This window comes from Oryx dammah, unplaced genomic scaffold (genome assembly GCF_014754425.2).
Source record: "Oryx dammah isolate SB20612 unplaced genomic scaffold, SCBI_Odam_1.1 HiC_scaffold_22, whole genome shotgun sequence".
NCBI classification, from domain to species: domain Eukaryota; kingdom Metazoa; phylum Chordata; class Mammalia; order Artiodactyla; family Bovidae; genus Oryx; species Oryx dammah.
Window position 1 is genome coordinate 15,946,575 of NW_024070206.1, and position 53,320 is coordinate 15,999,894.

Below are 53,320 nucleotides of genomic sequence, written 5' to 3' on the forward strand. Positions count from 1 at the left end.
TATGGTCTCCAACCCAAGATTTTCTATTATCTTTATATCCACTTTTCTGTAGGACCTATCCTGAAGATCAGCACAACTCTTTGAAAAGGAAATTGAAGTAAAAGAGATGCTGAGCCGCTAACTGCTCTGAAGGGACTCAAGTGACTTGGCCTAAAATGTGTGTTTGTGTACATTTGCATTGCTCAGTGCTCAGCCTGGCAGCAGGTACTCAGTTCATGTTAGCTGCCTGCAGGCATGAACGCTTGAAGAGCCGGAAGACTGGAGACAGGAAGTGTTTCTTCCAGAAGTGGGTGAAGAGGGATTCTTCAAACAATAGAGCCCTGAACTTGGCATTGATTAGGCCTCTACTGGGCTTGTACTCTGACACCTCTCCCCATCCTGCAGGCATCTTTCAAGGTCATCTCAGCTTCTTTCCTCTCTTCCATCCCTATATCAAATTTGTTTCCAAGTTCTCTCATATCTCCTTCTTTTCCATCTCTGTTGCCGCATCCTGGCCTAGGCCCTTATCACATCAACGCTGGTCTGGACTCACGTGTCTGGCAGGGTTGAGCACAGAGGCCCACGCGGCAGCTAGGAGGCTATCTAAGTGGATCAGCCTGCAGTGGACGCTTGTTTCAGGTTCCCTCCCCCTCCTCAGCCTGTGGCTTCCTCCTTATCGGCTCCCTTCATATGTACACCCCGCCCCTCCCCTCCTTCTTCCAACCAGCTCCCTGCTCCCCACTCCCCAGCCTTTCAAGCTTTCTCTACCGCCTCACCTGTGCACACCCCTCCCCCAACCCCCACCTCAGGTTTCAATTAACCAGCTGCCCATAGAAAGATTCCAGCAAATTTATTCTCCCTAAAATAGAAGTGACCCATAACAAGGCTTAATGAGATCATCCCCCAAGGAATTTAATAAGGGACCATCCCTTCAGTCAGTGAAATGAGAGTGTCAGCTGGGTCTCAGGGCATCTTCGCGGAGGGAAGTTTGCTGTGCCACCCCTGGGGCACATCAGTGGTCCAGGCCCCGCAACAGGCATGGGAGTGTGGAAAGCAGGGACACGTGGCCTAGGGGCTTGGTGAGAGGACACGGAAGCAAAAGCTTACCCTCTCCAGAGGTTTGCCAAGAACTCACAGGAAACCTGATGCCCGCCCTGACTCAGCTTGCTGTGGTTCCTTGTCCTGCGGCCAGCAGCCCAAAGCGGTCCCAAGAAGAAGATGGCTGGGAATGGACCTTTTGCCTGCCCCTCCTAAACTGCTAGAGATGGGGCAGTGTTCAGGGTGGTGTGGAGCTTCTCTGACAGAGCAGGGAAAAGAGGATGCTTGTTTTCCCTGTTTTTGAAAGACAATCACCTCTGTAGCCAGGAATGGTGCCAGCTGCGGGCAGTGTCCAGCCCAGCAGACGATGGGTCACTGGGCACTCGGGGGAAGTTCTCAGCTGTCTGCATTTTTGTCTGCGTGTGCACTTTATTGGCACTCACAGCCCCCTGCCCCATGTCTGCTCACCCACTGGAGGACCATTCTCCCTTCTCTGCCAAAACCAAAGCACCCGAAATCTCAGAGGGTCTCCAAAAGCTGGATCCAGAAAGACTCGTAGATGTGACCTTAGTCTACCTATTCCCCCAGTTTATGGATGAGCAGCTGGAGCCCAGGGAGATTAAGGACTCTCTCCAGTGTGCTGGTTCTCTCTGTTGCATAACCAGCAACCACAATACGGTGGATACAGACAGCACACGCTTATTAGCTCAGCTTCCTTGGGTCAGGGGTCTGACCTTAACTTAGCGGGTCCTGCGCCTTAGCGTTGTGATATGTTGAAATCAAGGTGTCAGGCGGGCTGCCATCTCATCAGGGTCTCGAGTGGGGAAAGGTCCGTTTCCAGGCTCCCTTGGGCTCCTGGCAGAATTCCTCTCCTGCAGTAGCAGGACTGAGCTCTTTGTTTTCGTGCTGGTAGTCGGCCAAATGTTCTCAGTGACTGAAAGCCGCCCATAGTTCCTCGCCGAGGGCCTCTCCATAGATCCTCTCACAGCATCGAAATTTCTTCAAAGCCAACATGTGAGAGAGCCTTGGCCTCAGGGAAGGCCCGCAGTCCCTCTTTTGAAGCTTTAACCTGATTAAGCCAGGCCCACTTACACTCATTTCCTCTTTGATTAAATAAAAATCAGTTGATTTGGGATCTTAATTACATCCTCAAAAATCTCTTCACCTTTGCCATATTCTGTTAGATATTAGACCACAGGTCCTGCCCACGCTCAAAGGGCAGAGATCTTCCCAACCCAGGGATCAAACCCAGGTCTCCTGCATTGCAGGTGGATTCTTTCTTAGCTGAGCCACCAGAGAAACAGGGATAAATGTGGGAGACATGAAGCTTAGGGTCACCATATCACCACATGTCACACAGCTAAATAAAAGCAGAGTTAAGGTAGAGAACCTAGGGTTCATATAGAAACAGGTTTCAGGGGTCAGTTACGTTTCAGAATTCAGACTGTTCTAGATTTTAGAAAGACAATCAGACAGTTACACCATAGACTCACAACATCCTTGGTGTAGTCTGGGACGGCACTCTGTAATCACTGTAGATTTCTGCAATGAAATATATGATTACTCATACCTAGTCGTACATGTAGACCAAAATTAGCTGCATGGTGGTTCAGGTGAGGTTTTGCTGCCAAATAAGCTTAGGTCAGATTAGGTTTTGCCAAATGAATTATGAAGGACTTTCGGGTTTTTAAAGCTTTGGGACTTTGGAAATTCCAATAAAGGATTATGGACATCTAATAACTAATACCCATTGAGTTCTTGCTCGCAACAGATTTGGGCTAAGTCTTGTGCATTCTCAAAATCCTGTGAAGGGAGATATTTTCAAGATATCAATCATTTTCCTCTCCTTTCCTTCTTCTCTTTCAAGTGAGCTCTGTATTTAGTGCCTTGGGGGTTATCAAACTGGTAACTTGGAGTGTTACCAAACTGATTAACTGGATCTACTCTGGAGTTCTAGCCCAGGCTAAGACCCCTTATCTCATCCAGGGAGGTTCTTTTTCAATTGATTTTGTGCAGCCAATTAAAAAAAAACAAACAAACAAACAAAAAGCTAAGACCGGAATGCTGCTGCTGCTGCTGCGTCGCTTCAGTCATGTCTGACTCTGTGCAACCCCATAGACGGCAGTCCACCAACCTCCCCCATCCCTGGGATTCTCCAGGCAAGAACACTGGAGTGGGTTGTCAGAATAGCACAAGCTTTATTCAGTGGCTAATGAATGGAAAAACCAGACTGGTTCCAAATAGGAAAAGGAGTATGTTAAGACTGTATATTATCACCCTGCTTATTTAACTTATATGCAGAGTACATCATGAGAATGCTGGGCTGGAAGAAACACAAGCTGGAATCAAGATTACCAAGAGAAATATCAATAACCTCAGATATGCAGATGACACCACCCTTATGGCAGAAAGTGAAGAGGAACTAAAAAGCCTCTTGATGAAAGTGAAAGAGGAGAGTGAAAAAGTTGGCTTAAAGCTCAACATTCAGAAAACGAAGATCATGGCACCTGGTGCCATCACTTCATGGGAAATAGATGGGAAAACAGTGGAAACAGTGTCAGACTTTATATTTGGGGGCTCCAAAATCACTGCAGATGGTGACTGCAGCCATGAAATTAAAAGACGCTTACTACTTGGAAGGAAAGTTATGACCAACCTAGATAGCATATTGAAAAGCAGAGACATTACTTTGCCAACAAAGTTCCATCTAGTTAAGGCTATGGTTTTTCCAGTGATCATGTATGGATGTGAGAGATGGACTGTGAAGAAAGCTGAACGCCGAAGAATTGATGCTTTTGAACTGTGGTGTTGGAGAAGACTCTTGAGAGTCCCTTGGACTGCAAGGAGATCCAACCAGTCCATTCTGAAGGAGATCAGTCCTGGGTGTTCTTAGGAAGGAATGATGCTAAAGCTGAAACTCCAATACTTTGGCCACCTCATGTGAAGAGTTGACTCATTGGAAAAGACTCTGATGCTGGGAGGGATTGGGGGCAGGAGGAGAAGGGGACGACAGAAGATGAGATGGCTGGATGGCATCACTGACTCAATGGACGTGAGTCTGAGTGAACTCCGGGAGTTGGTGATGGACAGGGAGGCCTGGTGTGCTGTGATTTATGGGGTCACAAAGAGTCGGACACGACTGAGAGACTGAACTGAACTGAATGAATGGAAAGGCAGGAACCTGGTTCACAAATCAACCTCTCAACCTGATTAGGGCTGAGACACCAAATACACAGCATAGGAGGATCGAGTAAAAGGGAGGGATTTGGAAAGAGTCGGAGAAATGTTCATGAATTAGCTGAGCTTTTCTACTTGTCAAGACAATTGTCAACTGTCATTGTGCCTGTGGGTATGTCATTTAGATTCTTTATTTTTTTTCAGTATTTATTTGGTTGCTCTGGGACTTAGCTGAAGCACGCAGGATCTTTAATTGGAGTATGTGGGATCTAGTTCCCAGACCGAGGATGGAACCTGAGCCCCGCACATGGAGAGTCTTGGCCACTGGACCACCAAGGAAGTCCTTGTCATTCAGATTCTAATGCATTAGAAAGAGCGTATACTGAGGCTCAAGGTCCACTGGAAATCAAATCTTCCATCATCTTGGGCCTGGTTGGTTCTAAATTGTTTTTTCTCTTCGCAGCTTCTTCCTGAAACTTAGATAAGAGCAATCCGTTTCTCTCTGAGGGAGGGGCAGGGTATGACTCTGGGGCAGCAGCCTTGGTAACAGGGGAAGCTGGATGGGATAGGAACCTGGGAGTTTCTCCACCTTCTCTGCTGCCAAAGCTGTTCCAGCCTCAAATGGGGAGGGGACGTGGGGCTTTGATAAACCACTTTGGACAAGCGAAACCCAAAATAAGACAAATCAAAACCCTGGAAATAGATGCCTCACCAGAGGCTAGGGAGAGAAAAGATTTGGAGCTCCTGGTAGCACAGTTCTGCTGGCAGGGCCCCAAGGGTTAGGGCCCAGGCTGCATCTAGACAAGCTGGGGCCCAGGATGGGTGGCCTCTGCTTCTGGAGCGGACCATCGGCTCCTGACTGGACACTGTTGGCTCCAGCCGTCCTTACTGCTCTCTCATAACGTGTGCAATGGAGGCCTTGCTTTGTAACCAGAAAGCTTTTCTCCTGCCAGATACTGACCCCGCTGCTGAATAGACAGTGCTCAGTAAGTGCTCACTCACTGATTTTTCAGGGAGGACTTGAAAGGTGGAAGGGGTGGGGGTGCTCCAGACCCCTCCCTCCAGGGTAACGGCTAACTCTGCGGTTCACTCCCTCTGAAGTGTTTGGTTTAGGAGATCCTCTGATCTAATTCCTTACAACCTAGGTCAGGTTTCATTACATCATCCTCTACTCAAAGCGCCAGAGCCTCGTGGCAAATTGGTGCAATCCGCAGGCCTGAAGAGGCACACTGCTGCGCTGTGTCCCCGTTGGACTGAATTTCACCCTGTGATTTTTGCCTCTGGCCCCAGAACCCCAGGGACAGCCTTTCAAGGAACGGGTTTGTTCTTTTTCTTCCCCTTTGAAAGTATTTTTAAAATATGACTGCCCCCTGGTGGATAAAATAATATATGCAAATGCTGCTGCTGCAGCTGCCAAGTCGCTTCAGTCGTGTCCGGCTCTGTGCGACCCCATAGACGGCAGCCCACCAGGCTCCGCCATCTCTGGGATTCTCCAGGCAAGAACCCTGGAGTGGGTTGCCACTTCCTTCTCCAACGCATGAAAGTGAAAAGTGAAAGTGAAGTCGCTCAGTCGCGTCCGACTGTTAGCCTACCTACTGCAGCCCACCAGACTCCTCCTTCCATGGGATTTTCCAGGCAAGAGTACTGGAGTGGGGTGCCATTGCCTTCTCCGATATATGTAAATACTAGTATGATGGGCTCAATAAAGGACAGAAATGGTAAGGACCTAACAGAAGCGAAAGATATTAAGAAGAGGTGGCAAGAATACACAGAACTGTACAAAAAAGAGCTTCACGACCAGGAAAATCACGATGGTGTGATCACTCACCTAGAGGCAGACATCCTGGAATGTGAAGCCAAGTGGGCCTTAGAAAGCATCACTACGAACCAAGCTACTGGAGGTGATGGAATTCCGGTTGAGCTATTTCAAATCCTAAAAGATGATGCTATGAAAGTGCTGCACTCAATATGCAGCAAATTTGGAACACTCAGCAGTAGCCACAGGACTGGAAAAGGTCAGTTTTCATTGGAATCCCAAAGAAAGGCAATGCCAAAAATGCTCAAACTACCACACGATTGCACTCATCTCACATGCTAGCAAAGCAATGCTCAAAATTCGCCAAGCCAGGCTTCAACAATACGTGAACTGTGAAATTCCAGATATTCAAGCTGGTTTTAGAAAAGGCAGAGGAACCAGAGATCAAATTGCCAACATTTGCTGGATCATTGAAAAAGCAAGAGAATTTCAGAAAAATATCCATTTCTGCTTTATTGACTATGTCAAAGCCTTTGACTGTGTGGATCACAATAAACTGTGGAAAATTCTGAAAGAGATGGGAATACCAGACCACCTGACCTGCCTCTTGAGAAATCTGTATGCAGGTCAGGAAGCAACAGTTAGAACTGGACATGGAACAACAGACTGGTTCCAAATAGGAAAAGGAGTACATCAAGTCTGTATATTGTCACCCTGATTATTTAACATATGCAGAGTACATCATGAGAAACGCTGGGCTGGAAGAAGCACAAGTTGGAATCAAGATTGCTGGGGGAAATATCAATAACCTCAGACATGCAGATGACACCACCCTTATAGCAGAAATTGAAGAGGAACTGAAAAGTCTCTTGATGAAAGTGAAAGAGGAGAGTGAAAAAGTTGGCTTAAAGCTCAACATTCAGAAAACTAAGATCATGGCATCCAGTCCCATCACTTCATGGCAAATAGATGGGGAAACAGTGGAAACAGTGGCTGACTTTATTTTGGGGGGTTCCAAAATCACTACAGATGGTGACTGCAGCCATGAATAAAAATACACTTACTCCTTGGAAGGAAAGTTATGACCAAACTAGACAGCGTATTAAAAAGCAGAGACATCACTTTGTCAACAAAAGTCCATCTAGTCAAGGCTATGGTTTTTCCAGTAGTCATGTATGGATGTGAGAGTTGGACTATAAAGAAAGCTGAGTGCCAAAGAATTGATGCTTTTGTGCTATGATGTTGGAGAAGACTTTTGAGAGTCCCTTGGACTGCAAGGAGATCCAACCAGTCCATCCTAAAAGAGATCAGTCCTGAATGTTCATTGGAAGGACTGATGTTGAAGCTGAAACTCCAATACTTTGGCCACCTGATGCGAAGAGCTGACTCATTTGAAGAGACCCTGATACTGGGAAGGATTGAGGGCAGGTGGAGAAGGGGATGACAGAGGATGAGATGGTTGGATGGCATCTCTGACTCAATGGACACGGGTTTGAGCAAGCTCCGGGTGTTGATGATGAACAAGGAAGCCTGGCATGCTGCAGTCCATGGGGTCTCAAAGAGTTGGATGTGATTCAGTGACTGAACTGAACTGAACCAAGTTTTTATTTTTTAAAAACTCAATAATTTCTGAACAGAGGGACTTCCTTGACATGTTAATAAATCTGAACCTAGGCTTAAAGGTGAAGGCACTTTAGTAGAAGGATGTCTACTCAATTCAGGAACACAGCAAAGTCGTTCCTTTTGCCAGGTTGCATTTTCCAACGATGACCACAGTGATATCGTCCATGCTCTTCTTACAATGTAATCCTGACCTTCCAACCACTGGCTGGGGAGTGTATGTCCCTTTCTCTTGACTCTGTGGGTAGACTTCCAACACAGTAATGATGGAATTGAGGCTTTGTGACTTTCAAGATTGGTCATAAGAATGCTATTATATCTCTGCCTTGCTCTGTTAAAATGCTTAAAAACCAGCTATCAAATTGGAAATAAGCCCAAATCAGCCATCATGAAGAGACCACACAAAGACATCAGGTGTTAATGTTTTAGCCCGAGGCTGTCAGCTTGAGATCCTGCCCAAAGCCAGCAACAACTGCCAGGCAAACAACTGAAGCATCCCTGGTGATTTTACCCCTCAGCTCTTTAACCACCCCCAGCCTTTCAGTCTTCCCAACCTGAGGCTGCAGACAGTATGGAGCAAATGTGAATAATGCCCACTGTGCCCCATCCTGGCTCCTCACCCATAGAATCCACAGTTATTTTATGCCATTTGGGGTAGTTCATTTTACAGTCCATGCACGCGTGCCAAGTCACTTCAGCCATGTCCAACTCTTTGTGACCCCATGGACCGTAGCCCGCCAGGCTCCTCTGTCCATGGAGTTCTCCCAGCAAGAGTACTGGACTGGGTTACCATTTCCTCCTTCAGGGAATCTTCTCGACGCAGGGATCGTGTTTCTTGTCTTCTGCACTGGCAGGCGGGTCCTTTACCACTAGTGCCACCTGGGAAACAGTCATTGTACAGTAATAATGACTAAAACTTTTGCTGTTATTAATACCACCATGACCACATTGGCATGATAGTCCTTGCTGAGAAAAAAATGAGAAGATCCAAAATTGATAAGGAGGAAGTAAACTTATATTATTTGCATGTGAAATAATTACATATCTGGAAAAGTCAAGAGAATACACTGAAAAAATATTAGGACAATAAGAGAATGAGGGTTAGTTTCAAAATCTAATTTCTTTCTTTCTTTTTTTAAAAAAAGATTTAAATATTTATTTCTTTGGATACACCGGGTCTTGGGGCACTCGGGATCTTTGACCTTTGTTGTGAATTCAGGGTCTTTAGTTGTGGCATGTGAACCCTTAGTTGTGGCATGTGGGATCTAGTTTCCTGGCTAGGGATCGAACTCAGGCCCCTGCATTAGGAGTGCAGAGTCTTAGCCACTGGACCATGAAGGAAGTCCCCTAAAACCTAATTTCTTTCTATTTTTACTTGCATAAATGACCAAAGTTGTGACTCCCATTGTCAAAATTCCTGTAACGTTGCCTACTCATAACTGAAATTCTAATTTAGAGACATCATAAGTGGAGAATACACACTGGTTGCCAGCTTAGCAAATAGAACAAAATATAGGACACCCAGTTAAATTTGAATATTTGATAAACAACAAGGACAGTTCTAGCATAACTGTGCCCCATGAGTCCTGTTTGTTAGAAGGAAATAGATAAGCTCAGTCCAAGGGCAAGGTGAGAGGTATAGACAAAGAAGAGAATACCAGAAGGCAGGGGTCATTTCAGAGGCCCCTGTCATACTCTCCTTCATAAATTTTCTTGAGAAACCTTTTTTTGCCATTTTTTTCATTTATTTATTTTTAAATCTTTTTTTTTTTAAAGCTTTTTATTTTGTATTGGGATATAGCTGATGAACAATGTCATATAGTTTCAGGTGAATAGCCAAGGGACTCAGCCATATATATACGTTTCCATTCTCCGCCAAACCCCTCTCCCACCCAGGCTGCTACATAACGTTGAGCAGAGTTCCCTCTGCTGTACAGTTAGTCCTTGTTGACAAACTCCCTAACTATCCCATCCCCCCTGCCAAGGATAAGTTCATTTTATAAGTCTGTGCCTCTCTTTCTGTTTTGTAAGTAAGTTCATCTGTATCATTTCTTTTTAGATTCCACATATAAGGGATGTATTACTATATTTTTCCTTCTCTGATCATCTTATTCCAAATAGATACTGTTGCTCAGAGAGCAAACCTGGTACCTCCCTTCCAGAATTTCTTCCATGGCAATGATTTTATTAGATGAACCAAGGGCTTAGAGATTTTCTCACTAGGTTTTCATCTAACCAATGTTGAGGTGAATGGTTGTGTTATTACTCACGTCCTATGTGAATAATAAAAGAGGAGATGAATGATGAATTGCAGTGTTTGCACTTTATAGGTTCACAGTGTTGCTGAGATCTGTAAGTTATAAATATATGTATTGACGTATGTACCATCTCACAGCCCGATATCAGGACTGTGAGATGATAGTTGCTTCCTATAAAAGGATGTGAACTGAAGTGGTAAATGTGATTTATGTGTTCAAGAAAAGAAAAGACAAAAATGGAGAACTTCACCAGAGAACTAGAAGTTCCATGTTTTCTTTAAAAGAACAAAATGGAAATTATAAATGGAAAAAATACAACTGAACTTAATAATGCATTAGATGTGTCTAACAGCAGATTGAAAACAAAATCAGTAATCTGGAAGGTCGGTTAGTAAAAGTATCCATATTGAAGGAGAGGAAAAAGATGTTTAAAAATTGAGAGAAAAAAGAGTGGATAATAGTGTGCAGGATATATAGTGTGCAAGAGATACAGTGACTTCTCAGTGAAAAGGTGCGGACAGACTCAGCAGGTCTTCCAAGGTCCTTGCTTCCTGATGTTCACATCCTCTTGTTGCCCACCCTTGAGCATGGGCAGGACCTGTGGCCAATAAATAAGGCAAGGTGACAAGACGCACATGATTACCGGTGGGAGTATGTCAGATTAGTTACAATATTGCATGGCAAAACTATCACAGTGCCTGTTTTACTGGGGTCTCATCACCCTTGCTGTCTTTGAGAAGTAAGGAGCCATACTGGGGAATCTCACTTGGCCAGGACTTCGGTTGGCCTCACCTAGTAGCTAGCAAAAAACTGATGTCTATCGTCCTACAACTTCAAGGAATTGAACGAGGCCAATAAACTAAATGAACAGAGAAGCAGATCCTTTTCCTAGTCAAGCCCCAAATGAGAACCCTGTCCTGAGTAACATCTTAATTACAGCCTTGTCGAGGACAAAAATAAGCTGTGAAGTCTAACCCACAGAAACTGTGAGATCGTAAATGTGTTTTATTTTAAGATGCTAAGTTAGCTATAATATTGCTATATAGCAATAGAAAACTAATATATGATGAAAGTAAGAAAATACTTGAATCATATATTTAAAGTGTTAAAATAACTGCCAACCTATAACTATAAACCCAGTGAAAATAACTTTTCAAGTGAAGGTGAAAAAGCACTAACGAAAAGATGAAGATTGATTCACTGATATTAACACTAATTCTGTTCATCAAAAGATGCTGTTAAAAGAGTAAAACAAGTCGCAGAACGAGAGGAGATATTTGTAATAATTATAGCTGATAAAGAACTCATATCCAGAAAATATAGATAATTTACAAATCAGTAAGAGAAAGGCAAACGACCTAATAGAAAAATGGGCATGGACTTCCCTGGTGGTAAAGTGGTAAAGAATCTGCCTTGCAATACATGGGATGCAGGTTCGATCCCTAGTAGGGGAACTAAGATCCCAAGTGCCTGGAGCAACTAAGCCCACAGGGACTCGATATGGCCAAATAAATAAATAATTAAAAAAAGAAATAAAGAAAAGTAGGCAAAAGACTAAACTGGCAATCTACAAAATAGAGTATGCAAATAAACAAAAAGCAGGTGAAAATGTTCTCAGCCTTATTTGTCATCAAGAAATTGCAAGTTGGACTTTGCTGGTGCTCCAGTGGTTAAGAATCTGCCTGCCGATGCAGGGGACATGGGTTGGATCATGTTGCGAAGCAACTAAGCCTGTGAGCCACAACTACTGAGCCTGCTGCACCCAAGAGTCCGTGCTCTGCAAAAAAGAGAAGCCACGGCAGTGAGAAGCCTGGGCACTGCAGGGAAACATAGCTCACCTCTCAAAAATGCAGAAATATTTTTAAAATGTAAACTGAAAGTATAAGTGGGATAATACCAACACTCACAAAATGGCTTAACATTTTTTTAATGATAATACCCAGGATTTATGAAGCTGTGGAGCAACTGGACCTCACACATAGCTGGTGAGAATGTAAATTAATTTGGGAAATGTTTTCACAGTATTTTCGAGATTTGAATGTATCAGAGATTTGAATCCTAAGTATATACTTCATATACATGTAAATGTCTGTACACCAAAAGACATGTATGAGAACATACATAGGAACTTTATTTGTAAGAACCTCAAATAGAGGCAACACATCAACAGTAGAATGGATAAGTAAAACAATGAAGCACTCTAAAGGAGAGCACTATTGACAGTTTGAGCGAGATAATTTTTTGTGGTGAAGATTATAGTTTTTTTCCTATTTTTAAAAAATATTTTGAATTTATTTTTGGTTGTGTCAGGTCTTAATTGTGGCTTGTGGGACCTTTCGTGGCTGTGCCAGGGCTCAGTGGTTGCAGTGCATGGGCTTAGCTGCCCCACAGCACAGGGGACGTTAGTTCCCTGAACAGGAATCCAACCCATGCCCCCTGCAGTGGAACCAGGATGTCTTAAGCACTGGATGCCAGGGAAGACCAAGACCGTAGTATATTTAACAGTACCCTAGGCCTTTGCTCACTAGATGACCACGGCGCTCTCCTAGTTGTGACAACCAAAAATGTCTGCAGATATTGCCAAATGCCTCTTAGGAAGAATTACTCCCCCGCTCTCCCCAACTGAGACTCACTGCTCTAAAGCAATCAAAATAAGCAAATTTATGCAATACAATGACATTGTAGACAAATGTTAAATATGTAACACAATTTCCAAACACAAGGGTCCATGCTGTATGATTTCCAAGACAGGGTGAATTCAATCTGTGACAGAAGTTGGGATTTTTGTTACCTTTGTGAGAGTAATGACTGGAATGGGGTACACAGAAGGGGTTCCTTGGTGATGGTCCATATATATCCTGATCTGGCTGCTGTGCAAGTGAGTGTGTTATTATGAAAATTCATCAAGTTATAAAGCCTTATGATTTTGCTATATGCGCTCTGCTTCCAGAAAAGTTGCTTAACAGAAATACGTATTTGCAAACCTAGAGATGAAGAGAAATAATTCTAGAATATAGAGCAAATGTTAAGAAGAGTTACTTTAAAAATACAAACAAGGACTTCCCTGGCAGTCCAGTGGTTAAGACTCTGAGCTTCCACTATAATGAACAGGGCCCATTCCCTGGTCAGGGAACTAAAATTCCCACAGCCAAAACAAATGAGAAACAAAAAACAGAAGGGAGCCTGATATCTTTAATTGGAAGAGAAAGAATAATTGGGCTTCGTTAGAACAAAAATGGCTGAATTAAAAAAAAAAAAAAGAAGGGAAATCTTATTTCCACCAAGAAGAGAATGGGAGCTAAAAGAAAATTCAGCCCAGGACTGGTAGGTAAAAGAGTTTCCTCCATGGTAGGGACTTGTAGTTATCCACTTGTTAATTCTCATTTTCCTTTTCACTCTTTCTTAACTAATAGAAACTCAGATTTATCCTGTGCAACAATGTTCCTCTGAAAATATTACATTTTCCAGCTCCCTACTGCTTACAGCTAGGGTTGTCCAAAGTGATGTAGGCATGAAAGTTGGTGCCACAGCAGCCATCATATGACTGTGAGGTGACGTTGAGGATAGAAACCAGCACTAAAACATCATGGACCACAAAGAAGAAGCCAGATTCCCTGCTAACCAGAAAAGTCCCCATCTCTACCCTGAAATACCTGCCTCTGGCATTTTACAAGAAAGAAAGGCAAGTCATATCTTTGTGTTTTCTGTTATATGCAGCGAAATGCAAATCAAAAATAATACAATGACTCAGAGGGACCTGCTGATCTATAGTCTACAATATAAACTTGTGCTAATGATCCTTGGCAGCACTAGAGCAGTGCTGACCTGCTTAGTCATGTCTGACTCTTTGTGACCCTCTTAACAAAGGAACAGGGGATGGGCCAGGGACAATAAAGTTATCAGAAGGACCCTGATGTATACACACAAACCGGAAAAACTGCAGGCTGCATATATACCCCGTCACACACACACATACGTGACAAATATTTTTCAGATATCTAGAGCTACTGTTTGATGAATAAATTCAAACTGATATAAAAAGTCTTGGTTTCTGAATTCATATTACCTTTTGTCATTGTATATTTTCTCAAGTATACAAATTTTACAACTCTAAAGAGTAATGAAGTATCTGTTAATTTTTGATGTTTATAAAGTATTTCAAATTGGAGCCATCTAAAAGTCATAAAGTATAATATATCTGTATGTTGAAATACTACCGGTTTATGAAGAATATAAAAATATGTGTACATGTTTAAGTCTATGAAAATGATAGTAGACAGTAGTTGGTTACTCTTGGGAAGTATAATTGGGGACAGGAATATGAAAGAGCTTAGACTTTAAATTGTATATGTTTTTGATAGTTGGAATTATTTGTAATAAAGAAGTATTACTTTTGTGATTAAAAGTACTTTGGAGCTGTTTGTTATTTTCTTAAGGAAAAAACTTTCCCTAACATTTAAAGAACTTGGGCATCCCCAGTCTAGATTTCTAAAGTAGTTAAAAGCTAAGCAGGGAGGCAGAAACATTACAGTTTAGCCAAAAGTAGGTGATACAGAGGAAAGATCTTTGGGTCAGGAAATAAGCAATCTGGGTTCCCAGCCCAACTCCATCAGTGGCTGGGTGTGACATCTGGGCAATTATTTCATGTCTTTGGGCCTCAGTTTCCTTGTCTATAAGACTAAAATAGCTGGGCTGAACAGTCACTTCCAGTCTAATATACTGTGAATGCATAAACTGCCTCTCTGAGACTGAGGGGGAACTCTTATTTATCTTTGTAGTCTTACTACCTAACACACAGTATTTAATAAAACTTGTTAACAAATAAGTGAATGAGGGCCTCCCTGGTGGCTCAGTGGAAAAGAATCTGCCTAGCAATACAGGAGAAGCGGGTTCGATCCCCAGTCCGGGAAGACCCCACATGCCTGTGCTCTAGAGCCCGGGGGCTACAGCTCCTGAAGCCCACCTGCCCTGGACCCTGTGCTCAGCAACGAGAGAGGCCACCTCAACGAGAAGTCTATGCACCGCAGCAAAGAGGAGCCCCTGCTCTCTGCACCTAGAGAAAAGCCTGTGCAGCAGAAAGGACTCAGCACAGCCATTAATAAATAAAATAAAAACCATTTTAAAAAGATAAATGAGTGAATGAAAGAATAACAGGGAAGCTAGGGCAACTGTTACATCCATTCAATACCTGAGTTACATGATGTCTTTAAGACCGCATTGCTAGGTAGTAGACGAATTAGGTTTTATGCTCAGTGTCTGAAGATGTGACAGAAAATAGAGCAATTCTTCCTCTCGGTGCAGTGGAGGCAGGCGGTCAGCCCACAGCCACCACTGCAGAATGGAAAGGAAACTATAAATATGAGGTCTGTAAGATAAACCTGAAAATAAAAACCTGCGCAACATGAGGGAAAGCTGTGCCGATATGAAAAGCACATCCATGCATCAGAGCACTAAATAAAGCTGACAGAGCCGCCTCTTTGGGTGGTGTGTCATCAAAACCTGGACATCAGCAGTCTTGGCACAGGGTCGGAGCCAGGCTATGGCGAGCCGGCTCTCACATGCTCCTGGGATACTCACAAGAAAAAGCTCCCCTGGCAACCAGACAGGCTCCAAGGACAACCCCACACAATGCTCAGTCTTCTCTTAAAATAGCTTCAGACACTTTTAACGAGGGGCATCTCTTCATTCAAGCTGACTTCTTACCCAATATTCAGTTTCACATTCTTCCCCAGGAGCAGAAGTTGTAATAGCTAATTCCATTCTGGGTAACTCAAGCCCCAGCCGAGGTCATGAGTTCTTAATTTAGTATAGGCAAAGGCAGTTCTATGGACAGCACAGCCCCTCCAGCAGGGCAGAACTTTGGGCAAAGGATAGTGATGCTGCAGGGCTTGGACCTCTATGTGCAATGGTCCCTACGTTTGTGCCACCCTGACTGAACTCACTCAGATGAATTGGGAGGGAGGGGTGGGAAGTTTCACAGACCTAGAAATGGGGGTCTAATAAGACAGTAAAGACAAGATGGTCAAAATCAGGTATCAGAAACTTCTGGACCCAGGATTCCTGGCTTCCTAACCAGTTTTTTTTTTTTTTTAAACCACGAATCTTATTGGGACAAATAACCAAAGGGGATTCACTTTAGATTCTGGAAACAAGAGAATATTAATAGCACTGCTGTATCTCTTAAGATAGACACAACTACATACAATGTATGATCTTGGATTGGAAAAACGATTTTTATGAAGCGCATAAAGACAACTGGAGAAATTAGAGTATGAACTACATGTTAGATAATAAAATCAAAGTTAAATTTCCTAAATTTGATCATTTTGCTGTGATGATCCAAGAAAGTCTCTGTGCTTTGGAGATAAATGCAGAAGTATGTAGGGGTGGGGTTCTCATAGGCAGACTGCTGCTGCTGCTGCTGAGTCGCTTCAGTCGTGTCCGACTCTGTGCGACCCCACAGACGGCAGCCCACCAGGCTCCCCCGTCCCTGGGATTCTCCAGGCAAGAGTACTGGAGTGGGGTGCCATTGCCTTCTCCATCATAGGCAGACATGCAGTCAGTATCAGAGACGAAAGAGCAGAGGGCCCCTCTCATTGACACACACCCACATGTATGGGTATATTTGATATTTCCAAGAAGTATGCAGTAAGAAACCTAGAAATGGAATTAGAGCAAGAAGGCTTAATTAGGGACTGCTTTAGATGCTTGCTTGCCCACACCTCACATCACTCTTGCACATCTACAGATGGACAGGCTGCCGGCCTGAGCCAGGCCCCTGACCCTTCCAGGACCTAGTCCATTTTGCCCTCTGGACTCGGGTTTTCCTGACTTCCTAACCAGCCTTTTTTGTTTTTAAACCACTAATCTTACTGGAACAAAAAACCAAAGGGGATTCACTTTAGATTCTGAAAACAGCGGCTATTAATAACAATGCTATATTTCTATACTTAAAGATTTAGATGAGGGACTTTCCTGGAGGTCCAGTAGTTAAGTCTCTGCACTTTTAATGCGGGGGATGCACGTGCAATCCCTGCTCTGGGAACTAAGATCCTATGAGCCACACAGTGCTGCCAAATTAAAAAAAAAAAAAAATAGATGACAAGGTAAATTTCCTAGTTGGTTTTTTTTTAAATAACCAGCTCTTGGCTTTTTGTTGTTCTTCTCTATTGTATTCATTTTCTGTTTTGTTCTTTTTTGCTCATATCTTCATTATTTGTTCCTGATAGCTTTTTGGGGTTTATTTTTCTGTTTTCCTATCTTTCTGGCATGGATGCTCACTTGACTATCTCCATCTGCAAATATAGTTTTATTCTTCCTTTTTAATCTGTGTATCTTTTCTTCACCAGCTTTATGAGATATAATTCATAACCATACAATTCACCTATTTAAAGTATATATAATTCAGTGGTTTTCTATATATTCATGGACATTTGCAACAATTACTTTGAAAGGAACTCTGTACCCTTTAGCTATTACCCCCTAACCTTCAGCCCTCAGCCCTCAATTTGATTTCTGTCTCTATATATCAGTTCAGTTCAGTTCAGTCGCTCAGTTGTGTCCAGCTCTTTGCGACCCCATGAACCGCAGCACGCCAGGCCTCCCTGTCCATCACCAACTCCTGGAGTCTACCCAAACCCATGTCCATTGAGTTGGTGATGCCATCCAACCATTTTATCCTCTGTCATCCCCTTCTCCTCCTGCGTTCAATCTTTCCCAGCATCAGGATCTTTTCAAATGAGTCAGCTCTTCGCATCAGGTGGCCAAAGTATTGGAGTTTCAGCTTCAACATCAGTCCTTCCAATGAACACCCGATCTCCTTTAGGATGGACGATTGGATCTCCTTGCAGTCCAAGGGACTCTCAAGAGTCTTCTCCAACACCACAGTTCAAAAGCATCAATTCTTTGGCACTCAGCTTTCTTTATAGTCCAACTCTCACATCCATACATGACTACTGGAAAAACCACAGCCTTGACTAGATGGACCTTTGTTGACAAAGTGATGTCTCTGCTTTTTAATATGCTCTCTAGTTTGGTCATAACTTTCCTTCCAAGGAGTAAGTGTATTTTTATTTCATGGCTGCAATCACCATCTGCAGTGATTTTGGAGTCCCCCAAAACAAAGTCTGACATTGTTTCCACTGTTTCCTCATCTATTTCCCATGAAGTCATGGGACCGGATGCCATGATTTTAGTTTTCTGAATGTTGAGCTTTAAGCCAACTTTTTCACTCTCCTCTTTCACTTTCATCAAGAGGCTCTTTAGTTCTTCTTCACTTTCTGCCATAAGGGTGGTGTCATCTGCCTATCTGAGGTTATTGATATTTCTCCTGGCAATCTTGATTCCAGCTTGTGCTTCTTCCAGCCCAGCGTTTCTCATGATGTACTCTGCATATGTTAAATAAGCAGGGTGACAATATACAGCCTTGACGGACTCCTTTTCCTATTTGGAACAAGTCTGTTGTTCCATTCCAGTTCTGTTGCTTCCTGACCTGCATATAGGTTTCTCAAGAGGCAGGTCAGGTGGTCTGGAATGCCCATCTTTTTCAGAATTTTCCACAGTTTATTGTGATCCACACAGTCAAAGGCTTTGGCATAGTCAATAAAGGAGAAATAGATGTTTTTCTGAAACTCTCTTGCTTTTTCGATGATCCAGTGGATGTTGGCAATTTGATCTCTGGTTCCTCTGCCTTTTCTAAAACCAGCTTGAATATATCTCTATATATTTCTGGATATTTCATATGAATGGAATTCTATAATATATGATCCTTTGTGTCTGGCTTCTTTCATTTACCATAAAGGTCTCTGTTTTCTAAGTACGTGTTTTTGAATGTGCTGGGTCTTGGTTGCTGCACGCAGGCTTTATCTAGTTGTGGCGAGTTGGGGCTGCTCTCTAGTTAGAGTGAACGCGTTTCTTATTGAAGTGGCTTCTCTTGTTGCAGAGCACGGGCTCTAGGGTGCACGATCTTCAGTAGTTGCAGTGCCTGGACTCAGTACTTGCGGCTCGCTGGCTACCTAGAGTTCTAGTTCAGTAGTTGTGCCGAACATGCTTAGTTGTCCCATGGAATCTGGAATTGCCCCAGATTGGGGGTTGAACCCATGTCACCTGCATGGGCAGGTAGATTCTTAACCACTGGACCACCAGAGGAGTTGAGTATAATGGTTTTGAGATTCATCCCTATTGTAGCATGTCTGGGTACTTCATTCCTTTTTATGACTCAATAATACTCCATTGTACGGATGAATGTTTTGTTTGTCCATTCGTCAGTTGGTAGGGATTTGGGTTGTTTTGAATAATGCAGATGCAGACATCCATGTATTATTTTTGTATGGATGTATTTAATATAATTGCTTTACAATGGTGTGTCAGTTTCTGCTGTACAACAATGTGAATCAGCCAGATGTATACACATATCCCCTCCCTCTTGAGCTTCCTCCCAAACACCATCCCACCCCTCTAGGTTATCATGGAGCACCGAGCTGAGCTCCTTCTGCTATACAGCAGCTTCCCACTAGCTATGTTTTACATATGGTAGTGTATACATCAGAGAAGGCAATGGCACCCCATTCCAGTACTGTTGCCTGGAAAATCCTATAGACAGAGGAGCCTGGTAGGCTGCAGTCCACGGGGTTGCAAGAGTCGGACACAATTGAGTGACTTCACTTTCACTTTTCACTTTCATGCATTGGAGAAGGAAAAGGCAACCACTTCAGTGTTCTTTCCTGGAGAATCCCAGGGACGGGGGAGCCTGGTGGGCTGCCATCTCTGGGGTTGCACAGAGTCGGACACGACTGAAGCGACTTAGCAGCAGCAGTGTACACACGTTGATGCCGCTCTCTCAACTCGTCCTACACTGAGTCCCCCCAACCCCGCCATGTCCACAAGTTTGTTCTCTATGTCTGCATCTCTGTTCCTGCCTTGACATGTGTTTTCATTTCTCGTGGATATACAGCTGGGACTTAATTTGCTGGATCATATGATAACTCAATATTTAGTCATTTGAGACCCTGCCAAACTGTTTTCCAAGATGATTGTACCATATTACAAGCCTACTATTAGTGTATGAGGGTTCCACATGCTCACCAACACTTGTCATTATCTGTCTCTTTTATTCTTCTTAGTGAGTATGAGACAGTATCTCATTGTGGTTTTGAGTTTTATTTTCCTGATAATCAATGATGTCAAGCATCTTTTCATGTGCTTATTGGACATTCATGTATATATATACACGCACACACACTGGAGAAATGTCTTTTCAAATCCTTTACCTATTTTTAATGGGGTTATTTGTCTTTTATTATTGAGCTGGGTTTTATAGATTCTGGATATAAGTCCCTTATCTGAAATATGATTTGCAAATATTTCCCCACATTCTGTAGATTGTCTACTCACTGTCTTGGTGGTGTCCTTTGAAACACAAAAGTTTTTGATTTTCAGGAAGTCCAATTTAACTATTTTTTTTCTTTTGTTGCTTGTGCTGTTGGTTTCATATCCAACAATCCTTCATCAAATCCAAGATCATGATTTGTCTCTAACTTTTCTTCTAAAAATTTTATAGTTTTCATTCATATCGAATGTTTTGATTTATTTTGAGTTAGTTTTTATATATAATGTGAGCTAAGGGTCTGACTTTATTTTTTGCATTTAATTGTCCCAGCAACATTTGTTAAAAACTGTTCTTTCCCCAAAATCATCTTTGGATGATTTTGGCTTTTTTGTTACCAGGCACTGTCCATCTTTATCTCCTGTTCTAACATCTATTTTGATAATACTGTAAACTTTCTTTTAAATCGTGCTTTTAAAAATTTTGCTTATTTACTTATTTTTATTTTGCTGTGCTGGGTCTTTGTTGCTGCACACCGGCTTTCTATAGTTGTGGTGAACAGGGAGGGGCTACTCTCTAGTTGCGGTGTGTTGTGGTTTGTTGTTCAGTCGCTCAGTCATGTCCAACTCTTTGTGACCCCATGGACTGCAGCATGCCAGGCTTCCCTGTCCTTCACTATCTCCCAGAACTTGCTCAAACTCATGTCCATTGTGTTAGTGATGCCATCCAACCATCTCATCCTCTGTCACCCGCTTCTCCTCCTGCCCTCAATCTTTCCCAGCATCAGGGTCTTTTCCAGTGAATTGACTCTTCGCATCAGGTGGCCAAAGTATTGGAGCTTCACCTTCAGCATCAGTCCTTCTAATGAATATTCAGGGTTGATTTCCTTTAGGATTGACTAGTTCGATCTCCCTATAGTCCAAGGGATTCTCGAGTCTTCTCCAGCACCACAATTCGAAAGCATCAATTCTTCGGTGCTTAGCCTTCTTTATGGTCTAACTCTCATATCCATACATGACTACTGGAAAAACCATAGCTTCAACTGTCTGGACGTATGTCACCAAAATGAAGTCTCTGCTTTTTAATACGCTGTCTAGGTGTGTCATAGCTTTTTTTCCAAGGAGCAAGTGTCTTAATTTCATGATTGCAGTCACCGTCTGGAGTGATTTTGGAGCACAAGAAAATAAAGTCTGTCACTGTTTTCATTTTTTTCCCCATCTACTTGCCATGCAGTGATGGGGGCTTCTCATTGAGGCGGCTTCTCTTGTTGTGGAGCACAGGCTCTAGGACACTTGGGCTTCGGTAGTTGCAATGTGTGGGCTCAGTAGTTACAGCTTGTGGGCTCAGGAGCTCAGACTCAGTAGTTGTGGCACACAGGCTTAGTTGCCCCACGGGCTTAGTTGCTCCACAGCATGTGGGATCTTCCCAGATCAGGAATAGAATGGGTGTCCCCTGCAAGGTGGATTCTTAACCACTGGATCACCAGGGAAGTTGTACTGTAAACTTTTAATTGCTGTTTACATGTATATATTTTCCATGATTTTACTTTTAATCTATCTGTATCTTTATATTTAAAGTGGGTTGGGACTTCCCTGCTGGTCCAGAGGCTAAGACTTCAAGCTTCCAATGCAGGAGGCCCAGGTTCAATCCCTGATCAGGGACCTAGATGCTACAGGCCGCAACTAAGGGCTTCCATGCTGAAGCTAGGACATGATGCAGCCATGTAGGTAAATAAATATTTTTAAAAGAATAGCATTTAACTGAGTCTTGGTTTTTTTTTTACTTAAGCTGAAAATCTTTTTATTTGGAGTATTTATATCATTTGCATTTAATGCAATTATTGATATGGCTGTGTGTAAATCTACCATCTTGCTTTCTATTTGTCTCTTCTTTTTATTTCCTGCCTTCTTTTGGGCTGAGCATTTTTTATGATTCCATGCTAACTCCATAACTGATGTACTAGTTACACCTCTTTTTGTTTTATAGCTATTGTTGTAGGAGTTTGCAAACTACTGTATGTGGGCCAAATCTGACTTGCCATCTGTCTTTGTAAATTAAGTTTTGTTGGAATACAGCCATTTCCATTTGTTTATGTATAGTCTATGGCTGCCTTTATGTTGGTATGGGTTTTGAGCTAATTCTCACCACCAAGGCAAATAATCTTCTGAGGACACTACTTGGTGTTCTGTGGAGCAGGAAGTAGCTCCACCCTGGCTCATAGGAACACAAGATAATCCGTCTTTTGCATGTTCCAGGAATTTTTCAGTCTGCTCCTTTCCAGTGGCTCCAGGTGATTTCCTATGTGTGCAAATCAGTTTAGACAAAGATTTGAATAAATACCTCTGCAGACCTGCAGAACCCTCTGATATTTTCTGACATTTTCCTTTGATTTTCTCAATTCTCATCTCTCTCTCTTCAACTAGGCAAGATCACCAGGCTGTGTGGGTTCTCCTTCTCGGAGCTATGAACTTGAAAACCCTGTCCATCACTAAGCTAGGTCTATTGCAAGGCTCACCTCGTTTCTTTCTCTTATGAATTAATGTCCTAGGCTTCTTTGCTACTCAATGTCTGAACACTATAGTTTCCTATTTTCGTTTATCTATTTAAGGCCATCTAGTCAGTGTGATCACTCTTATTTCAACATGGCCAAATGCAGAAATCTGTAATTTTTGATATATAGAATTTTCATCATTGCCAGTTCTAAATATTTTCTAATTTGCAATTTTTGATTCAGTTTTAGACTGTATTCCTTAAATTCTAAACATACAAGTTTTCAGTTATTTATCTAACTGCTTTGTATTGAGAGCATGCCGTGTATGGTTTCAGTCCTTTTGTAATGGCTGAGATTTCTTTTACTGACCACTATTTGGATGATTTTTGTAAATGTTCTGGAGGCACTTGAAAAGAACATGTACCTGTGGCAGTCTGTAACAGGATTCTTTATATATCCATTATCAAGTTTGTTAATTGTGCTGTTTAAATAGCCTGTATCCTTGCTATTTTTTTTTTTTTTTGCCTGTTCTATCAATTACTAAGAGAAGATGTAATCCATCTACTATGATTGTGAATCTACCTATCCTTACTTTTAAGACATTTTGTTCAAGTACATTAAATAACTGGAGGTGTTCTAAAAACCTATTCTTTCAATCTTTGTCTTTTATCTAAAACAATTTTCTTACTTACATGGAATATGGTTATTATCTATAAAATTATGTAGGTTTTAGGTTTCTTTTTGATTCTCATATTGTACATGTTTTGCTTTTTTCTCTGAACATAAATTTCAGGTGTTAAGTGTTAGTCGCTTAGTCATATCTGACTCTTTGTGACCCTTGGACTGTAGCCAGCTAGGCTCCTCTGTCCATGGGATTTTCCAGGCAAGAATACTGGAGTGGGTTGCCATTGCCTCCTCCAGGGGATCTTCCCAACCCAGAGATTGAACCCATGTCTCCTGTGTTTCCTGCACTGCAAGCAGATTCTTTACCTGCTGAGCCACCGAGGAAGCCAAAAAATAAATTTCAAATGTTACTTTTATCAACTAGCTGCTACAGCCAACAACCAGCCCCAAATTTAAAATAAGCTTCAAACAACAATCATTTATTATTTCGTATAATTCTACAGGTTGACTCTGTGAGCTTCCGGCCTGGGACAGCATGGTTGATCTATGCAGTCTGCTAATAGCACTGGACAGTATAAGACCTCATTCACATATCTGGCAGTTGGCAGCCTGGTGGTCTTGGGGTGGGAGCAGGGCTCAGCTGGAATTACCTTTCTTTGCTCATCCTCCAATAGTCCTGGATTCTTCACATGGTAGTCTCAGTAAGAGATGGCAAGCTCCAACACATAACAAGTTTTTAGTCCTTGGTTTTGTCCTATTTGCTATTTGCCTCAGTGGCCAAACAAACCAAAGGGCCAAACCAGATACAGCCGGTGAAGACAGACTCCACCTCTTGATGAGAGAAGTAGCGGGGTTAGAGTACAAAGGGGGAGAGCACAAGGGTGGGAGGGATTTTGGTGGTTATTTCCACAGCTGACCCATCAAGTCACCTTACCAAAAGCACTGCAGTTAAGAAACAAATGACAACCTTGGAAAATATTCACAACTCAAACTGTAAAACATTAATTTAGCTAACACACCAGAAGCACCCATAAACTGTTAAGAAACAGATGAAACAATCATACCTAAATGGCTAAAGGATATGGACAGTCTCCAAAAAAGGAAATACAAATGTCTTTTGCGTTATATTTAGCCACATATTTGTGGGAAAGGAGAGGGAAATTTTTAAGGTCAATTAGGTAATCTTTAAAAAACTAATTGATTCTTGATCCCATGGTACAAAATTTTTAAAAGTACAAAAGGTGCAAAGTGAAAAATCTCTCTTCTTTAGACTACATTTATCATGGTTTGATTTTATTTATAAGAGATGTTCCCATACAGGAAGTTTAAGTATTTCAAAACTTTCAAACATTTCAATCATTTTATTTATGGCTCCTGGATTTCAGTCATAAGTTTCTGACTCTGATTATTTAAAAATCAAAATATTAAAATTCCTCTATGATTTCTTTTACTATCTTAAAAAAATATTTAAATATTTGATCCCTTGAAATTATCCTGATATAAGGGGTAAAGTATAGATTTAGCACCATGTGTTAAATTATCCATCTCTCTATTACTGATTTAAAAGGTCATCTTTTTCATAAACCAAATTCCTGCATTTATTAACATTTGGAATTAAGCAGGTAAGTGGATCAGAAAAAACAATAGCAAATCCCAGCAGAAGGGGGCGTGGGAGGAACAAAACTGAAGCTGCAGAATCTTTCCCTTTCATTTAGCTGACCTCATGAGTGACTACATGATGACTGTCATGAGTTCACCTAAGAGAGCTACTGACAACATCGAAAACCAATGTTTCTTCATATGAAAACTATGCATTTGTACATAAAAATTCAATACACAACCAGACACCACTATTTCATCAATAATGACATTATTTCATCTAAGAACACAGAAATTAAGTTATAAGGAATGTCACAAGGAAAAAATTCTTTAAAGTCCTATTCAATCTACTTTGTTAAGAAAGGTGAAATTTATTTGGCTCTGGTCACAGTTCCATCATGTTTACTTTCTTTGTAAGTTCAGCTTCAATAGTATCCTAAAGGAAGAAAGAAACACCATAAATATTGTAACTAAGGACATAAAAAAAAGTGCTCTAACTTCTAAAGCTATTTAAAATACGGGAAACAAAAAGGAAAACCACTAAAGCAGAAATTTTAAAAAATATCATTATAAATGAGATTTTCCTTGCTCTTATATCTTTCCCACTTCCCACACTCCAAGTTTTCAGACTCCTAAAAAAACATCTAAGAAGGGGGAAAAAAGAACCCTTTAGAGAGGTGAATGACACGCTACATGAATAGATTTTCCTGACCTATACTCCTTAAGCAACGTACTTTCACAATGTCTCTCACATCGCTCTTTTCCAGTCTCACTGTCACTGTTCTCATTATTTCTCATCTGGCCTAAACAGGCCAACCTGTTTCTGCAATTTTCTTTCTCTATCCTCCAATCCACCTCATACACTGATTCCAGAAAAATCTTCCTAAATGACTGCCCTGATCAAAAAGCATAACCTTGATCACACTTCGATTTAGCTTAAAAGCAAGGCAACTCAGAGCAACTTTCAGTGGTCCCCTGCAGCAGCAGTCCCCAATCTTTCTGGCACTAGAGACCAGTGGAAGACATTCACGGAAGACGTTTTTTCCATGGACTGGAGGTGGGGGGATGGTTTGGGATGATCCAAGTGCATGACATTTACTGTGTACTTTATTTTTATTTTGTGGCAATCTCAGCATATTCTGCCTTGACTTTAGTTATGGTTGGCGTTCACACTCCTATGAGAATCGGATGCTGATGTGACGGGGGCAGAGCTCAGGAGGTAATGCGAGCGGCTGTAAATACACATGAAGCTTCTCTTGCTCACTCACTTGATGCTCACCTCCTGCTGTGAGGCCTGGTTCCTAACAGGCCATGGACCAGTCCTGGGGACCCCTGCCCTACAGGCTCTAAGTTCAACCTTCTTTATATTTAAGGCCCTTCACCTCCTAAACCAATTGACCTACTTCAGTCCTATCTTCCACTGCATACCCCTAAGCAGGCAGATTGCCTTACTTGCAAAAGCTTGGAAAAGTCCTCCATTCTTCAGCTCTTATGTTTTTGTTATTTCCTGACTTCCCTGGTGGCTCAGATGGTAAAGTGTCTGCCTACAATACGGGAGACCTGGGTTCAATCCCTGGGTCGGGAAGATCTCCTGGAGAAGGAAATGGCAACCCACTCCAGTACTCTTGCCTGGAAAATCCCATAGACGGAGGAGCCTGGTAGGCTGCAGTCCATGGGGTTGCAAAGAGTTGGACACAACTGAGCGATTTCACTTTCACTTTGTCTAGAATATTCTATGCCTCTCAACTCTCCTTTTCCATCCAGGAAAATCTATACAAAAATTTAAAAGACCACTATGTATTTTTTATTTAAAAAAATTACATATATGCCCCCCCACCAAAGTATTAAAAGAGGCATGGTAATGATATACCTCAAGTTTGGGACTGTGCTTTACCTTTACCTCTGAGTAGAAAGGAAAGAAAGAGGAGGAAGGGAGTTTTGGCTTTATCAGCATTTATTTTTTAAAGTCTGAAGGAAAAAAATGGAACTACTTACTAATTCTCGCTTTGCTTCTTCAATTTTTACCTGAGCAAGAGATGGATTCTTTTAAAGAAAAATAGAATAAGGAAAGGTTATATTGTCTCGGCTAGGAAACAAGGGGAAAAAAAATACAACAATCCTTTTCAAAAGGTAAAAAAACTTATAGAAAGTATATCCCAAGTACATACAATACTGAATTCAATACTTTCAACACAGACCCTTATACAACCTAAAACCCCAGAATTGCATTCTATAAGAATTTGGAGCTTATATTTTACTGAAAGAGAAGAAGGAGGAGGACCTAGGTCCTTAGACATGGACCCAGTATTTTCATGATCATTTAGTGCCCTTAGAGAAAGCTGGAGGAGATAAACTTTTTTTTTTTTAATTCATAAAAATAATTACCGGCATTAAATCTAAATAGGACTCCAATTTTTTCTTCAAAGGTACAGTCTGTCGTTTTAGTTCTGCCAATTTCTGAGGGTGAAAAAAAAAAAAACATACAGAATAATATTGACAATGCAATTAAACACTGCCTATTTCTGCAATAAAACATGACAAAGCATTAACACTAGGACATTTTAAATAATGTAACAAATAAAAGAGCTTCAAAGGTAAATGGATAACAAATGGACACAATCCTTACAAGATGTTAAAACAGGAAAGTAATACTCCCATTTATTAAGACTAATATGTTGTCTGGGAATACAAAATAATGTGATTAAGAGGCATCAGAACATCAGGAAACAAGAGTCTCAAACACATATTTATGAACTGTCAATTTTAGATTCCAAAAGTCAAAGTACCAAAAAATCTTAAGAATAAAACATAGAACAAATCTCCCCATTTCTCCCTCTTCCCGCGAAAATAGACAAAACTCTTATAGAACCTAAACCCCAGAATTGCATTGTATAGGAGTTGGGAGCCAGTATTTTACTGAAAGGGAAGAAAGATGAATATTTAGGTGGTTTAGCACATAATACCTCAATACACTTATTCAATAGATAAATCAATAATCATTGACTCCATCAAATAAAGAAAAAAACAAACAAATGTAAAAATATATATAGATAAACAAGTAATAAAGATATAAATACTGGTAAATGTAAAATACAGAGGTAAAGGAAAAGAAATCGGGTCAATAGTGAAAAAAGCTCTATAAAAAGAAACAAGCACATTGCGCACTGACATTTTAAAGGAAGCTAAGCTGGGTAAAGTAAGCGAACCTCTGAAAGTGCTACCAGTGACTGATGGGACAGAGAAGCATCCATTTCTCGGGCTGCAAGCTGCTCCTACAATGACAAAAAGGGAGTTCAGTTTAAAAAATTATTTTGCAAGTGACCATCATTAAATATTTTGAATATACAACATAGTAAAGACCTATGTAAAGAGCTATAACATAAAATAGAGCTTTTGTAAAAGCTACCAAAAAAAATCATAGGTGAAGAACAATACTTGCTTCTAAGCACTTTTATGTTGCATGTGAGTCATTTCAGACAGTCCGTGATTTGTGACAAGATGGTGACAATATGGGTGCAGGGCTTAAGAGCTTGAGCTTTGGGACCTGCATGTGAACTGAGATCTGCTGCTAGACGGCTGTGCAATGGTGATGGACAGGGAGGGCTAGCGTGCTGTGGTTCATGGGGTCGCAAAGACATGACTGAGCAATTGAACTGAACTGAACTGAACTATCTTCACAGGATCCTTGTCGTGAAAAGACAATAACAATACTGCCTAGCTGTGAGGATGAAAGCTGAAAAGAAGTCTGAAGAGAGCTGAATGTATTGAGTCTTTCATGCAAACCTCCGCAGTTCTAATTCCAGATCTGAACTCCTCCGACTTGGCTTTTAGGAAGTCCATGTTCTGAAGACGACTGTCAACTCTGGCCCTTTCCATACACAGATGTAACTCTGCCTTCTTGAGATCCCTTAAAAAGGAAAGTTGAGAACATTTTCTTCTTGGTGAAATTATCACGAAAAGCAAACTACTACTTCTTTGATTCAAAGAGTAGATAACATACTTGCTGGATTTTCTAGCTTAAATTTTATATCCCATGGAGAAGGAAATAGCAACCCACTCCAGTGTGCTTGCCTGGAGAATGCCAGGGATGGGGGAGCCTGGTGGGCTGCCATCCATGGGGTCGCACAGAGTCGGACACAACTGAAGCGACTTAGCAGCAGCAGCAGCATAGTTGCGTCTGGTTGGTGATTTTTTTTAAATTCATGCTGACAGTGTTTGTCTTTTCAATAGTATATTTATGTCATTCACAAAGAAATTACATAGTTTATATAGTAGTATTGATATCTACAATGTTCATTATAAGATGTATACAAGAATGCATAAGATAACAATGAAATAAAATTTTTGTAGGTGTCCCACAACTTGCAGGAGCCTTGTAGAAACTATTTAATATCTCAAAGTCCAATGTAAGCTTTGTTCAAGATTCATTAGCGAGAAGTATTTGTTTCTCCATTTTTCAAATTAATAATTTTCTTCTCTAATCTGCTTAGGAGATAATAAAGTTTCTATATTCTCTGCAATAGTCTAAAAAAAAAAAAAAAAAAAATTTTATATCCCAGACTGGCTACTACCGTGCATTCTTCCAGGTCATCTTTCTCTCCATGTTGCCATCTGGGATTTTTCTCAAGGAATACTGAATAACTTTAAGATTAATCTATGCTGATTATTCTTGGAGAAAGTAGATCAGCTGCTCAAAAAAGTGACTTAATGGATCTAAAGACAATTTGAATTATGGAGGTCACAAAGGCCTCTCTTCTAAATGTAACATGACAAGGTGCTTTGCATACACAGAGTCAATATTTATTGGATAAATTTACACAACATCATATTACTTGTGCATATACATACTCCTGCTTCACAGCATCTAACCTCTGGGGCCATAGGGACCTAAAGAAGAGCCAGAACATCAAGAGGGATACCAGAGTTCTAGTAAGAAAGGGCAATAAAATGGAACATGACTTTAAGTTGTACCATAGTTTGTGACACAGTGGTGGAAGGAGAGAGTGGGACAAGTTGAGACAACAGTACGGAAACATATACATTACCATGTGGAAAACAGACAGCACGTGAGAACTGGCTGTGTGACACGGCGAGCTCAACCCAGCGTTCTGTGACAACCCGAGGGATGGGATGGGATGGGAGATGGGACCAGGGGTTCAGGAGGGAGGGGACATATGTGCACCTGTGGCTGATTCGTGGTGATGTGTGGCAGAGGCCAACACAATACTGTAGAGCAACTGTGCTCCCATAATTGTATTTTGTTCTGTATTTCTCCATATTGTATAATTATAATCTTTGATAATTATTAGTTACTCAAGAACAGTTATGAGTATTGTTCAATTGTCATCACCAATAGAATGATACTCAGATGTATTATTTCTGTAAAACTCTGTAAGTAATAAAAAAAAAATTTTTTTTAATAGGGAAAAAAGAAACTACTATATAAAAGATAAAAGTATGTACCCAATCACTCCTATCTTCATCCAAGTCATTTTCTACTTAAAAACGCATTTTATCTTACCATTTCCTAATGTGTTGTTTTAAATTATATCTATTGGCCAAAACTAAATCTTACAATGTCGTTATTGCCTTTATAGTAAAAATTGTCACAACTTCAAACTAATTACTTACTCTCGCAGACGTTTTTCTAATACTAAAGTTGCTGTTAGATTTTTCTCAAGTTTTGCCAATTCAAGCTTGATTTCTTCATTTTTGGATTTGGTGCGAAAAAGATCAGAGGTCAAATCATTCACTGCAGGGATAAAACTAAAAGAAGAATCTGGTCATGTAAACGGACATTAAGGACAATGATTACAATTATTACTCACCTCTAAAAATAATTTTACTTCTATGTGAATTCTTCCTTAATCACGCTCTTTCATACCTCTGTACTATTTTATACACTGTTCTCATTGGAATACCCTTCCTCAACTGGCAAATTTCCTTAAAAACTATATTTATTCCCATTCTGGAATTCACTACCCCTTTCTCTGTGCTTTCTACATACAACTTGTACATTCCTATAATGTTGCAGCTGTCATACTATGTTATAATTTTACAAGTCCATCTCCTTCAATTTACCATGAGTGGAGACTGTCCTTGCTGGCATTCATTATTTTATTCACTTCATTTCTGCTTCCCCAGTGCCTACATAGATAGCTATACATTAATATATATATATATATGGAGGGAGGGAGGGAAGAAGAGAGGGGAACAGAGATATAGAGAGAACTATACATATATTTAGTATTTGGCATCTGCTGAATTGGCTTAATTCAAGTCAATTGATTGAATTAAGATTTCTACTGCTATATAGCTTATATGATCTCCTAGCTAAAACTCTTCTGCTTAAATATATATATATATACATATGTATGTATATATATTCCAAGCTTTTGCATTAGCAGTTAAACAGAACAGCTATACAGTTCTCTGATTATAATCTGTAATGGCAGTCCCTAGCTAAGATTCATCCAACAGGGATAGTCCTAGGACTCTGAAGTGGGGTTTGAAACCCAACTCTGTCATTTACTAGCTCAGAGAAATTATCTAACCCACCCCTCTGAGCCTCAGTTTCTTCTTAAGGTTGTTAGAAGAATAATGTCTTTATACAGGTAAAATGCCTGTCAGAAGGAAACCTACTCTATCCAATAGGGTAGGAACATGACTAAAAATCATTACACTCAACAGTAGGCAATTTAGCCTACTGCTTTTCTTACTGTTTAATGGGATAATCAGTCCTGAACATTCATTGGCAGGACTGATGCTGAAGATGAAGCTACAATCCTTTGGCCACCTGATGTGAAGAACTGACTCACTGGAAAAGACCCTCAAGTTGGGAAAGATTGAAGGTGGGAGGAGAAGGGGACGACAGAGGATGAGGTGGTTGGATGGCATCACCAGTTCGATGGATGTGAGTTTGACCAAGCTCTGGGAGTTGGTAATGGAAAGGGAAGCCTGGCATGCTGCAGTTTATGGGGTTACAGAGTCAGACATGACTGAGTGACTGAACCGACTGACTGAGGGGAATAATGTGATACCTAATCCCTTTCCAAAGATACACGAGAACCAACCTTCACAAACCTAATCCTGAAAGAAGAATACATTATAAATTTAACCAAGTTTATCTGAAATAATCAAACATACTCACTAGCAATGATAAGGAGTTGACTAAATTTAGTGTTTCTGCATCTATTTCCTATATAATTATAAACATAAAATTATTTCCTATAATTTCTTATATTACCCTGAGATACAAAAGCTCCTTAGGTTAACACCTCATAGCATATATGACTGCAGAAATGAAAACAATCACAAGTATTACCTAGCTAAAGAGGTATCCTTTGTTTCAAGGGCCACTGCACTGTCAACCAAAGCATTCAGATACCTGGAACCAGTGCTGGAGAGACTGGCAGGGGAAAAATTCACACTCTCCATGAGAAGGTCTTGAAGATGCTTGGCTGAAAAGAAATAAGAGTTCTATGGTGACTAAGATCTTTGTTTTGCTTTATTTAAATTTTTCAACAGCTTTATTGCAATCACCCACCTAAAACATATAATTCAATGGCTTTTACTATATTCAGAGTTGTGTACCCATCCTTGTAGGTGTGAAGTGGAATGTGGTTTTGGTTTGCATTTTCCTGATGGTTACTGATGCTGTGCTTACTGGCAGTCCCTCATCATATATATGGTTCGCAAATATTTTCTCCCATTCTGTGTGTTGTCTTCTCATTTACTTGATGATGAGAAGAAAAAAATTTTGAGATCAAAAGTTTTTAATTTTGATGATTTCCAGTTTGCCTACATTTTTTTTCTTTTGCTGCTGCTGTTTTTGGTATCATAGCTAAGAAACCATAGCCAAATCCAAAGCATGAAGATGTACATCTATGCTGTCTTCTGAGTTTTAGATTTAGCTCTTACTTTTAGGTTTTTTATTCATTTTGAGTTAGTTCTTGTTTTTTTTTAAACTCTTTTTTTAAAAACTCATATATATATATATGTATGTATTTATTCATTTATTTGGCTGCATCCGGTCTCAGTGGCAGCACTCGGGATCTTCACTGCTCCAGAGCATCTGGACTTCAACATTTGTAGCACACAGGCTCTCTAGTTGTGGTGCTCGGGCATAGCTGGCCGGTGGCATGTGGGATCTTAGTTCCCTGACCAGGGATTGAACCTGTGTCTCCTGCATTGCAAGGCAGATTCTTAACCACTGGACCACACAGAAGTCCATTAAGTTCATTCTTATATATATTATGAGGCAGGGTCCAACTTCATTCTTCTACACGTGGATATTCAGCCATCCCAGCCCTACTCAGCAGACACCAACTTATAGTTGTTGTTGCTCAGTCGCTCAGTCATGTCTGACTCTTTGCAACTCCATGGACTGCTGCATACCAGGCTTCCCTGTCCATCACCAACTCCCAGAGCTTGCTCAAACTCACGTCCATGAATTGATGATGCCATACAACCATCTCTGCCTCTGTCACCCCCTTCTCCTGCCCTCAATCTTTCCCAGCATCAGGGTCTTTTCCAATAAGTCAGCTCTTCACATCAGGGGACCAAAGTATTGGAACTTCAGCTTCAGCATCAGTCCTTCCTATGAATATTCAGGGTTAATTTCCTTTAGGATTGACTGGTATGATCTCTTTGCTGTCTAAGGGACTCTCAGGAGTCTCTCCTCTAGCACCACAGTTCGAAGCATCAATTCTTCGGCCCTCAGCTTTCCTTATGGTTCAACTCTCACATCCACATGATTACAAGAAAAACCATAACTTTGACTATACAGACCTTTCCCTTTGTCAGAAAAGTGATGTCTCTGCTTTTTAATATGGTGTCTAGGTGTGTCATAGCTTTTCTTCCAAGGAGCAAGTGTCTTTTAATTTCATGACTGCAGTCACAGTCTGCAGTGATTTTGGAGCCCAAGAAAATAGTTTGTCACTGTTTCTACTTTCTCCCCACCTGTTTGCCATGAAGTGATGGATGCTATGATCTTAGCTTTTTAAATCTTGAGTTTTAAGCCAGTTTTTTCACTTTTTCACCTTCATCAAGAGGCTCTTAGCTCTTCTTCATTTTCTGCCATAAAAGTGGTGTTTTCTGCATATCTGAGATTATTGATATTTCTCCCAGCAGTCTTGATTGCAGCTTGTGCTTCATCCAGCCCAGTATTTCACATGACGTACTCTGCATACAAGTTAAATAAGCAGGGTGACAACATACAGCCTTGACATACTCCTTTCCCAATTTTGAACCAGTCTGTTGTTCCATGTCTGGTTCTAACTGTTACTTCTTGACCTGCATACAGGTTTCTCAAGAGGCAGGTAAGGTGGTCTGGTATTCCGATCTCTTTAAGGGTTTTTCATAGTTTGTTGTGATCCACACAGTCAAAAGCTTTAGCATAATCAGTGAAGCAGAAGTAGATGTTTATTGGATAATTTAGTATGGAAAATTGTGTCAAAATTTTGTATATATTAGTAGAAATATTTGCAATTTAATACGTCACCCTAAAAGGTGCTTTAGGACAGACATAAATAATCTTCACTTTTAAAATCCTTAGAATTTTTGTTACATATTAGTATAGACCAAAAAAATAGCTTTTGCAAAATAAGATTTTTCTGGACTCAAAGCCCCTTTCTTCATACTGTATTTTATTTATTTTTTAAAATTAATTTATTTTAATTGGAGGCTAATTACTTTACAATATTGTAGTGGGTTATTGCCATACATTGACATGAATCGGCCATGGGTGTACATACTGTATTTTAATAACTACTAAAATAATACTTCTCTGGTCCACCTGCCAATGTAGCGGACATGGATACCATTCCTGGTCTGGGAAGATTCCACATGCCGTGGGGCAACTAAGCTTCTGCATCACAACTACAGAGCCTGCACGTCCTGGAGCCCATGCTCCACAAGAGAAGCCAGCACAGTGAAAAGCCCATGCGCCACACCTAGAGAGTAGTCCCTGCTCACCAGCAAGACCCAGGGCAGCCATAAATAAACAGATTAATTAAAAACCACAGGTATCTTAGATGCTTCTTGGAAGAAAAGCTATGACCAACCTAGACAGCATATTAAAAAGCAGAGACATTACGCTGCTGACAAAGGTCCATCTAGTCAAAGCTATGGTTTTTCCAGTAGTCATGTATGGATATGAAAGTTGGACTATAACAAAAGCTGAGCGCCAAAGAATTGATGCTTTTGAACTGTGGTGTTGGAGAAGACTCTTGAGAGTCCCTTGGACTGCAAGGAGATCAAACCAGTCAAGCCTAAAGGAAATCAGTCCTGAATGTCCATTGGAAGGATGGATGCTAAAGCTGAAACTCCAATCCTCTGGCCACCTGATGCAAAGAACTAACTCATTTGAAAAGACCCTGATGCTGGGAAAGATTGAAGGCGGGAGGAGAAGGGAATGTCAGAGGATGAGATGGTTGGATGGCATCACCGACTTGATGGACATGAGTTTGAGCAAGCTCTGGGAGTTGGTGATGGACAGGGAAGACTGGTATGCTGCAGTCCATGGGGTCGCAAAGGCTGGACACGACTGAGTGACTGAACTGAACTGAACTGATCTTTTTTGTTTTTGATTTTTTTTTTTTAACTGATCTTATATGTCAGGCTAGTGAGTTTAGACTTGTATTTTAGGGGTCAGTGTTTTACCATCAGAGTACCAATAAAATATACTATAATGACACTTATAACATATCGTTATTGTTCTTTAGTCACTTAGTTGTGTCCGACTCTTTGCAATCCCATGGACTGTAGCCCGCCAGGCTCCTCTGTCCATGGGATTTCCTATGCAAGAATACTGGAGTGGGTTGCCATTTCCTCCTCCGGGGGATCTTTCCGACCCAGGGATCTAACCCGTGTCTCCAGCATTGGCAGGCAGATTCTTTACTGCTGAGCTACCAGGCAAGCCCTGTAATATATTAGGTTGCTATAACAACACAGTTTAAGACAAGTCTGGGTAAAATAAAGAAGCAATGCTAAAAAGCTGTCTACACTAAATCAATCTTGTATACTCTACTGTGAGGGCTTTCCAGGTGGCACTAGTAATAAAGACTCCTGCTAATGCAGGAGACATAATGAGATGTGGGTTTGATCCCCAGGTTAGGAAGATCTCCTGGAGGAGGGCATGCAACTCCCTCCAGTATTCTTACCTGGAGAATCCCACGGACAGAGGAGCCTGGCGGGCTACAGTCCATAGGGTCACAAAGAGTTGGACATGACTGAAGGGACTTAGCAGGCATGCATACTTTACTCTTTTAAAATCTGGTTACCTCTAGGTAGTATCTCATTCAAAATTCTATAATTGATCTCACCTTCTGATTCATATTCCTTTGCTTTCTGTTTCAAGTCCTCTGTTACCAGGTAGACATCCCTGTCTCGGACCCTGTTGCGTTCTGAAAGGTTATATAAAATCTCTGTTGTCCGAGCATTCACCTCATATTGTGGAATGGGATGATCTCCAAATATTTTTTTCAGCCATGCAGCGACCTAACCATTACAAGGGACATAAATTTAATAATCCTTGTTTATTTCAATGGCATGAAGCAAATAAGACCAAGTCAAGTAATGATCAATAGCAAACAAAATGCTTTCTATGAATATTCTGGCATCCTACTTACTTCACATCCTAATTTGTCTTTAGGGAGAGAGATACCAGATGTCAGGAGATTAAAAAGTGAGCAGGCACAGCACAATCAACAAAATTACCAGAAAACAATCTGTTCTTCCCCAAAGCTACGAAAGCAGTACTAGGCAAGTATTTTCATAGGAAGCTCAATATGCAAGTGCTAACCATTATTATGGGCTCGAAGTCTGAAAAAAGAGTTGTCTCCAACACATCACAAGTCCCTCAGAGCCAGAAAGCTCCTAGAGTTGGGATGTGAGATGCGGAAAACAGGTTGTGTGTGCTAAGTCGCTTCAGTCCTGTCCGCCTCTTTGAGACCCCATGGACTGTAGCCCTCCAGGCGCCTCTGTCCATGGGATTCTCCAGGCACGAACACTGGAGTGGGTGCCATGCCCTCCTCCAGGCGATCTTCCCGACCCAGGGATCGAAGCCGTGTCTCTTAGACCTCCTGCATTGGCAGGCCGGTTCTTTACCACTTGGTTAAGAGTGATAAATCTAGTAAAAAGCAGCGGCGAACGGCGAGGCCTGATTGGAAGCTGAGTTTGGGATCAGAAGTCCCCCTCCAGTGTCCAGGGACAGGTTTCACACAAGAGGGCTCCTCAACCCCTCTCCAAGCCTGAGTCCCAACAGGGAAGGCCGGGAAAAGAAGGGAAACTCCCTTTTCAGCGTTGGGGTGGGGCTGGGGGGCAGACGGCGGAGCTCACAGATGGTGAAAGCCGGCCTAAAAATGGATCATTAGAGAAACAGTAAAAGTGGCTTGCCCAGGAGATCCGCCGGCGGGGCGGGTGTGTCAAAGACGCGGTTTCCCGGAGGCCGCCCAAACCCCAGCTCCCGCCCCATCACCTGCGCCTCTTTCTCCTCTAGAGCTTCCATCGCCACCAGTCCCGCCACTTCTCCAGCAGCTCCTCGCGGAAGAAGCGCACCGCTTGCTCTGACGGCCCCGCCCACACACCGTTGGGCCCACCCCCTTCGGGATCCGGGATTTGTGGGAGTTGTAGTTTTTACTAGGACTTCAGGGCGCGGAGCTCTTGAAGGAGGCTGGTCTAAGTGTTCAGCCCTGCAAGCCCTTGTTCCCTTGCGGCTTTCTTCGCTCTCCATGGTTATCACCTCCAGGAGAAGTAAGGCCGCATGGAACCAGGCTGTGTTTTCTTTCTTTTATATTTTTATATCTCACTTGAATCACTCATCTTAAAAAACAACAACAACAACAACAACCTGGAACTTGTTTTTTGATAGCAGATGTTTATTTCTTCCTCACTTAAAGTTTTAATTTTACCTTGGCAATATGAGCTGGGGCAGTCTCACTCTTTTTATCCCTTAGTTTCCACTACTAAAGAGCTAAATGTGCTGGAAACTGTTTTTAAAAGTTTTACAGCATACAACTCCTGCACTGTCATTGCCACTCAGCCATTCTTTCATTCATTTCTTTGCCTTTCCTAAAGTTCTCTCCTCCTTCCATCACTCTGTAGTTAACACCTTGAGAGGCTCTTTATATTTCTATGGTAATGTATAGTTTTCTGTGTTTTCCTATTTGTGTTTCATTCTTACAGGAACCCTGCAAAGTAGATGGGCACACATTATTTTACCTATTTTCACATTAAAACCACACGCATGGAGTATATGGCTTGACCAAGATTAGGTGGTGGACCTGGAATCTGACCATGGTGTTCTGACTCCAACTGGGTGTTTCAGCCTCCTCAGGTCACACCATACTGCTGTGCACAACCTCCTGTAGTATACTATCACATTAGGATAAATAGGCCATGTACTCAACTTTCTGTGGTGGCGGTGGTGTTCAGTCGCTGAGCTGTGTCTTACTCTTTGCGACCCCATGGACTGCAGCACCCCAGGCTACTCTGTCCTTCACTATCTCCTGGAGTTTGCTCAAACTGTGTGCATTGAGTCGGTGATGCTATCTAACCATCTTACCCTCTGCTGCCTCCTTCTCCTTTTGCTTTCAGTCTTCCTGTGACAGGTTTCAATATCAAATTGTGGATCACTTAGCACCAAATATCTTTCTCTTAAGTAATATGCATATTTTAAATGATTAAACTTCTCAGTGAAATTTTAGTAAGTAGCCTATATCATATTGTGTGGCTTTCTTATTTTTTTCTTTTTTATTTCAGTCATATATGTATCTGCTCATTTACTAAATTCCAGATAACGGTAGGGAAGTTATCTTTATGCCCTTTTTCCACTTTCATCACTACAAATTTTACAAAATATCCTTGAACTTTATTTTTACAAACCCAAATTTTACCTATTCTTACCCCTAATTCCCAGGAGGACTGTCATATTTACTCAAGGCTCACCTTGAAAAGGAAGTAAGATATTAGATAAAGGAATGGGTGATCATATATTTGCAAACTGTTTTAGGACATGACTGTTTTTAACCCAGATATTCATATGCCCAACCCAAATTAAGATTTGGGGTATAAGCCAGAATTTGGTGAATGAAGCTAAAAGATCCTTCTCAAAACAGCTACAAGTAAAGTTAATGTAAATACTCTCCACTATCATAAAATGCCATAAAATGGCACAGTGGTAAAAAAAAAAAAAAATCCACCTGCCAATGCAGGAGACGCAAAAGACACGGGGTTTGATCCCTGGGTTGGGAAGATCCCAGGGTCGGGAAGATTCCCAGGTTGGGAAGATACCCTGGAGGAGGAAATGACAACCCATTCCAGTATTCTTGCTTGGAACAATTCCACGGACAGAGGAGCCTGGTGGGATACAGGCCATGGGGTTGCAGTCCGATAGGACTGAACAAGCATCACAAAATACCTAACATTTTCCTTCCCAACCCAAATTCTGCACATTTCACAATTATCTCAGTATCTCTCTCTCTCTCCCTTCACACACACACACACACACACACACACAATCTCCTTGGGGGGAGCAAAAGTCCTGCCCTGATTTCATCAGGTAGGTATAGAAAGTTATTTTCATCATAGCCATTTTACTTCAAATGAAAAAGTAGTGTCTATACTATCATGAAAATAGCTACTTTTAAAGGAAAAATTGAGCCCTAGCTCATTCTGGAGTGATTCTGCACCATTCTTCCCAGGATTAGCAACCACTCTATTCGAATTTTTCCTTGTTAAACATTTTAATGTTAAACATTGCCCTAATTGGCGGGTATAATTCTTTCAGATCGAATCTAAAAGAACTACGATTCTTCAATTTGAGTGCTTATCACAGTGAGGGTGCTTTTCAAACATTCAGCTTGCCCCCAGTTTTTGACTCAGTCTCTGGGGGTGTGGCTAGAGATCTGAAGATTCAGTTCAGTTCATTTCAGCCGCTCAGTCATGTACGACTCTTTGCGACCCCATGAATTGTAGCATGCTAGGCCTCCCTGTCCATCACCAACTCCTGGAGTTCACTCAAACTCATGTCCATCGAGTTGGTGATGTCATCCAGCCATCTCATCCTCTGTCATCCCCTTCTCTTCTTGCCCCCAATCCCTCCCAGCAACAGAGTCTTTTCCAATGAGTCAACACTTCGCACGAAGTGAAGTGGCCAAAGTATTGGAGTTTCAGCTTTAGCATCATTCCTTGCAAAGAAATCCCAGGACTGATTTCCTTTAGAATGGACTGGTTGGATCTCCTTGCAGTCCAAGGGACTCTCAAGAGTATTCTCCAACACCACAGTTCAAAAGCATCAATTCTTTGGCACTCAGCTTTCTTCACAGTCCAACTTTCACATCCATATGTGACCACTGGAAAAACCATAGCCTTGACTAGATGGACCTTTGTTGACAAAGTAATGTCTCTGCTTTTGAATATGCTGTCTAGGTTGGTCATAACTTTCCTTCCAAGGAGTAAGCGTCTTTTAATTTCATGGCTGCAGTCACCATCTGCAGTGATTTTGGAGCCCCCAAAAATAAAGTCTGATACTGTTTCCACTGTTTCCCCATCTATTTGCCATGAAGTGATGGGACCGGATGCCATGATCTTCATTTTCTGAATGTTGAACTCTAAGCCAACTTTTTCACTCTCCTCTTTCACTTTCATCAAGAGGTGTTTTAGTTCCTGTTCACTTGCTGCCATAAGGGTGGTGTCATCTGCATATCTGAGGTTATTGATATTTCTCCCAGCAATCTTGATCCCAGCTTGTGCTTCATCCAGCCCAGTGTTTCACATGATGTACTCTGCATAGAAGTTAAATAAGCAGGGTGACAATATACAGCCTTGACATACTCCTTTTCCTATTTGGAACCAGTCTGTTGTTCCACGTCCAGTTCTAACTGTTGCTTCCTGACCTGCATATAGGTTTCTCAAGAGGCAGGTCAGGTGGTCTGGTATTCCCATCTCTTTCAGAATTTTCCACAGTTTATTGTGAGCCACACAGTCAAAGGCTGTGGCATAGTCAAAAAAACAGAAATAGATGTTTTTCTGGAACTCTTGCTTTTTCGATGATCCAGTGGATGTTGGCAATTTGACCTCTGGTTCCTCTGCCTTTTCTAAAACCAGCTTGAACATCTGGAAGTTCACGGTTCACTATTGCTGAAGCCTGGCTTGGAGAATTTTGAGCATTACTTTACTAGCGTGTGAGATGAGTGCTATTGTGCGGTATTAATCTGCGTTAATTCGCACAGCAGGAAATGCTCTGCTCCCTACACGCCCAAGAGGAGTAACTACTGCACCTACATCACCAAGGTTTAATAGCTGTATCTTCGGGACCCGCCACAGTCAACCTCCCTGATGGTCAAGCTAGCCAGCTGCGCCCCAGGACAAGGTGACGGCAGCATCGTTCTTCTACCAGGATGCGGCCTGGAAACTGCTTCTCAGCCAGTTCCGCTATAACCATGTGGTCGCCCAAGGCAACCACAAGGTCGATGAGAAAGATAAAAGTAAATATGTAACCAGTGCCTGGGTCGAAGCTGGCAAACGTCTAATCAGTCATTTGGAGGTTCAGAATCTAAAAATGATAAAGGAAGAAAGTAATTAACCCCCCACCCCCACCCTGGCAGATTCGCGTCCGGGGGTGAAAGAGAGGGGCGGTACATCCGGGTCACGTGGGCTGACTGCTTTGACCTTCCCCGCAGCTCGGCCATTTTGTCCCAGTCAGTCTCGAGGCTGCGGCTGCGGAAGAATCACCTGAGGAGGAGCTGCAAAGATGCTGTCCGTGCGCGTCGCCGCGGCCGTGGCCCGCGCCCTTCCTCGGCGAGCCGGGCTGGTGAGCACGGGAGGCTGGCTGGAGGGAGGGTCCAGTCAGCGGCGGGGGGCGATTGCACGGGCTCGGGCTCTCTTTCTGTGCGGAGGGTGAGGGGCTGTGGCGGGCGGCGCCATCTTGCCCCGCTGGCCGCTCGGCCTGGCCTGGGCTGTCGGCGAAGGGCTCTTTTGCTCGCCAGGTGCCGGAGGGTGCAGGGTGCTGCAGGGTGCAGGGTGCTGCAGGGTGCAGGGTGCTGCAGGGGACAGTGCCCTTCGTGCTGTCTGGAGATGGCGCCTCGGGACGATTCCCGTCTTCGAGAGGCCGGAGAGGGGCCTTGGATGAAGGTCAGGGCTGGGGCGCTAGTTTCCCGAGGCCTGCTCCGAAACGGGGAGCCTGGGTCCCATTGACTCCCCGGCCTTCCTCGCTGAAGGTCAGAGCACTGTTGTCAGCCCGGGTTGAAGCAAGGTAGAGAGCATTGCCTGAAGGTCAGCAGGCCCCAGCATTTCACTTCCCGAGGTCGGTTCAGAGAAAAGCAATAAATGAAGGTGCCTTTCTTAATACTTCTATATGCGATCTCTTAGTGCCGAATAGCGAAACGATCGTGAAAACACCGTACAGGTGCAAATACGCGTTTCAGTGCGGGCGCCACCCTGACAGCGGAGGAGCTGGCTTCCAAATTGTCTCACTGACAGACTTTCGTTGGTGGTGCTTTGACTTGTTTTAAGATTTCATCTTTGAGGAATGTTAGTGATTGAAAACTTAAGTAAAATAGAACATAGGTTGGGAGATTCTTTTGAAGGTCAGTGTCCTTCATTACTTAAATCCCTTGAAGTTAAGGACATGACCCCTAAAGGTTATGTAAACGCTTTGACATTTACTTGTGTTTTCATCTTCAGAGTAATCTTAGTTTGGAAAGCTAAATGAATTCGTTGGCCATTTACTGCCCTAATACAACTGCTGATAACATCTTGGATTTCTATTAACAAAAACAAAAAAGAAGTACTCAAGGACATTCATCCTAGTCCTGTAGAAGGGAATGTCTTCAGAATATGCCTTGACCAACCACAGTTGTAGAAGGAGGGTCCAGATTCCTGCAGGATTTGTTGAAGGGAGTTTTTTTGAAAATAAAATACATATTGCCATATCTCTTAGTTTCTAACCAGACTCAACATTTAGAGGCTTCTTAAGATTAGAATAGAAAATCTATTGAGATTTGCCCCTTTTAGGAAGCAGTTTATAAAATTGAGGATTTCCACAGCTCTACTGAAATACATTTAAAGTCAAAATAATATTTATCTGGTGCCTTTAAAAGGAAAGATACTTTGTTAGCGGTTGCTTTTTAAAATATGCTTTTTTTTAGTGTAATTACAGTGTACCAGGAACTTCATTAACAAATTTTCATTTATATCGATAAATGCTTTTTCACGTGATTGATATTTGTGCTGATAATTCGATCATACCAAGCCTGCATTTGTTTAAGCTTGCTAATTTTATAAAGGCTTTTTTTTAAAATCAGATTTTTAAAGAAAATTTCTTGCACTAGGTCTCCAAAAATGCTTTGGGATCATCCTTCATTGCTGCAAGGAACCTGCATGCCTCTAACTTTTGTCTTCAGAAGACCGGTAAGTCATTATTTCTGTGTCTGGACCACACTTACTACCTTGTTACTAAATGAAAAATGTTACGTAGGTTACATACCTGCTGGGAATATTTTTTGGATTTTTTTCCATTAGTGAATTTTTTTTCTCTCAATTTTAGTTACTGTGGAAGTTTAGGTTCTGAAACCATAATATGCCATTTAGCTCTATTTTGGTAGGTTCCCTTCTAGTGAAATGAACTGTAATTATTTATTTCTCTTGATGGGAGCACAGGTTCTTTTTTGTCATAATGAATCCTTCTTGGTCCATATCAGTATATGTCAGGTGGTAGGCTCCTTTCTGACCTATGGACCCTTTCCTAATAGACATTGGGAAAAGACAATGTGTTTCAAAAACAGGAACTGGTAACCTATACCTGGCAGTCTGAATTTGCACATTGTAGATGCAATAGAGAAATGAGGAGGTACACTTAAGAAGATTCTGTAGGTTGGGAAATTTTTTTGAGATGTGCATTAGGGCTTTTGAAATACAGTTAGGTATCGTCTGTGTGCCAAGATGAGGAATATAATACATGCTTCCCTTGAAAGGGAGAAATAACAGCTTTTCATCACTGTTTGAAAGTGGGCGTTGTAATGAATTTTTTCCTTGCCTGAAATGATTAAAGTGTGAAGAAGAAATTACCCTTTTTTGTCAAAGTGAAGTGGCATAAATGAACTTTGAAAGTGCAGAGGCTATCAGTACTTATATTTTGTTAAACAGTTGGGGTGTTTTTGTCTTTGGCTCAGTGACTTGTGGGATCTTACTTCCCCCAGCAGGGATTGAGCCTGGGCCTTTGGCACTGAAAGCACGGAGTCCTAGCCAGTGGACTGCCAGGAAATTCCTAAGTGGTTGCTTTTTAAGATATACTTTTTATAGAATTTAGCCAAAAAATTCAAGTTTCAGATTTCTTAAGAGATTAAACCAAAGAATTAGGATATAGAAAATATTTTAGGGATATTGCTTAATTTGATTAGCTCCTTACCTGGTTTATATTTCTATTGTGAAGTTTTCTCTCAGTCACTTGGATTCGTTTTCATAGTGGTAGGTATCAAGCCTTTTTTAAAGAATGTTAATTTTAGAATACAACTTGGTTATTATGATCACAACTATAGTTTGTATGTTGTTGGGGAAATGAGTTTTGAAAAGATCTTTGGACCAGGCTGTTTTTTGTAATGGAATTGTCTTCTCTTAATAGGCACTGCTGAGGTGTCCTCTATTCTTGAAGAGCGTATTCTTGGAGCTGATACCTCTGTTGACCTTGAAGAGACTGGGCGTGTTTTAAGTATTGGTGATGGTATTGCCCGGGTACATGGGCTAAGAAATGTTCAAGCAGAAGAAATGGTAGAGTTTTCTTCAGGTTTAAAGGTAAATTGTAAAGTGAGATTTTATAGTTTTAGCATTGGTATTTCCTCAGTTATTCATTTAGTAATTCAGAGATTGTGTCACTTTTTTTTTTAAACTTTGAATTCGAATCTGCTTCAGTGATTTTGTGTTTGTCATTACTATAGATTGTGAAGAGAATAAATTTTTTTTGTTAACCAAACTTTTACCCTCTGGACTGATTTATGCATAAGTTGTAACCATTAGCACTGAAATACAAAATTGGGTAAATCTTCAACCAGATTGTGAAAAGCTCAAGTCTGTAGCTGTTAAGATCATTCTATACAAAAGCATTTGATTAGTTAAATTCATTTTTGGCAGAAAGTTGGAAGTCACTGACTTTGTATTTTTTGTAGGAGTAGACCTATTGTTGAGAGGTGAGCTAGTGGTATAGCTATCAAAGCACTGATAATAGAAGTGTGCTTTTTTCTATTAGATTATCGTAGGTGGCCAGTAAGGTGAGAAATCAAAGTTGTAGGAGTCATGGGTTCTCTGACAAAAGCAGAGTATGGTACCCAGGTGGACCGGGGCAGTAGAATTACCCACTGATCACATAGATGGGGGAAGATCATCTTGGTCCTCTTGCTGGTGTCTAGTATGGAAAAAGAACCTGTTGGTGTGAAAGACTAATTATGGAGCCAATGTTTTATCAGTAGCTCTCAGACCTTGGCTAAAAATTTACCCTTTGATCTATCGTGTGTATCTTTGAAAGGTTAGGCTGAAATAGAGGAACTCATTTTCATTTAACTTTTAAGATCTAGCAGTCCAGACTGATACTGTCTGAAATAACTTTTGCCATGATGGGAATGTTTTATAGATATGGATATGGTAACTACTGAAGTTTCTCTGACTTGGGTAACAGGGCAATTACTAATTTCAATTTTAAATAGCTATATGATGTTAGTGGCTACTATGTTGAACATTAGAGATTTAGACTAAAGATTTTGTACCTGCAGTGGTATTCCATGGTACTCCTCTATATTTACTCTCTAATTCTTGAGAGCTTTATTTATTGATCAGATTCAGTTCCTGGACTAGCCTTTTTGCATTGATTATGTATGAGCTAGGGACCTAAAATCTTACCATTTTGAAATACGATGAGATGACCCAGCACTGTTCTGTTGTACAGATTTGTTCTTGATTAGGTAGCTTTTAATTTCACTTTTAACTGACTTGATGGATATAGGTTCTTAGTAGATAATCTTTAAAAAAGATTGTTTATATGAGTTCTCACAGATGTAAATCAAGTGTGTCTTCCTAGTTGACCCTGACACTTTACTTCATACTGGTCACCCCATTCAAAAACTGTAGTCAAAGGAAATGCAGTGGAAGAAGCTTAAGCAGTTCAGTTTCTTTGCTTGTTTTAGTTTTTAGAGGATGTGGTAAGGTGTATGTTTGGCTTATAATTTTAAACTCTGATTATTTGAGGGAACTTGACAAGTGTTTGTTGAAGATTGTTTGGTGGAAAAATAGAAGTGACCCAGATCTGAAAAGCTGGTATTGCTCCCCCTTCCATTTTCATACGTAGTGTAGGTATATGGGAAGAAGTGCCACTCTGGCTTCATGGATGTTCAATTATGTCTTTTGTATAGGGTATGTCTCTGAACTTGGAGCCTGACAATGTTGGTGTTGTCGTGTTTGGAAATGATAAACTTATTAAGGAAGGAGATATTGTGAAGAGAACTGGGGCTATTGTAGATGTTCCAGTCGGCGAGGAGCTGCTGGGTCGTGTAGTCGATGCCCTTGGTAATGCCATTGATGGGAAGGTAGGTTTAACATTTATTGGATTTGGTTGTCGCTTCAAAACAAAGAGCCAAATTGATTGTTCTGGGGTTTTTTCTTATTGTTTAACAGGGTCCAATTGGTTCCAAGTCCCGAAGACGAGTTGGCTTGAAAGCCCCTGGGATCATTCCTCGAATCTCTGTGCGGGAACCAATGCAAACTGGCATTAAGGCTGTGGATAGCTTGGTACCGATTGGGCGTGGTCAGCGTGAGCTGATTATTGGTGACCGACAGACTGGGTAAAGACTTAACAGCTTGTTAAAAGTTCTAACTAAAACATGCTCTATTGAAAGGTTACTTTTAGACTTGGAATGGTAGATATTAATACTTTGGCTATATGGTGAGAGTAGACTGTAATATGAGAGTAACTTGTAGTGGAATTTAAGTTGGGGAATTCTTTGAAGTACTTAGTAAGGTTTGTGTTTATTTTTTCTTAAAGCAAAACGTCAATTGCTATTGACACAATCATTAACCAGAAACGATTCAATGATGGAACTGATGAAAAGAAGAAGCTGTACTGTATCTATGTTGCTATTGGTCAAAAGAGATCCACTGTTGCCCAGTTGGTGAAGAGACTTACAGATGCAGGTATTAAGGAATTTCAGTCTCATTGTAGTTATCTGGGATGCTGCAGATCTTAAGACTACCTTATGCTTATAATGAAGTCTGATTTTCTCCCTAATGAATTCAAATTTCTACTAATACAAGTCAGTACAAAAGTAGTAAGTAAAAAACTATATCAGTAGTATAAAGCAGCAGTAAACTTAAGGTTTTGTTAGTTTCTTTAAAGTAGAAGCTATTAGACTAGGTAATCTTAATAGTAATGACAGTAGTAAAGTGCTTAATTTTTATTCTAGTAGCATCGAATTTAAAATCACAGTATTAATAATCGTGTAAAACTTAATGTTTATTTTCTTCTCAGATGCCATGAAGTATACCATTGTGGTTTCAGCTACTGCTTCAGATGCTGCCCCACTTCAGTACCTGGCTCCTTATTCTGGATGTTCAATGGGAGAATATTTTAGGGATAATGGCAAACATGCTTTGATCATTTATGACGACTTATCCAAACAGGTCAAAAGAAATGTATTTTTAGACATGTTTATATGTTTGTATGTGGTAGTTGGCAAATGTAGCTCCTGTCTAATAGGTGAGCACTTTTCTATACTGTAGGCGGTTGCTTATCGTCAGATGTCTCTGCTGCTCCGCCGACCCCCGGGTCGTGAGGCCTATCCTGGTGATGTATTCTACCTGCACTCCCGACTCCTGGAGAGAGCAGCTAAAATGAACGATGCTTTTGGTGGTGGCTCCTTGACTGCTCTACCAGTCATTGAAACGCAAGCTGGTGATGTGTCTGCTTACATTCCAACAAATGTCATTTCCATCACTGATGGACAGGTATTATTTTTATGATTAAATAAGTGTGAAAACTTTGGTGATTTCAAGGCAGTAATTGAGACTGGTAGTTTTGAACTAATTTGTTAAATTCCTTTTACTTTTCATTATGGAAAAACCTCAATTGTAAAGAGAATAGTATAATGAAACCCCACATATCTATGTATTGATGGTATAGTATACTTCATTCTTGCTTTCTTTTTCCCCACGGTTCTCGTGTGTGTGTAATTTTGAAGCAAATCCTAGAGAGATCACATCACTTCACCAATTTAAGTGTTAATGTAAATATGGTACCTAATTTTTTTGCATCTCACCTCTCCTCATCTCAGCAATGGAATATACAGGATGATTTTGAGTTGTGAAAGATTCGAGGAGCTCTTCAGGATAAGAAGCCATTTAGCATTCTTCAGTTTGGGGGCTTCAGTTTTTGCTATAGTGACTTAATTGTGAAAATAATTTATTTCTTTAAGCTTGCTGATATGCCTCTGAATTTTCTTTACATTGTAGATCTTCTTGGAAACAGAGTTGTTCTACAAAGGTATCCGCCCTGCCATTAATGTTGGTTTGTCTGTGTCCCGTGTTGGATCTGCTGCCCAAACCAGGGCCATGAAACAGGTAATTTGTATCACTTTGTCATTAGGTTAAAAATAAAAATGTATTTGAACGGTGGTCTGTGTCATTGAAGTATTTTTGTATTGTTTGAGTTAACCATTTCTATCTTTCAGGTGGCAGGTACCATGAAACTGGAGTTGGCTCAGTATCGTGAGGTTGCTGCTTTTGCCCAGTTCGGTTCTGACCTTGATGCTGCCACTCAACAACTCTTGAGTCGTGGTGTGCGTTTGACTGAGTTGCTCAAGCAAGGACAGTATTGTGAGTTGTACATTTGGTCAAGTTCCTACTCTATTATTTCAATGGAAATGCTAGGAAGGGTATAATAATATCTTTCTTTTGGAAATTAAGACATAGTAGATTCTGTGTCTCCCCACCATTGCCTTGGCTATATACGTGTGGAATCTGGCAGATTTAAAAGAATGTTGAAGGTGAAACTTGCTCATATCCGACTCTTCGACCCTATGGACTGTACAGTCCATGGAATTTGCCAGGCCACAATGCTGGAGTGGGTAGCCTTTCCTTTCTCCAGGGGATCTTCCCAACCCAGGGATTTGAACCCAGGTCTCCCATATTGCAGGCAGATTCTTTACCAGCTGAGCCACAAGGGATAACTAATAGATAACTAATAAACTAATAAATAATTAATAAAGAGTAACTAATAAAGAATGTTAGTGTTGGGAATTCCCCAGTGGTCCAATGGTTAGGACCTCTGTATTCTCACTGCCAAGGGCCTGGCTTCTATCCCTGGTTGGGGAACTAAGATCTCGCAAGCTATGTGGTGCAGCCAAAAAGTATATCTTATTATAAAATTTCAGCAAGTTGTTCATACCCAAAACAATCCTGTTGGGTGATGTATAGTGCTCATGGAATAAATGCAAAGATTGTACTTCAGGGCTTACCAATAAGAAGAAGAAACTGTTTCTCCAGGGAGATGGGAAGGAGTACTAATAGGGAATTTCTACTTGTGAAGTTCCGTGATCTATGGAGACATGTTAATAATTTGTGGAAAAAAATAAGTCTCTTTAACTGGGAACAACGGCATGCATTTGTTGAGCAACTTACTTCTTTCATTTCAGCTCCCATGGCTATTGAAGAGCAAGTAGCTGTTATCTATGCGGGTGTCAGGGGCTATCTTGACAAGCTGGAGCCCAGCAAGATTACAAAATTTGAGAATGCTTTCTTGTCGCACGTTATCAGCCAACATCAAGCCCTGTTGGGCAAAATCAGGTATGAACACAACTGATGTCTCCTTTTTTTGTAAGCTTTAAAATAAAAAGTCTTGTTAAAATTCTTTTGAATTCTGTAATTAGGTTAGTCATTGAATTTTTGCCCAGGTCACAACTGATCTGCTTTTGTTTTCAAATAGGACCGATGGAAAGATCTCAGAAGAGGTAGATGCAAAGCTGAAAGAGATTGTAACAAACTTCTTGGCTGGATTTGAAGCTTAAACTCCAGTGGATTCACATCAAATGCCAGTTTGGTTTTGTCATTGTTTCTTCTAGTTCCATTTGTAAAAGGATTACTCCCAATACTGCAGATGTACAGTAATCACATTAAAATAAAGGTTCCATGTTGCTTGGTGGTTTTCTATAGATTGATTCTTTAAAAGAACTGAGGTTACTTTGAGGAATTGGTAAATATGTTTTTTAGCTTTTTTTACTTTATTAAAGTTAGCAGGCCTACATAATATTTATGACTGAGTTCTCTGCACGATCCCAGAGTGTTTTGTGATTGATTAAAGAGAAATTCACTAACTGGCCATAAGAGGCAAAGTTCATATTTGATAATGTGAAAAGTCTGACTGGCTTCTCTGCCCAGAAGACTGATCTGCATGAAGAGGTACTGTAATCAGTAAAATAAAATAGGGCAACTAAGGTTTTCAAAGAAATGAGAAAAATGCTAAGTGAAGAATAAAAGATTAGGACAAAAATTGTGAAAGTAGGTATTATTTTGCTTTAAAATAACTTTTGTACACTGCAGTTCTTAATTATGAAGTGATCAGGTTTTCATGGTTAGTATGTTTGGTCTTAGGAAATTTTTACAGTCACAGAGATAACTATATTTTCTGTTAAGAGTTGTGAAGATTTGCTGTCACCTAAGAGCTTAATTCACATATTAGAGTTCTCCAGAGAAATGAAACATAAGTGTAGTTGTGCACAGAGATGGCAGATTTGAAAGGGTAGGTGGGCAGCTTGGAGACTTAGGGAAGTGTTCGATTTGGAGGTACAATTCCTTCTCCCACAGTAGACCTCAGGTTTTTCAATGGCAATGAGACCCACCCTTATGGAGAGTAATGGACTTCACTCAGTCTAATGCTTTTTTATTAAAGTGTTAATCATCTAAAAAATACTTTCACATGGGACTTCCCTGGTGGTCCAGTGGTAGATTGTTCTCCTCCCACAACCAAAAAACAACAAACCCTTCACTGCAATACCGAAACAAAAACTGGGTACCTTAGGCAGAGCCAAGGACAGGGCTGTTGATGAAAAAACGGCAAACTGTTGTTTGTCTACCCCCAACTTTCTGCTCTGTAAAAGCAGCTGATTTTATTTCTTCTGTCAATTGTATATTGCAGTTTTTATTGTGCAACTTTTACATTATGTATGTGATCTGTTGATTTCACCCAGTAGTTAAGAATTTTGCATGTGGACACACTACACACCCATATTTATCATTACAGTGTAGATTATGATTTGGGATAAAGAGAAATTTTGCTTATATGACAGCTGAAGAAAGCCAAAATGTTTATTTTTACCTTCCTCTCAGAATCTGTATACACAGAATATTTTAAGATCTAGTTTTTTAAAATTTTGACTGCATTGGGTCTTCGTTGCTTGGCTGGGGCTTTCTATAGTTGGAGTGCATGGGCTTCTCTTGCACAGACTCTAGGCCGGTGGACTGTAGAGCATGGGCCCAGCTCTGCTGCATGAGGACTCTTCATGGCTCAGGGATGGAACCCGTGTACCTTGCGGTGGCAGGTGGATTCTGATCCACTGCACCACTAAGGAAGTCCCCAAACAGTTGTAGTTTGATGGTAACGAGCCAGACACATCAAGTATGTCATGTGAAGAGTGTGAGTTTGCTCATGTAGACCAGTTTCTGTGCATAAGCTGTATGAATTTGGAAAGTCATTTAAGTCTTTGATCATGTGGATTAAGAGTTGCAGCCCTTTCCCTGATTTTATTTAACCTAAAGTTCAGCTCATTCTATTGCTTAGGCTCATGTCCGTTGAGCAAGCCATCCGGCCATCTCATCTGTTGTATCCTCTTCCTGCCTTCCATCTTTCAGGTATACTTAGTCGCTGAACAGCTATCGTTGTTCATCATAGTGGTGAGAAGAGTTCTGCCTGTGTGATTCAAGTATCACCTGTTTGTAAGTTCCAACACCCCTGAACTCAGTTTAAACTCAAGCCCCCAAAAGGCCATTATTTAACTGGAGCTGATTGCATGCATCTGATAGGTATGGAACAGCTCCCAGGTGTGCTTTGTGTTTTAGTCCTGTGCCTTTTACAGACAAGTTTCTGAAGTGTAATAGAGTTTATACTGGTGCCATGGAGATGTGTTAATGTGAAGACTGAGCGAAGATTCACGTTACTTCAGTAACCTGAAACCTAAAACTATCAAAATAGCCTGATACTTTCACAGACCCTAGAGCTAGGAAGGAATTTGAAGTGATGTGGTTTATCCCCTGGTTGCTGAAGACCTGTCATTCTATGCTGGAATCTCTGAAGGACAATGTGAAACTTCCCATGTGAAATGTACTTTGCTATAGCTCCTTCTCGTTAAGAAGCTTTGTTTATATCTTGCTGAAATCTCTATTGGGAAGGATCCAACAGAAACCATTTATCATTTCTTTATAGGAAGAAAACTAGAGCTGTCAAATGCCTGTTCTATATTCTAGTTAGAACACAGGGTAGGCTCAGTGATACTGAAAGAGGAATAGCTTATATATAATGCATTGTTTGTAAAGTTAGGTTGGCGCAAGAATAATTGTTTGCATTGCTGAACTTTGCTCTTTGATATTGCAATACATTGTTAAATGTGGTTATGTTATACACCAAAAAAATTTGCAGCAATGAACCAGAAGCAACAAATTCTGAGACTCAAGTGCAGTTTTTTAAAACCAAAGTTACCTCATGGGCACCTGAATCTTCTGGACAGGCAGGCCTGAATACTTTGCCTAATGGCCTTCCTGTGTGGCAGCCAAATGGCCTGTCAGAATGTATTTTGTACAGCTTATAGAGGAGTGGTAAATGTCTTAAAAGGTACTTGACCTTTGAGGTTTTATGGCTTTCAGATTTATATTTTAAAATCTGTTGATAATAAAGTGAAGTCTTCTCATGTCTCTTTCAAGGGTATAATTTATGATTATAGGAACATTAAGATAGGCATATTTTAAATAGTGCTTAGTTTATTGAGCATCAACTGTGAGATTAACACTAAAGAACATGCAAAATGAGCAAGACAAGTGCCATTTCATTTAGGTTATTTAACATTTAGAGTTAAGGTGGGAGGACAAAAGACATTAAATGACTGTAAATATGGTGCAGTTACTACACAGAAACACACATCAAATGCGGTAGATGAAATACCTGCTGGTAGAACTGGAAGAGTTCATGGATGAATTGGCTTTTGGCCAGAGGAAAACGTGTTTTATGTTGTTCAGTTGCTTAGTTGTGTCTGACTCTGTAACCCCATGGACTGCAGCATGCCAGGCTTCCCTGTCCTTCACTTACCTCCCGGAGTTTGCTCAAACTCATGTCCATTGAGTCGGTGATGCTATCCAACCATCTCATCCTCTGTCTTACAGTTGATTTACAATATTGGTATTAATTTAGGTGTACAACAAAGTGATTCAGT

At 41.0% G+C, this 53,320-nt stretch overlaps 2 protein-coding genes across 3 annotated transcripts; one reads left to right on the forward strand and one right to left on the reverse strand.

Annotated features, from left to right (window-relative positions):
* Window positions 1-23,152: 23,152 nt before the first annotated feature.
* On the reverse strand, window positions 23,153-37,452 carry HAUS1 (HAUS augmin like complex subunit 1). Of its 2 annotated transcripts, XM_040264559.1 has the most exons (9): window positions 37,345-37,452; window positions 36,191-36,365; window positions 32,191-32,326; window positions 30,498-30,632; window positions 28,650-28,773; window positions 28,073-28,138; window positions 27,252-27,323; window positions 26,862-26,909; window positions 23,153-25,302 (listed from the first exon to the last, which is right to left on the reverse strand). In XM_040264559.1, exons 1-9 carry the CDS (start codon window positions 37,372-37,374, stop codon window positions 25,252-25,254), a joined length of 837 nt encoding a protein of 278 aa, XP_040120493.1. In that variant the 5' UTR covers window positions 37,375-37,452; the 3' UTR covers window positions 23,153-25,251. The 2 variants fall into 2 exon arrangements, with proteins under 2 accessions (XP_040120493.1, XP_040120494.1); XM_040264560.1 differs by lacking the exon at window positions 30,498-30,632 and having other exon boundaries at window positions 37,345-37,428.
* Window positions 37,453-41,074: 3,622 nt separating this feature from the next.
* On the forward strand, window positions 41,075-50,043 carry ATP5F1A (ATP synthase F1 subunit alpha). Its single transcript, XM_040264557.1, has 12 exons — window positions 41,075-41,679; window positions 43,199-43,277; window positions 44,488-44,657; window positions 46,265-46,438; window positions 46,527-46,693; window positions 46,894-47,042; window positions 47,377-47,528; window positions 47,628-47,852; window positions 48,357-48,464; window positions 48,575-48,719; window positions 49,538-49,688; window positions 49,828-50,043. The coding sequence occupies exons 1-12, from the start codon at window positions 41,620-41,622 to the stop codon at window positions 49,907-49,909; spliced, it is 1,662 nt and encodes a 553-aa protein (XP_040120491.1). The 5' UTR covers window positions 41,075-41,619; the 3' UTR covers window positions 49,910-50,043.
* Window positions 50,044-53,320: the final 3,277 nt, after the last annotated feature.

Bases quoted from the DNA above. Each gene is read 5' to 3' on its own strand.
- HAUS1 (XM_040264559.1), bottom strand. From the start codon at position 37,374: ATGGAAGCTCTAGAGGAGAAAGAGGCGCAG. The intron at 27,324-28,072 runs GTTCGCTTACTT...TTTCACCCTCAG, and splicing joins CACTGGTAGCACTTTCAGAG to AAATTGGCAGAACTAAAACG. The intron at 25,303-26,861 runs GTAAGTAGTTCC...TTCTTCCTTTAG, and splicing joins AAGAAGCAAAGCGAGAATTA to GATACTATTGAAGCTGAACT.
- ATP5F1A (XM_040264557.1), top strand. From the start codon at position 41,620: ATGCTGTCCGTGCGCGTCGCCGCGGCCGTGGCCCGCGCCCTTCCTCGG. The intron at 46,439-46,526 runs GTAGGTTTAACA...ATTGTTTAACAG, and splicing joins GTAATGCCATTGATGGGAAG to GGTCCAATTGGTTCCAAGTC. The intron at 48,720-49,537 runs GTGAGTTGTACA...CTTTCATTTCAG, and splicing joins GCTCAAGCAAGGACAGTATT to CTCCCATGGCTATTGAAGAG.